Source organism: Opisthorchis viverrini, assembly GCF_000715545.1.
Source record: "Opisthorchis viverrini unplaced genomic scaffold opera_v5_118, whole genome shotgun sequence".
In the NCBI taxonomy this organism is placed as follows: domain Eukaryota; kingdom Metazoa; phylum Platyhelminthes; class Trematoda; order Opisthorchiida; family Opisthorchiidae; genus Opisthorchis; species Opisthorchis viverrini.
In genome coordinates, this window is record NW_008751774.1 from 803,157 (window position 1) to 875,245 (window position 72,089).

Below are 72,089 nucleotides of genomic sequence, written 5' to 3' on the forward strand. Positions count from 1 at the left end.
ATGAGTGCACGGATGAGTACACAGAATTTGATAAGTTATCCTCAAAACGGAACCTGATAGTGTGGCTGGAAACTGTAACTCAGGTATAGCTTAGCGGCTATTTATGTCGTGTCGACGGAATGGACACTGTCTAGACAGTGCCGGCGCTTCGAACCACCTTCTTTTTATGGCAAATGGGTGACCAGAACGCCAAGCTGGGTGGTCTAGGCATTCAGTGGCCGACCACCCTGTTTGGTTTCAACGTACCTGTTACTTTCGACAGTGAATAACGCGACCCAGTTGGCGCCTCTGCACCAGAGGTTCTTGGATTGTCGATGCCTAGTTCCATGACACCTTTACTGATGGTTTTACTTTGCTGACGACTGAGTCGCGTGTGTGTATAAAGTGAAGCTTAACGCTGTCGAGGTCGAGTTGGGAAGAGGTGATATGATAATCCATACCCGAAAGACGAAGTTAATAGTGATTTGTTGGAACAGAAAACACCGACTGGCTGTGGTTTCAGTAGAACCCTTTTGCTTTTCCAAGGAACTCATAATCTTTCCTCTGGGTCCAGCATACACCATGAAATAGTTGGGCACTAGAGATATTTGTCTGGAGAGTGCGTTTTTCTTCCAAGGATGTAGCCGACTGTTGAAGACCAAAAAACAGACCTCTATTGGTACATCGCACTCCAGTTGAATTGGTCTTAACACACTTTGCCGGGGGGGGGGAGTTTGTGATTCATTCAAGCTCCCATGCAGCTGTGTCGTGTGCAGAACACGAGATTGTAGTAGTCTACACGATGGAATGCCTTTGATAGGCCTGAGTAGATTACCTTGACTTCTGTTCAGACATTCCCCTTCAGCCAGACCTGGTTGTCATTGGCCGGATCAACTTAACCCGTGTTGTCCCAGAACTAGAGTTTTGCATTTCAGACAAATCATGGTACTGCTAACTAGTATGAACTCCACGATTTTAAGTACTACTGGGAAGGTGGCTTGTTTTTCTAACAGTACGCATCAAAAGTCTTTGTCTAAAAACGGGTCAGTTTTACAGCAGAGCGCCACACCAAATTCACATACATTTTTGGTTCGACCATTCGACAACGTGTGTATGGTGACAGTCCGAAAGATTATCGGAAATGGGACGTTTCCAGTGTCGTTTTTACTCTTGCTAAGCTTACGATTTTCCAATTACTCATTCTTTTTTAGATGTTCTGACTGGCAATCTCTGACTCCAATCGATCAACCAATCAATGAACTTCAACTCATAAATTATTTGGATGTCAGAGGCAAGAGCAAAATCAAGGAGCAAAGGCATTTGGTTCTTGCCTGGCCCCATCTGGACTTAACTAAGTGCTGAGTACCCTCTGTTCGGAAGTCAGATATGGGCACCCGGATAGACGATGTGAACCACTGCTTGGACTGAAATGTGCCGTTCCTAACTGTGATTATTCCTGATTGGTCCTGACAGGTGGGTCAATCAATCATCGCAACCAGGACAGTCACCGAGTCGTCGCTCGATGGTGCGTCAGGCACACCAATCATGTCGCTCAAGCGTGAACAAGTTCTCTCGTACGATCGTGAAAATCCAGATTCGTCCACCGTGCGCTGGTGGACTAGCGGTAACACGCTGGCTTGTCAGGAGCCCGGAGTTAAAAAAAATTGGCACGGCCATTGAATAAGCACTGCTGATGAGCTCTAATAAGAGCGAATTTCGAGTCCAGTGCTCCCCCTTTGGTGTGGACTCACCAGAATAATTACGCCAGGACAGGAGATCGACTGTTCAAACGAAAGTGATGTGAGCGGTTATTCCGGTTGTTTGAAGACGAATAATTCACTTTCATCTGCTTTGAAATCTCGGGGCCTCTACGTTAGACTGATCGTCTGTACAGTGGAACAAAAGCAATATATGTGCTCACAATTGTGAGCTGACCTGCCTCGCCATAACCTAGCACATGTATCCTGTTCATTCTAGTGTGGAACGCAAAACTCAAATCGTCTCCGATAATGCCCCTGAAAACGGAATACCGGTTACTTCGTATCCGCAAAACTGTAGACTTTGCTTTACCGCGACTTTTCAGTGTAGTAGGAGAGTTGTTGTGATTTTGTCTCTGTCTGAGCAATTTAGGCAACTTTGACTGTTCTTTAACTGTTATTTTATGGAAAGTTTCCTTAGGGTATAAGGTTCAGCTCATGTTCAGCTCCAGTATTCTAAATCCTACATGTTGGGAGTTCCAGCGTTAACTAGTGATCTCAAACAAGTCAACATCCGAAGGTACCTTGCTGAGGTAGAAAAATTGGGGTTGTGCCCAACTGCCAGTGAATGCGTGTACTGTGGAAAGCGAACAGCTCTCTTCTCAGCCTTAGAAAACGTGACTGCTGCCTAATGCACACATCATCCACCATCTAGATACTGACCAAGCTTTTCCATGAATCGTGGAAGCGCATAGGTTTGCCGTGCCTCACTAACCTTTGTGTCAACGATCTTGCCAAGGATATTGCTATGTCTGGAACATCTCCTGCCATTCAATGGCGTGGGGGAAGTGCATAGTCCTGCAGTTAAAATAGTGACAAGTAAACTGGGCTAGTTTGTTCCAGATGAGTAAACTTCCGCTGACGATATGGTTTCATTTCACACGGGGCACAACAGTAACAGTTGTACGGCAACACTTGTACAGTCCCGAAGCGGGCAAACGTGGATTCACAAAAAGAAGGAAGCCGCCTTAGTAAGTAGTCATCGTCCAACCGTGTCTGTCTTATTCACTGATGCCGAGGAAAAATTCAAGAGAAAATCAGTTAATACAAGTATACGCACAAGTATGCACACGGAACTGCCGAATTGAATGCGCCCGGCGAACCAACCAGACACAGGAGATTAAGACCACGTCAGATTCACAGGAGGCCAGTCAAACTGCTCGAAGACCCTTTCCAGAACTACCAGATGCTGTTTAGAAGCTACATAATCATAGGCAGAAGAGGAGGAATTCACCCACTCAATCATGCACTGACGATGTCACTTCGATTGGTGATGATGCAGTCCAACTGCCAAGCTCGGCGAAGAGATCAACAACCAAGTTACGGTTGTTAATTTGACTAAGCAGCACTGGAAATATTACGACCAAATATCGTCGAAATTCTTCGCTGAAACAGGCGAGGAAATGATGGGGAAGTCGCACGGCAACATGTTACACAGTTTGCGGAAGAGCAGCTACGCACTTGCCTAGCGTGAACGTTAGTTATGCAAATTTAGAAACGATCCTGGTTTCGTATGACCTTCTAGTTGCAACAGATAGCGCAAGTGACGTAACGCCCAGCACATCTGGTTGACCCTTTTTTTCTGAATCGGCAAGACGTCAGCTGCTTTGTCTGTGTCCTGCCGCTAGAAGTAACGTTGTTCAGCACCTGGTAGCATGACACTCGATGGTCAAAGATAAGCAATACAGAAACAGTATGATTCAGTACCGCATCACTGTCACATGACTCCGGACTACAATCCGTGCATCAAGGTGGCAACTAAGGCAGGTCGTTTTGATTCCGCAATCGTCTGGCCGTTCCACTTAGGACGAACAAACTTCGGACAAGCGGTTATGCCCTTATCAGATCATTGCTGTGGAGAGAAGTAGATGGATGAATTTTTCCGCCTGAAAGTCAGAGAGACAAAAAAGAGAGAATGAACAGCCAGTTACACAGCTACTACCGCCGGCATCAGGAGGAAGCTGTCACAATACTTAAGCTGTCACAACACTTAAGCCAGTTCAAGTGGAATCAGCTTCATCTATAAATAACATCGGTCCTTGTAGCTTCAGGATAATTTCTGCGCCGAACGTTTGTCACATTTGATTCGTTGTGTTAACATCGTTCGAAAAACTTGCTTGATTTTAGATCAAGAGTATGAGAACATCGCGACATGCGCTCACTCAATGCTCGCGTACGTACACTGATTGCGAAACTTATGGTTGTCCACGACCGTTCGTCAGACGGAAGCGCAAGCAGTATCAATACATAGGCTTTTTAAAGAAATTCAGAACCAATGGAAAGGGGTAACGATAAATTTTAGCGTGTTTGAGCTCAAGGTGTTGTCAGACAAGATCATGGTTCAGATTACAAAAATGATAACCTTCAGATGTGTTACCAAGAATTTAGCAGTAATTCTAGAGTGGAGAATTCAGAAACACCACAAACGGGAGATTCAGCTGGGTTCAAGGTGAGTCTCTCGAAAAACCAAATGAGTGTATTTCGCTAAAATCAGAAAAAGTTTTTTTTCCTCCGTAGAGATGATTGCGTTAATGACAGTCCTCGCTAAAGAATGAATACGTTTCATTTGTTCTATCGACAAAAACGTTTTGTTGAACTTGTCTATTTTCTCTATCAGATGTGCGCCATTGTGACAGTAGATGGTTGGCTCATCTGTATGCAAGGCAAGTGACTGCACTTGGACCTGTCAGAATGTCACTCTCTCCGTTTTTGAATCTGCGGACGTTCGATCACTTGCAACCGGTTAATCCATGTGTCTCCAAAAATAAAAAAATGGACGAAACGAGGTAGGAGTGTTCATAAGCTGAATATTAGGAGAAAGTCTGCAACAAATAAACGGAATTCTTCCTCTTTCCTTCGAATTCTGACTGATTCGGCTGAGTGAACGATTTGGGCTTGGCACAGATGTTGCTTTTGGGATGATGCTTCATGTATAAAAATTCCTAACTAATCTTTTTCAAACCATCGGTGTTCGTCATGAACTGCTAATCCTTCAATCTAAACCATTCGTGCGAAGAGTAGGTAGAATTCGGTAAGTTTATTTCGGATCTACCTCGTACAGTGTACGACGCAATTCGTTTGGTATCTCTCTTCAAGGAAGGAAGGTTTTAGTTTATTCTATGGTTTAAATCATATTAAGTACTGTCAAAAAGTATTGCTCAGTCCAGGCTGCAGCAAATACAAAAGTCTTCCAAGACGCAGTGCTCGCAAGAATCGCTTATTTCATGGTCTGCACATTCGGAGCCCCCAGTTCAAAACATCTGCCGCGATTGTCTTTTTTGAAATGACTTCTGATTGATCATCAAATGAACTAACTATTTTCATGAGGCGTACAGAATGACAGCCTTTAAATGGTCAGGGATGAACCTTTTAAGAGGCTCTTTCCATCAAATAGGGTTCCTCCGGAAATCAGCTAACGACTCATGAACTAGTGTCTCATATGAAACACAACAAAACGAGCATAAACTGTTTGTCAGTGGGTACGGAAACTGGCGCCCGGCCGGGCATTGAATCATGAATGGAGACTATCGGCGATTTGGACACCAGTCTGTAACCGAAACCGCCTGCAAACTATATGTGAGTGACAGCGATGTATGTGGAACGAAAAGGGTGAGCAGGAACAAACATGAACTATGTGACGCAACAGAAACCAGTGTGCCACTTCATTACCTGGAACGTCTACCCAACTGACCAAGAGACAGTCTGTTCGTAGCACACCCTGAAGAATGATCCTAAAACAGGAGAGATCTACTCATGTCCTGATTGAATCTGCTGTTCATGTCAGCAAATAGGCAAGTGGCTTGTGAACAATATCCGCTTAAATAACTTGCGAGAACATGACCGATTTCCCACAGATGACAGGACCATACACAACCCACTCACTAAAAGGTGCGGTGAAAGACGAATGTACCTGCCCTCAGAACGGGTTCATCAGATACATCGCGCGAGGGTTATACTTCTCATCAATATGGACAAAGGCACTCTACGGTAAACTGGTGTTCCATGCGGGGCGGTTGCAAAGCCCCTTTTTTGAGCACGTGCATTATAGCTACATAAACGAAGGTTCATACACCTATCCAAACAGGATCCCAAGAGTTTAGCACGCGCCCGGAATATATGAGTTACAGAGCGTAAGCAACAGAACAAGTCTTCATCCGACTAAGTAAAACCGCAGTCCTACTCAATGAGCACCGCGAGTCGAAGCCTACATCGAACTTTAGACGAATCCCCTCTGCGATATTTGCCGATCAAACTGAGCAGGCTTCCGCTGTTAATGCAAAGTCGACAGTATCTAAAATCAGTTTTTGAACGGCATTTATGGACTTGCTTAGTTGATCACGTTCTCCATAGCAATATTTGTGACGCAATTCGTTTGGTATCTCTCTTCAAGGAAGGAAGGTTTTAGTTTATTCTATGGTTTAAATCATATTAAGTACTGTCAAAAAGTATTGCTCAGTCCAGGCTGCAGCAAATACAAAAGTCTTCCAAGACGCAGTGCTCGCAAGAATCGCTTATTTCATGGTCTGCACATTCGGAGCCCCCAGTTCAAAACATCTGCCGCGATTGTCTTTTTTGAAATGACTTCTGATTGATCATCAAATGAACTAACTATTTTCATGAGGCGTACAGAATGACAGCCTTTAAATGGTCAGGGATGAACCTTTTAAGAGGCTCTTTCCATCAAATAGGGTTCCTCCGGAAATCAGCTAACGACTCATGAACTAGTGTCTCATATGAAACACAACAAAACGAGCATAAACTGTTTGTCAGTGGGTACGGAAACTGGCGCCCGGCCGGGCATTGAATCATGAATGGAGACTATCGGCGATTTGGACACCAGTCTGTAACCGAAACCGCCTGCAAACTATATGTGAGTGACAGCGATGTATGTGGAACGAAAAGGGTGAGCAGGAACAAACATGAACTATGTGACGCAACAGAAACCAGTGTGCCACTTCATTACCTGGAACGTCTACCCAACTGACCAAGAGACAGTCTGTTCGTAGCACACCCTGAAGAATGATCCTAAAACAGGAGAGATCTACTCATGTCCTGATTGAATCTGCTGTTCATGTCAGCAAATAGGCAAGTGGCTTGTGAACAATATCCGCTTAAATAACTTGCGAGAACATGACCGATTTCCCACAGATGACAGGACCATACACAACCCACTCACTAAAAGGTGCGGTGAAAGACGAATGTACCTGCCCTCAGAACGGGTTCATCAGATACATCGCGCGAGGGTTATACTTCTCATCAATATGGACAAAGGCACTCTACGGTAAACTGGTGTTCCATGCGGGGCGGTTGCAAAGCCCCTTTTTTGAGCACGTGCATTATAGCTACATAAACGAAGGTTCATACACCTATCCAAACAGGATCCCAAGAGTTTAGCACGCGCCCGGAATATATGAGTTACAGAGCGTAAGCAACAGAACAAGTCTTCATCCGACTAAGTAAAACCGCAGTCCTACTCAATGAGCACCGCGAGTCGAAGCCTACATCGAACTTTAGACGAATCCCCTCTGCGATATTTGCCGATCAAACTGAGCAGGCTTCCGCTGTTAATGCAAAGTCGACAGTATCTAAAATCAGTTTTTGAACGGCATTTATGGACTTGCTTAGTTGATCACGTTCTCCATAGCAATATTTGTAGATGAGCTAGAGATCTCACATCGTTGGTGTGGCTAGTACGTTCTGTCTCTGCTCCACTGGTCAACTAGACTTTTTCTTGTATAGTTGTAGATGGGATGCGAGCACAACTCACCGGATAAAAAATGCAAATATCTCGAGTCATGATAAAAATCGTACTATACTAGGGAGTAGATGCACATGTTATTGAATCTGTTTTCGCCACCAATTTGGAAGAAGCTTTTAAGCTTGCCAAAACCGTCTTTCCGGAGTGGGGCTTGACTTCGGAGATCAGTTTAGTTGGAAGGAGCTACAGTGTTGGTGTAATCCTCTGAATTACCGGGTTGGAGTTGCTATTCGCTGGATGAAATCTCCAGGTTTTTCCACTGGCTGTTCGCGAATCGATTCGCTTGGTTCGGAACAGGATGGCAGCACATTTTGACTCTGTAGGATTTGTGGACTCACGTCACCAGCCTCAAGTCGACTGGAGACGTCGTTGGTAGCTTGGAGCGACGTAATGTGTAAAACTTTCAGCTTTTTTTCGAGCAAGCATAGTCGGCCGACTTCTTGTGAGGGCAATTTTTCCTGTGACGATGCATTTTACCTACAGTGAGAGACATGTAGTTGGCCGCTGCTTTGTTTTTCTATGCTTCAAAGGAACTATCCACATTTGATTGTCGTGATTGATTTAATTGTGCGCCACTGATGGGTGTGTGATCGATAAACATGACTGCGTAGGCAACACTTGTCAAAAACTGGTATGTTATGGATACCAGGACAACACTGAACTGGGTGACGGAGAGCAGACGGTCCACAAAAAACAGTGGTCCGTCTGAAAAGATAAAAGCGGATGTCTAGACGGGTTGGACACCGAAGGAAAAAAGAACCAATAGTTTGGCACCTGAAAACCTAGGAATGCGGATGCACATGAATGAACATGTTTTTTTAAAGAATAGAGACAAGAAAAAAGCCTGTATACGAGTGTTGCTCCTTCCTACCAGTCGTTGATGGTGTTCTCATCGAACAAGGCTCCGACCGCTTAGTTTCATGCACTGATGATTAGTTCGTGGACCAACCCTTCTATTTAGGTTATCTTCAGCAGGCAGGCACGTGCAAGTTGTACGATAAGTTCAAGTACACCTCTGTGTTGAAAATCTACCACAGATCCTTTTCACGCAGTGTGTCATTTGTACTTGACAAAGTTGGGAGTGCCCCGGACTACTCCTAGCCTGGATGCGGTGTTTGGTAAGGTGGCTGGTGATTTGTTCGCCGAGTGCACCATCAGTTATCCTGAAGACTAGGTTGGTTGAAACTTCGTTCCCGCGAGACTAATAGAGAGCAGTCTGACGATAAGGAACAGCTAGTGCACACACTCCGGGAAACTGTATTGCGGAATAGTCTGGGGGATAAAATCGTACTGATTACTTGTACGCGGGTGTGAGGAGAGTAATAAGCTTTCTTCAGGAGGCCACCGTTCCATATTTGTGGAAGCAGCTGTACGGACTTTCTCCGAAGAAGGAGGATGGATTAGAACCAACCGGTCATCAAAGCCACACAATACGGTCATCCGGCCAGCGTATTATTCAATGTGGTTGAAAACCATGGGACTGATGCGGCTCAAAACACATTGGCTGTAAGTGGTGCCATGAAGAGTTGGATATCCATACATTGGTCTCTCTGCCATCGGTCTAGGCCAGCCCTCTACATCTGCCAAGCATTTGCCACTGGGAAAGTTATTTCAGAGTAAACCTTACTGCTCATTGCCCCACGGGTCAAAAGTCTAAAGATAGGCTATCCCGACCAACTCCTTTTCTTCGGCCTGGCCAACCGAGAAATATCATTCACCCTGGCACATTTTCATTCGCCGATCAGTCCTCTTCGACTAGGCCCTTTTAATTCACTTAGCTGTCACTTACCTATCCACTGATCTGTATATAGACTTTTGCTGGGGAAAATGAACCAAAATCCATACAAATGTTACACACCCTGGATTTAAGAGTCTGTGTTCTTCATCATATTGATCAACGGGCAAATCTTCTTCAGGTATTGTTTTCCTTTCCGATCGACGTAGATTGTGTTTCCCGAAACATGCACCACCCTACTCATGCATATCGAATCAGATTTCTCCCATTTTACTATTCGCTGATCACGACGATGCTGTGTCTGATGGTGCCCACGACGTAGGGCTGCACTATCCCTCAGGGCTGAGTAAACTGGAAACCAGTAAATGGTCTTGGCTGTCTAGTTCAATTAAACTAAATGTATTTTAACGTGGAAAATGGTGTTCGTTTGTTGTATTAGCATTCGCTCCGGAAGACGACAGCTTGAGAAAGATGCCTTCTATTGAGACTGGTCACGGCTGTTTCGGTTGGAATGATGAATAGATCGCGACTCTGTCAGGAGTTGGATGTTCATTTCGATTGGCTTATTCTGGAAGACGTCCATTTTGACAGTCAGTTCAGGGTTGGCGCTCACAGCATAGACGATGGGCAGCAATTTTTACCTTCATTCAATTCTAACCAGTAGAAAATTTTAGCACAAGTACTCAAGCCACGTGGCCTGGTTACCAGAGAGTGCACGCCGGCCGTGGATGCAAATGGACCACATAGCAATCAGGTGCCAGTGTGCAGCCACGATTCAAGATTATAATTCCTTCTCCGCTGGTTGCCATGGCGAAATTCAGTTAATCACCTTCAAAACGCCCTGACATCCCAACAGAATCGAGTCGAGCTTGCCAAAAATCCTTCAGAATCAAACCAGCGATGATAATGATGATTTGGTAGAAAAGTTGGAGGTGAAAGAAACCGTGCTCCCAGATTTCGAAAACATCTGTCCCAGGTCACGTGCGCACCGCAATGAATACTAGATGTCGTCAGGGTCAGCAGCTGTCCCCAGAAAGATGTAGTTTACATCTGAATAAAACGATTATTATGGTGTATGCAGGTCCTCCAAAACCCAAAAGGTGAAGAGTGTAGGAACGACACATAGCCCTAATGGATACCGAGGGCCTGGGAAATGGAGAAAGTTTTATAACAAAAAATCCGCTTTATACTCCTAATAATCCAATCAACTTGTCCTAGATGGCGAGTGGTATTAAAACGAGCCTAGAAAGAAGAGGACCTCAATTCATTCACAGGAAACGTCATCTGGACTAACACTTTAAAGGACACTTGATCTAGTGTCAATTAGCTAGTCATTCAGATGAATCAGCGAAACTCAGTAGAACATCAACATCAGCTGTTCGCCGCCAACAGATCTAGTGTGAAGCTTGTTCACTCTTCAGCACAAGAAAGTCCACAGTCCAGAGAGTTTGCATCTGTATTCTTCAAAGAGTTCAGTGAAGTCACTATGACTAACCTAACTATCTTGCTCCGAAATATCTGGAGTGGGGGACGAGAATGGTGTACTTCGGGACGCAAGAGTGCGATGCCACCGGTGCAGCAGCCCTAAGCGTTTTAAAGTGTTGTAGGTTGCCTTCTGGTATTATTCTACGCAGATGCATTCATCATTGGGAGAGTCAGGCTCGTTAAAGTCAAGCTGGGTTTTACGATTGTCAAGGCTGCATTGAGTATATCTCTTCTTTGCGACAAGTGCTCTAAAAGCGCCGTTCCTTCTGACGAGCAGTGGGGACAGTTTTTCATGATGCAAAACCGCTGTGGCTTCCGTCGACCGAGAGAAATCACAACAATGTCCGGAGATGAAACGTACCTCTTTTAAGTCGAATTAGTAATAATCAGTCGTTCCAAACGCTTTTCAAGAAAGGTGACTCTTTCTATGGACCAACTGGTCTCATATCATACGCTGTGGTGGTTAGTACATATACTTCGGAAGTAAGGGGACCGTCTGCCTCACTCATCCATGTGTCGGAAAGGAGTGACCACAGAGCACTCAGTCAATGGCTTGGAAGCGAAGAATGGAGGCTCCCACCAGTCAGCCGCCGTCTGCCCGTAAGGGGGGGGGGCAGGACGAGACCAATCAATGATTGGTGACCTTGTCACAGCCAATCACGGTCCTGCACCAGGGTTGTTTCCTTCACTGAGTGTCTCTCATTTTTTGTGTATCATACAAACAGGACGATTTGAAGTCAATGAACTGATTGGGCCATTGCCAACAACATGTGGCTGCGTTTGCCGGTTGTCCCTAATCTCACTGAACGAAATTGCAACAGGTAGAACCACAGTACTTTGGTAAGAGTCACTGGCTGAATAACCGAATTGAACTACCTATGTTCTAGTCAACTTACTTCAAGAAGTCGATCGCTACGACTGACAATGAGATGCAGTCCGCCTCGATTATGCGTGACCATGAAGTGACGCATACGCGTTTTGGTAAAACTTCGGAAGTAAATTTCACCACTAATCAATTGGTCGTATTAGGAAAGAAAGGATTTTCAAAGTAGATCATTGGTGTTGTGTATTACGAGCACAGTCAAAGCCAGCTACGAGTAAGACGATTCTAAACGACGTGAACGTTTCCTGGATCACCAGTAGACTTTTCATCTCTCAATACCCAAAGGGATCTTGGTTACTGTTCCAAACTAGCGGACGTTTATTTGCCGATTGAACATCACATTTGATAAAATTAGCATCACACAATAAATGTCAACAGTACGTCTGAACTGGAGTTTAAAATGCCAGTCATGAGTGGTATTTACGTATTTTTAGCAGGCCATACCATGCTTCGTCGAATACCAAGGAAATTTCACTGCATTAGGGACCTACGTGTTCTCGCTCTGTCAACCATTGATCATGATTAGAAAGGTTAAATATGCATCAATATGGATGTAGCTTTAATCGATGCAAAGTAAAGTAAAGTAAATTAGCCGGAGCTTAAACCTGGTTATGCTCAAGAGGACGTCACTTTACACAGAGCATGCGAAACCAGGGTGGAATTCGTAGTTGGTTAACTGGCCAGGAGAATCGCCAGTCTCCTTCCAGCTCATTTAACTTTTTGGTAAGCTAACCTTGGTTTTCTCCTCTGATATTGTCAGCACCCAATTCCATCACATCATATTTCAAGTTATTGTTGTACTACGCGTTATGCCGTTTGCCAGTCTTTTTTATCTACGTGCATTATCAGCGCGATATCAAGCAACACATTGCCGACTGTGCTATGTGAACGTTTCCCGATGTTTATTATCCAGGCTTCAAAAGTCGTGTTAACCAAAACAGCCATCTGTCCGACGGATCAATAATTAATTCATCAATGATTAATAACCCTCTGTGGTCATTAAAACACAGAGAATGAATCTTGGACGCCACCGTCTACAGTATCGGAGGGAGGGAGGTTATCCTGAGGGTTGTTAGAAAATCATCCTCTTTTGTAAGTCTTTTCGCCTTGAAGCCTCCAGACTGTGTAGTACAATACTCGCTCTTTGGAGAATCTTCGATCTTAGTGAGGGAACAAAGAAAAGAACGGCTCTGAAGATCGTAATTTGTTAATACAGCGCTCCTTCGTCATAGAAAACCACGTAAGCTAAAAATTTTCCACCCGGTTTTTTCAAACGCTTCCGATAAATGATCAAGAAACACTTTATTTCCACGGAGCACAAAGAGAACTACCATGCACGAGCGGTGAAATCAACCAAGTTTCAAGCATTCACACAGACGATAAAGGATCCTCGACCTGTGGATGAACGAGACTCACATGATCTGACTTGTCCATATTATTGCGGCGCAGTCTGTTCACTTCCCTCAGCTCTGTTTTTTTCCAATTTTGAAAAGATTGAAGTTATGCAAATTAACAAACTAGGATAGACTGAGAACGAAGGAGGCTCCAGGAAAAGAATGGAGTGAAGGCTAAAGGTGTCATGAAAACACGTGGATGTTGAAAGAACCAGAAGACCAGGTTTAACATCATTTTCAAGACAGTTTGCATCACACGTCTTTTTGTTGAATAGTGACAACGAATTCCAATGTTATGCTTTACAAATTCGTGTACGACTCTATATGAACTTTTCGCGATTCTGGCTTCTTTCTGGGACACAGTCTCCGAGTAAGCAACAACTTCAAGTGAGCATCCGCTTGAATACCCTAAACTGATTTCTTTTAAAGAGGAATCACTTTTTGAAAGGTAGAATTTTGAGGACAGGGCATTGCATTTGAAGCAATCTTCTTTACGTGAGCGCCTCACTCTGTGGATGACTAGCTCCTGGAATGAGGACTTCTCAGGAGTCCCACGTGAATTGTAGAAAGTGGTTTTTACTGTGCAATTTCAAAAGAGGGAATTCCCCGGTAGGAACGTTTTCTGTCAACTTTCGTTTCACATTACGTGCTTTTTATTACTAGTGCCCCGCATTCATTACCACTTTGGACTTGAAGTTTTCGTCTATTGCATCGAGCAGTTTCACTCGGCTTGTGATTCCGTCGCAACAATCCTGTTTAGTTTAAGCTGATTTCGATGCTTAAAAAATCGTACCCAACTAACGTTTGCCGTAATTGTACTCCGATAGCCTGATGTCAAATTCCGCCCGTTTTTTAACGACATCAAACCGAAGCGAATACTTCCGTTTCCACGAGTCCTTGGTGTGAATCTTCTGAACTGCCTGTTTTGCGATCAGAATTCTCAGGCTACGGTGTTTGTCACGGTACGGAGTTGGAGTGCAGTCATCTCAGACACACCACCAGCCTCAACTGCTGCTGTCACAGCCAATCGCAAAGCTTCCCGTTCACACACACACACACACACACACACACGAATGCTAATTGACCAGATGCGAAGACCAGCCAGAAAGTCGATCGCGTCCCACTTCACCATGATACACAAACCAGCTGATCAGTAGCATGCGTGCACACACGGAAAACTCGATCGATTGCGGTGGGCAAGTGCAGCATCAGCAACGCATGTGAAATACTGCGTGAATATCGATCAGTACAGGTTACCTGTGGCGCAGCACATCTGTCATTGTTGAATGCGGAGTGTGAAACGGGTGTGGGGAGGTGAACAAAAGTCCAAGCGTGAGGCAATTGGATGAGAGGAAGTTAAGTTGATGCGAAGCTGCTTTGAGAGCTCTGAAAAAAACAGCCTCACTGATCATGAAAAAGACTACTCATCGACAGCGCGCGACCGGTTCGGCCCTTCTTGGGGATGTTCAGGTAGGCATAATCCCCGAGTTCTCGTCAACCTCATGTTCTGCTTGAACCAGTTTCACTGATCGCTTGCGATTCGCTAAGAAATGAAACACATCCGCTTCAGAAGGATATTTCAATAAATCTGTAATCAGGAGTTGGCTTGGGTTACATCTTTTCGAACAGGTTTCACATCGCGTGGTCTACCCTCATTTTGTTCAGAGTACAGTGGACCAAACCAAATGCAGCGTCATGTAATTTCATACTGACGTGAATCAAATATCGATTCAGAGATCTTCGTAATGGCAGATACAGTCAAATACCTCAATGATGAGTGAGCAAGGTCACCTTGGCTGGGGAATATCTTTTCTAGTACCAAATACTCTTTCCTTAAACTAAGGCGTCAGACCGGATGTTACTTGAGCTGGGGACTGCATCTGGCTTCCAGCTTAAGCAATTTCAACACGCTTGAGTCCCAAAATGATCTCAGGCGTGTCCATTCCATATACTTTGTTTCTATTTCTAACCTTACCTGTGACACCGGTCCACAATAAGCACTGCAAATGCTTGAAGGGTAGAAGAGTGTGACCACCAGACATATGGAGGAGTTATATGACGAGGGACTTGATGAACTACACTTAAACATTTTTCATCCACAAGCTCAAGCGCGATGGCATGAATGTCACTGGGTATGCTACTCAGAGTATTCTACTGTATTAGCTTTGGAAGCACCTTTTGGAAAGGGGATGCGTACTGAGTACACGTCACAATTGAATAATCAATCAGCAACAGTTAGGTGGATATACTTAGCATAACATCTCGTCGCCATACTTCATAGGTAAGGAATTCAGGGACAACACAGGCCGGCAGCGGTTCTACTGGATTCTGGGAAGGTATTGGTGACACATCGCTTGTTCTAGCTGACTTAGCTGAATTCACCAGGTCATCCGGAGTTTTACCCGACTAAAACGTTTCAACAAAGTATGTGCACTTGATCGTTTTAGAAGGGCTTGGTAAACAATCGGTAGTTTTATAACTGGGTAGCGCCTCACCTTTGATACAAAAGCTTTATCGGATCAAGTGAGTAGGTTACAAAGTCGGCCAGGTGCTAAGGCAGACGGAGAACCAATGAGCAAGACTTCTTCCGATTGACACACTAGATCAGTGTTGAATACACTAGCCTACCAGCCCATCTGAAAAAAAAGTGCTAAAGTTGCATTGCTGGTGCCCCAACAAACTGAAGCATACCTTAAGCAATGAAGTGATCGGCACAAAATGTCATAAAATCGCGCCGTAGTACGAAACATTCCCAGCACGGACGTTCCCACAACTATCCGAGTTAAGAATTTAGCCTTTCGTAGAGATACCACCAAGGGAATAGTCCGTCACTAATCCATCAAGGATAGTTTGCTAACTCATGGCAAACATATACGCAGCAGATCAAGAAGCATAGCCAAATGCGATCGCACACAAGGTGAAAGAGGACGTTTGAGTGGCTCACAAAAATTAGCAAACAATTTTATTAAGCAACGATGGCCCGGACAAAGTACACGTTAGAATCGATCCAAAAATATGAGAATTGTCGGTAACTTAGTCTTATTGGGCGGCTGGTTGGTTCCACAGCCCGTGGTACATAGGGATGCCCAACCGAGAGTGCAAGTTTAACAACTCTCATGTTCTCGAATCTACTAAGGGGTGGTTTCAAATAGAAGCATGAAACACTGACAGTTTTGGCCCCGCCCCAAATAGGAACAACTTAAGTGAATCCCTAGTGGAGAGAACCCCGACGAGATTGATCGTTGATAGTTTAGAACTACATCCGTACTGTGCTGACACGGCACACACGTTAGTGTACTGGAAAGCACTTCAACACTAGGGAGTGTCCTGAACAACGTCTGGCCGATAGACCGGGTGAGATGGACCAAGTGGTTAGAGCGCGAATTTACTGACCGGAAGGTCCGCGGTTCGAACTCGACTTCTGCCTCTGGACTTCCCCTGTCTAGGCTTGGGCAACCTGGCAGCATCCCAGCTCTCGTGCTTCCTTCGAGTGGCATGGCAGTCAAGCACCGAAAGGGTACTACAGCTGAACCAGTCAAGCACGAAAGGGTACTACAGCTGAACGATTTTTTTCTGAATAGGCCGCTGTTGGTGCGATAGTCCGTTTTCCAGTCGTTAACCTTTTCAGGTGTGACCATACTATAAGATGTGCAGAAACACATTCTATTCCCAATACTACACACAAATATAGTACAACATCGTTCACCAGGATCGATGTTAATTGGTGAGTTAAGCATCAGGTGACTGTTGTCCCGAACTAATACAGTCCCAGTTTCAAATCTGCGCTGTGGCCAGATAAATCTCGCTTCATCGGATCGTCCAGTTCACGTAGACCAAAACGCTCCTCAAGACCGCATCAAACCCACCTGTGTACCCAATTATCTGCTGATCGTCGCTGATAGTACGATAGTAATCATGGGATCAACTCTTGCTGTTTCGTTGATGGCCCTTTGTCTTAGGCTGGGTAGCCGAATGACGCGGCAGATTGGATCATTTCAATTTTGCAGAGTAGAACTCATACAGTAGCGTGTACAAGGACCTTCAAAAAATTTAAACGAATCATCTCAAGGTTTTGCGTGTATTGACCGAACGCCGATATGGAGGGTTGGTTACGGTTGCAAAATAGTGAGCAAATCTCTCGTAAACCGTTGGATTATTTGACTGAAAGGTTCCCGTATGAGGACCAAGCGTTGCTCCTCATACCCTAAGAGAGCATGCGAGAAAAAGGATACTACGACCACCAGGTGGTCGAAGTACAAGACGAGCAAAAAGGGACACTTCAACCATTCTCTGGGTACCCAAAGAACAAATTCAGCTCGAGCAAATTTACTGTGATTACTACTCTACTCCTCTACTGACTTCATGGCCAACGATTTAATCAATCCAATGGCCACAAGCATATACTCTGCCCTTCGGCTGGTGCCTAGGCATGTATGCATCTCAATCCAATGTCTTCACAACTGGTAGAGTACTTCAGCGACTGTGGGGATCGCCTCTCGTACGAAACATTAGGATTGCCGCGGAGAATTTGTCCCACGATTGTCACAAAGGCTGCAAGTATGAAGTAAAAGTCAACCACTGTTTAGGAATTTTTGGACCAAGTTGTTTCACAGTGGTGAAAACTGCTGCAAATCAATAGATATTTGTCCCTCTGTTTAGTTTTCTCGGACTGGATCCGACAAGAACCATATGGAAAAGAAGCAGATTTCAATTGGTAAACAAGGTGATAGACCAGAGAACTCCCCTTTCCGATCTGTGTGCAGCTGAGTTTTTATCACAGGCCGTAATGCAGCACGTTAGTCTGCTAGTCAGATCACATGAGAACAATACACGTTGTTTGGTTTTATGCACCGATAAGCAAGTCCTCTTATGGCACCTTGGAGAGCGGAGTTTCCATAGAGCGTATAGTCGTCGCAAGCGGAAAGGCAATTTACTACACCCAAGACGACCATTCGAACAGAGGAATTACGGAACCAAATACCAGGGAAGGTGTTTGACGACTGCACTAGTTTGCTTTGCTGCACTAGGCGGACGAGATGGCGCGAACTCACTGGCCGGAAGGTCCGTGGTTCGAACTCGACTCATTCATCTCGACTGCTCTTGTCTAGGCTTCGGCAACCTGGCAGTATCTCGGCTTCCTTCGGGTGGCGTGGCAGCTAGGCGCTTAGAGTGCTGCAGTTGAACCACACACACTAGGCCAGTTGAACACCTGCAGTAGTGTTTGTCTGCTAGCACACTCGCCAACACGCGGGACCCTAAATCTCTTAAATAGCTTCACGTAGTACAAGTTTGTACAATGACCTTTCATGTCTAAAATCGCACATCGTACCAACCAGCCCAAAATCCTCCCGGATTCATCAGCACAGACATGATGTAAAAAAGACGAAGTGAACTCGCGCCTCCAGGTAGGGGGTTGGAACATGTATGGCGACGTGTTCCGTAAAAAAAGGTAATGTACTTGCATTTCCAGCCGAACACCGCTGCCTTCGGTTAGGCTTTTCAGCCAAAGGCTTTGGTTGAGGACCCTAATCGTTCTCCTGTCTAGCTGTGGGCGTGCTGGCAGTATCCCAGCCCTCGTACATACGGCAGTGAAGCAACAGTGCCAACACTGATGTTGCCGTCTTTGATGATGATGGCTCACGCCTTACGAAGACGTGAACGTCGTCGAAGGAATTAACCAAATATTCTCATTTGCACACTAAGTTGGCTCTGGGAGATTCAACTGAACCCCTCATTCAAGATGGTCTTCTTGAACCAAAATATTGCGATTTCTCGAATATGGTACCAACTGAAACATGAAGTGGCCTGGTGTAGCACATTCATTTGCTTAACATTATAAACGAGTGATTTCGCTGGACTCCGGGTGAGTCTCAACTTAAAACCAAATCGGTATGAAAATGAGTGCATTTCACTAACTTTGTGCACCTTGAGTTCAAGTAGAACATTAGGTTGACATAAAGCTCAGGGATTGCATATAGCTGATGAGCCCCAAGAAGAGCGAAACCGGTCGTGGGCTGTTGAAGTGTTTTCAGCAAGCTTAGGACTAGTGTATCGCGTCTAGACTGTGATGAGAAATTTTCTCCGGATGGATAGCAACCGTTATAAACAGTTTCGTGTGTTAGATGTACCTTTCGATTAACTGGCAGACAAAAATGTCTGAACGGAGAATTAATAATTGCTCGTTATGAAGAGAACACACCCCCTGTGTTTCATTGTGGTCCCAGCGGTGTTCTTTTAGATGGTAAATCCTTTCAAATAACATGAAAGGTAAAAATCGATGCTGCGAACGACCGGGCTAAACCACCAACCCATCGCTACGCATCACTAAGCTCCCTAACAACGGAGTGATGATGTCACTTCGATTGGTGATGAAACAATTGCATTCAAATTGCCCAGCTCAGCGAACAAACCAATGACCAACCGTCCAAAAGTTGTCACTGTAATAAAAATTTGATTTACCCACAGACTTGCATTCTAAACAATTTTCGAATATCAGAATGTCTGGGAATTCTTTGCCACATACGACACGCCGTGAATTAGTTACACGGGGAAGATCTTCTAGACTGTCATTGATACGTCCAACGGCCTGATAAAAGTCTCTCCGTTCTGTTGATGACCCCCAAGCTTCACCTCGCCTTCATCGATGGGTAGAAAATCGGTCATACGCAGCGCGGAGTTTCGGGACGAATTCATTGACGCAAGTTTGCTTTGTCGAAAAAATCGAAGAGTCCTGAACTGTTAGCGAGAACAACGGATGTCGCGAGCGCCCTGGCATTTGATCCTCATTCGAGTAGAGTAAGGTGAGCTTGAGTTCTTGTTTATCTGAGCCACGCGGGCAAACACAGGAACATCGAAGTGCACGCGAGGGTCGAATGCACGTTCGACCTAGTTCTAACATCATATTTTGCTTAGTCTGTCCGTTGAAGGCCTCCTTGAACCTTATCACACCATACGTAAAAAATGCACATTGGCGACCAACCATTGTCAAGCATTTGCAGGTGGGTGGAACGTTGGTGTGGTGATTTCAGCGCAATCATGGCTGTGTAAACTAATCCGCTGGGGGCTTGTTGCTGTCTTGTCAAGCCAGACAACGCACAACCTTAAATTACAGACCTTACTACAGGCAGTCATGCCTAACATATGGTCCAATCGACCATTTCTACCCGGATTACTGCCCCTTCTCACTATACGGCTTGACTATACCGCTCTTTCGTCTTCAGCTACGCCAGGGCAACAAACTAACATACCACACGTAGTGTAGAGAGATGTATCTGGCGTCCGATAACATGTATGAAGAAACTCTATCTCTCCAGCACCGAGTTGATCAGATTGGCATTGACACCGCCTACTTAAACGCCCCTGGCGCTTAAAAGGAAAGCCAGGATCAAGAGAGTGTTTTCACAAATGTGATTCTCGCGTAAGCTGTCGAGACTCCAAAAAAATGAGGGACGGCGCGCGTCTCCGATGCAATTCGGCGCAAACCCTCAACAAATGTTACGTTCACATAGCATCTAAAATCTGCTTAATGATACAAGGCCTCGATGTGAACTCCAACATTTTGAGCTATCATTTTTGCCTCATCACAAGTCCACAGTGATGGATGGATCAACCAGGCGCGCTGGTAGCCTTATTCAGAACTAGACAGTCAGACCCATGAACGCCACTGGACAGTTTAGGTAGAATTCAATTATTCGACTCCATGAGCTACGAAGAGGATCTGGAGCACCTGGAAAATCATCAGTGAGACAAGATCGCTGAAAATCTATCGGAGCTTCACCTACCAGACATGTTTGCTACCAACGAACAATCCTAAACGTCACAGGAGAGAAGTCTGGAACGTGCGACATTTCCGCGCTCGTGTACGGCTTCCGATGCAACACCTCCCGACTTCTTGTTTTTCCCCCAACCAAGGCGTGTGTAAACGTGGACTGATGGTAACAAACGACTGGTAAAAGCGGTAGGAGTGCATAATTAAATTAGCTTAATAATTACTCGTCCGATGACGAGGCGGTGGTGTGCTTCAGTAAAAAAATACTTAGATCAACTCCTGAAACAAGGTCTTGCCAATCGCCACGTCTTCATGCCGAACGCGCGCAACTGTGGATGTCAACATGGCTCGAAAAGTCGGTTTCCAAACCAATGTGAGCAAAACAAAACCATTGGGCTTTCTTGCACCGGATATGGAGCACTGATAACAATGAGGAATGGATGTGAAGACAAAAAAAATCAAAACAGTGACGCTGGATCGCAGTAGCACATCCGAGTTTATCCAACAGAACTAGGTAGATACCGTTTAGCATGAGCGCATTCAACAAACTTAACTGCTGTTTTTAACTCAAATTCTGCTCCTTGAAAATGAGACTATTCTTATAGGTTGGAAAAAAAATGGTCTTTGTGAGCAGCTGATTACTGGAGATGATATCTTTCGGAGCTCCGTCAGAGTTGCGAGTTATACGAGGAAGCTCCCAGTATCAGGTAATGTCCCAAAAATACACTCAAGCTGCCCCGGACCAATTGACACACACCTACATCCTGACATGTCCAACAATCGATTGCAACACTAGGTAACGGGAAGAAAAGCAGGTAAAACAATCATTCGCAATCGCAACAAGACAGAAAAGAAATTGGGGAACACACTTGCATCGGGTTTGTTCATATTTGGATTGGCTGATTTATTCGACTATGGGTGGATGCAACCCAAAAGACCATAGCAAGTCCCACAGAATACATTAAAAGCAAGAAAAATTGCTTGTTTCAGTTCCGTAGGCGCTTACTTTGAGTTCACTGGGGATTGAGAGGTTTGTTATGGACTTCCCGAGTATACTCAATCCGGGTTACGTCATGCTCAGTTGATCAAGAAAGGTGAACCACCGCAACTTCGTAATACCCTAACCAGTTCGTTACACATAATGGCTCTGTATTGCGTCCCACTGACTACTGATCTATGGCCATCTCAGTATAAACATATACGGTCTAAATCGTTCACTTCGACACCCTATCGGTGCCTAGTTGCCAAGCCACCCGAAGGAATCACTAGGGCTGAGACACTGCCAGGTTGCCCCAGCTGATTCAAGAGCAGCAGAGGTTACGTTCGTACCACAGATCTACCAATCAGTAAGCTCGCACGGACTAAACCCATGGACAGTCTACTTTCGCTAAAGGAGTAGTATTGCCTCGAACTTCTGAGTCCATCCACTCGAACCGAAAGTGGCAGCATTTAGACGGGCCTACCGTATCATAGTATTTACACCCTCCACCCAATCGCATAGAATAATCGATATTTGACCGCATGTAGCGGTACAGGACACCGTCTGTGGGTTTGGCGTATTCAATCGACACGATTGAGTGTGGGTTAGCTGAGCCAACTGTCTAACTTCGCTTTACAGGCATCCAGTCGCATCTGTTAGGCGGACAGTGGTCCTTTGTGCTATAAAACGTTACTAACTGGGGAAATGCCAAACACCAAGCTCGTATACGAATGAAGTGGATATTGAGATGAACAATGGTAGCTAGACCAAAGTTGTTGCAAACATGAGCACGAATCGGCTGAGCCGCATTTTGAACGACAACCTACTCCTAAATTGGCACAAAAGGTCCAACCAGTCATGACAGCCAGCAGTTTGTCTATTGTCTCCACTAACAAACGTGTGTGGTCTTCTACAGTAAGATACAAATGACATCACGGGCAGATGTCTAGCGTGCATACAGATATCAGTTTACCGGAATCCGAACATTGCAGTTCAGGACACGTTTAGCGCAGTAAACTGCTGGAGTTAACTGATACAACGGTTGTCAATATCTAAGGATCCTACAGATCCCGTAACCACACCCTAAAAAGTTACATTGCGTGTAAATCCAACAGGGTCTTCAGAGTAGCGAGCAAGCACAACATATGTAAAAAGTCGAAAACAACGTTGGAATTCTTATTCCAAAGAATTTGATCAACACTGCTGACGGTTCGCCTACAGATAAGCTAACAGGGAGACAAAAACAACAACCGGAGTCGATGATAAGAGCATCCCTTTTTTACAGTGACAATGAACATGCTGCTGAAATCTGTAAATTTCTACTGCTACCCACCAACGCAAAACCATTTGAATACGGCCAAACCTCATACGTTTGGTCACATACAATAGAATGAACATGTTCAACATACTGTTCGGTATACATTGACTTTAAGTTCTGGAACGAAATACGGTATACTTGGTTCGTGATCACTGTCTGTCCCTACTCGACGACGGTATGAACTACTGTTCAGTTTCGGACAGCATTATGGATGTAGGACTTAATTCAGGTACCTTACTGATGCTGATATAAGAAATATCGCCCGTACGATATGAAGCAGCTGAAGGATGCCAATTTCCAGTTCAGCGTTCCCAGTTGCGGTGATGATCTGTAGACGACTTCCATATTTTCAGTGTAGCAAAGACTCAGCCAAAACAATCATCACGGTAAAACTGTCAATCAGGAATGCTGAATATCAGTTGAAAACTGGACAGAAGTCAGAGGAAGCAATCCCGCAGATCGTAGGTGCTACGTTGGCCCCTGCTTTCGTGTCAGCTCTCCAGACCACCGAGTGGAACTGTGCCCTCAATAAAGCCAAGTCCCAAACCAACACCCATATACGAACGAGCAGAGTTCGGTCAGCCCGCCTGGCTTTCCTTGAATCCTCAGAGAAACCGAGCGTCGAGATTTTAGAGCTTACGGAAGATCCCTAAGGGACCCCAAGCAGACTAGTGGTGGATTACACTGGTACATTAACTCGCAAAGTTCCTGAGCCGAAGTATTTAGCCGTTTCAGTGATCTGGTAAGCAACCTTACAGATCCGTCCAATTTCGCTAACAAACCTAGACAAAAAGAATGAAGCGAAAATAAAACCCTTCTAAGTTTCGATATAGGATCTTACACAGCAGCAAACTTCTCATTCAAAGTCTCAATATCTTGCAGTCTGTTGAGAAAAAAAAGACAGATCTTGAGCTAGCCGCACTCAGTCGTCATCAACCGAAAGTATCGGGAATCGAGCCTTGCTTACGCTCGACTTCACATTCAAATAGACCAGATGGCTCAAGTGGTTACAGCACAAATTTACTGACCAGAAGGTCCGTGGTTCGAACCCGACCTCTGCCTCTCGACTTCCCCTGTCTAGGCTTGGGCGACATGACAGTATCCCAGCCCTCGTGCCTCGTTCGAGTGGCATGGCAGCTAGGCATCGAAAGAGTGCTACAGCTGAACGATTTCTTTAATTTTTTATTATTTTTATACAAACAAACAAATGGAGTAGTCATGAGCCTCCCAATAACACCAAACACGGCAAATATTTTTATCGGTTTACACGTCGGCCAGGCACTGGACGGCTTTAAGCTGATGATACTTCTGTGAACGTACAATGGGATTCTTCCGTGGACGTGCTATAATTCACGAACACTCATAGGGACGGGAAGCTTTACCTGAGGATTTGAAAGTACAGACTTTCCTCAGCTTTGGGAATTGTCTTGTTAGAAACAACGAGAAAGTTTCTGACGTACGTCTGAATCGACTTATTACGGACTTTGCGTGCCGGCTCTTGAGCACGAAACAAATTTTTGAGAACTCACTGATTAATAGAGTTAAAGTAATAACTTTTGATGAAACCTTAAAGTAACCGAGTTTAATAATATCAGAGATAAGCTGCAGCGTAACAGCTGCCCAGTATCCTTTGCTTTTCCACCAATAATTACGAATAATTAGTAAAGCGATAAATTCTGGCATTGCGTGAAACCATATTAGCGGGCAGATCAAATCAGGGCAAGTAGAACATTGGCTGAAATCGTGGTAAACTGTTGGTTTTCTGGCTTGGTAGGGCGACATTTCGGACTATGACGGAAATCGGTACTTATGTGGGTCTTTAGCAATAAACCGAACGGAATCGAGTTCATGATGGTCACGAGATTGACAACTTACCATTTACGCGTTGCAACCTTCATGCCGTAGAGAAGTCATCTATTCGAACGGATCATTGAATAATTGGTCAACTAAAATGCACAAGCAAACTCATTTACAAATCTGACAAGAGGAGCAATAATGGACAGAGAACGAGTCAGGGGGAGAGAAACAAATGTCAGTCACAAAAGTCGATGAATCCTGCGCGCGGATACACGGCAAGTCATGGTTGCCGACTAACCGCGATCAGCCCGTTTGGAGGACGAAGACTGACAATAATGTGTCAAGAATCCCCGTTCTCACCGAAGAAAACAGATCATGCACTGGCAGTTCAAAGGCGTTTAGGAGGGGGTGGTGTACTGGTGAAAACCAATGATAATGGCGCGAACGGCGAGTGAACAGAGAGAAAGAGGCTAGAGAAGTAAGCACAGAACCGAATATGACAGCAGGCGGAAGATGGGTAAATTCACGTCGGAAACGGTAACCCTCAGGTCTAAAGTTGAGGTTCCTCGGCGTGTGTAAACACCAAAATGCATCATGAGTAGAGAAAGAATTAAGTGGAGAAGAAATGGTAATAGGCCTAATGGAACAACTCTCGTGTGTACAAACTGGGCTGGCGTTTCGGATATAAACAGCGGACGGGTGAAATGGGCGCAAATGCCCTCATACTTATGGTGAGTAGGGTCAGGAGAGGGGTTCGGGAAAAAGAAAGCATACCGGCATCAGCTGTGTTCATGTTTGTATGAGTGCAGGCAAGATGATGAGTTCGACATGACCAAAGTTAAAATAAACCACATCCGAATGGCGTGTGTCTGTGTGGAAAAAGACTGATCACAAAAACATCAACCGGACACTACTAGTCCACTGGCATGCGCAATATAGGTATCATCCATTGGTCATATAACGATGGCAACAACAATTGTAAACGGTGTTAGTGCTGGTGAGAGAGGATGACAAGAAGTTAATAGTCCGGATATTTACAAAATTTGGTTCGAGCAACGGAAGCACAAATTCGCGACGAAACCTCGAACAGGAATCACGAGGATATGCGGGAGGCTAACCAGTGAAAAGATGGGAGAACAGGGAAGCTGAGCAGCAACAGGATGTCAGTTTGAGATCACTTATCACACGGAGACAACCTAGATCGAGTCGATCATATAAAACATGCTGTGGTGTGTATAGTGCATAGTTCTAGACGGTGTCACTGAATCCGCCTAGTGCTAATAGGATAAAGTTTGGCCAAACCGGCGAGTTGGTAAAATGGAGATAGGGGCATGTCTGGATACCGAAGAATAAAATTAACAACGTCAAAACCAGGGGGGATAACTTGATAACGACCTGAATGAGATGATACTCCGATCGTAAATCAAGATATATCTGACCGGGAGACGTTCCAAGTGCGAAGAACCATCACTATGAGGGAGCTCTTTAGGCCTAACTGGCACACAATTGGGTGGTTATGCTGTGGACTAGATGGGATAGGCTGGCTAGCGATATGTTGAGCTCGCACCATGGCACAACTGGAAAAAACGTGAGGCTAGAGCTGCTGAGGAAAGGAGCACGGGTAGGATTGCCCAGATATACGCCAAATTAAAGTGGAACGTGACAACATTCCAGATTTGTGATAATGGGTTCTCCAGATAGAAGGAAACAGCATGGGAAACGAGCGTCTCATCAAGTGCAGCTGACCGCCGAAGTAACAAGTCTGTTGGAGGGAGGCCAAATAGCGATGGGTGCACACAGCATCTGGAAATTTCATCCACAACCAATAGAAGAATGAATAGCTGAAAAGATGATGAAAGCGCTGGAGAGATGGCTACGCCTCTGCCACCGTCTTTGTTGGTTCAGCGAAAGGGGCTGATGTAAGGGAACTTGAGGCCTCCTGTGCGACGTCAGAATCGCACCGACCACGATCCTTGTCAGGAGAGAACCTTTGGGAATCAGGACCAGGGTTGCTAGGTGATTCCGCATTTGAGTGCGGTCCAGGAGTAGTGGAGAGGTAGGCTGAATTATCGTCATCGTCATGTCCATTGGGCTGTTGGATTTGGGACATCTGCGTAGATATTTCGGAATCAATTTGACTCAAGCCCTGATGACTGTCAGGGAAACTTTCCGCAGTATTCATGGACGGTGTAGAAGTATGCGACTCACCCAATGGCGGGGAGTCCTGGTTGATAGGTTTGGGAGGTTGTTGAATTTGCTCCTCTCTTTGAAGGCGTTCCTGGTGTCGTTTTCTGGCCGCCGCTAAACCCGCCCACACGGTGTCCGGACCAAGGGCTTCTGCCGCATAAGCCATGATTGCTGCTCGACTTGGGGACAGTCCACATGCCATTGCCATAGCAACCGCGTCCGGCATACGTGAGTGCGACGGAGCAGCACCAGCGCCACCACCATCAGGATATCCCAGCGGATAGCCAGACAGATTGCTTTGGAGGTGTTCGTAATAATGACGGTTATAAAGATCGTCGCCTGCAAGTACATCATCGTCACCTTCGTCTTCATAATCTTCATCTTTGGAATCATCGTCTTCGTCCTCATCGTAATCTTCGTCGGTGGGGACAGGACTTAAATCCGGTATATTAGGTACATAGCTTCCCATGTGTGTAGCCTGAAGGAATATGAGAAAACATATACTTAATTCGCAAGATTAGATGCACGTCAGTTGAACAAAACAAAATGCCAACAGACAGACAGCTGTGAAGAAACAGTAAAGTGCCTATACGCGCTGCATAAAGTCGATTAATGCATATACGTGTCACGTTTACAGTATAGGCTCGAAATTGTCACAATCAGATACCCCAACCATTATATATATATATATATATATATATATATTACAGGGCGGTCTGGTACTGCCATCCGCAGAAGTGATTTGAAGCACAACGTACTAGAAAACACGTGCGCTACCATTTCAAACGGTCGTACAATGTCGAGCAGAACCGCCGGATCTGCGCAAATCGCGGGCGCACATGCCTGACGGAATCAGACAAGCCGGTGTGAGATGACAGTACCAATAGCAATTTGAACTAATGTGTTTTTCGCCTGACCATACGTGTCTACCGAATGGGTATTTTCCAGAAAGCACTGTTACAGCAAGCTGGCTGTCGGAAGTGCGGTATTCCGTTGAAATTAGGAGAAACTGACGGATGAGGCTAGCATCTTGGTGTGAAAGCTGGTGCTCGTACTCAGTGTTACGCTATCATGTTTGGACCAAGTGATGGATCTCAGAAGAGCTATGCGTGTTTGCCCGCCGGCCGTATTCCCTCACGTTTACACCAGCACTAGTAGCTTGAACGTAGCGTCACATTCGGCTCCGCACAAACATTGAGTAGGTGGTTTGTGAATAAACTAATGTCAATGGTCAAGTTTTTTTTCGTGTACCAACCATATATATATATATATATATATATATATATATATGCATATAAACAACTATCCCCACAAAGGTCAACTTTCAGTTTCTCGCTTTTACCACCGAGATTTGGAAAAAAAACCTTTGAAGACTATTCCCACAAGGACAGTATGGTTATGAATTGAGCACTCTTATAAAAAACTGGGCGTGGGTTGTCCATCGCGGACTTCAGTTTCGACGACTTGAGCTCGAATCCTCAGACAGGCACCTTCAAGTTGGCTGCAGAGGAAGTGACCTAGTGAATGAATATAGGAGCACAGAAAAAACGGTTCACACTCACCTCGATGTCATTGGCAATTAATACATCGCCATCATCAGGGTGACCGGATTTCGCAACCCATGGCGGAAAATGAGGTCCTATCGAGTTGGCTGATTCCGGGACAGTTATAAGCCTGGGATTGTTGATAGACACATCGGGACCAAAGGCAGCTGTTCCAGGCATAAGTTCAGGTGCAATATAGCTAAAGGACCGATCGGAAGGGGGGACATCATGCATCCCAACGTAGGGAGGATGGTTGTTGCAGTACATCGACGCAGAAGCGGCTTCGATTGAACCAGGGACAACCATTAATCCTCCACTTCTCTGAGAGTAATAGGGGTTTGGATTTGAAAGAACATCACCAAGTAGACCATCGGAAAAAGGAACACCATAAGGCAAGCGACCGGCTACATGATCTGGTAAAGTCGAAGGAAATGGTTCGCCTGTGATCCACGGATGCTGTAGACAGTCCCATGCCGTTGCCCGTTCATTTGGATCATATGCAAGCATCGGTTCTAAGAAACTAGTGAACTGCATTGCTTCGTTTGGAGGCCAGTCGTATTTTTCCGTGAGCACATTGAACAGACTCCAAGGCTTTAATCTCCGAATGTGTCGCAAACAAGCTATGAGGTAAACGTCAAAAATATTTATGTAGGATTGCATCCGAAGAATTCATTCAATCCCCAAGTAAAAGCTAAATTCAGCGATTACGCCGAAAACCACACAATCTGTTAGTCAGTGTGCGTGTTCGCACCCTGTTTGAGTGATTGAAAGACAGAGATTGCACAGTAAAAACAGCTATGAGGGAGTACTGAAAAGTTTCCAGTATGATCTAGAGGGAAAGGACACGAAGCCACCGAATATTCACGTTATTCCACTTGAAAGAATTCGTTCTTCGAAAAACGAGTGTGGTCGCTAAAACATCGCATCCTTGACGCAATCAGCTTCGTATCAGTAAAGAAAATGGCGTCCTTGCAGACTGTTTTCAAGATTGCAGATGGAGCAAGGCCAAATAGGTGACGACCAGACCCCGAATTCGTCAGCATATCTACAATTTCTGAGGTCTGTGGGTGGGGTGGTTGTTCCGCTTTTCATTTCAGCGAACTTGGATCATAAGTTCTTTAGAGCATAGAGTATCTGAGTACTGCTTACCCTAACGTAACATTGTTTCACCAGCAGAAGCAACCGTGTTAGCGACATCCTACTGGAAATGTCGTAAAATTTAATTGGAAGTGTTCACTTCTTTCCTCATTATTCAAACACTTGGATACCCACGTGGCTGACAGTTTTTGCATACCAAGCCCGCTTATAGATTACGAACCTCATATGGCTCCTGGATATCGTAAATGGTTCCTCAATAAAGTTCACTAGTGTTCGACGACCTACCAGAATCACGTTATGGATCTCGTCAGCTAGTTCAGTTGAAACTGTTTGAGGTCTTCCCGACCGTGCTGCATTCTCTCGGTGAAAGCTAACAGTCGGGTTAAATTGACGTTTGTCACCGAATGTTTGAGTATTTAATCTACAGGAATAGAAATTTCACGACTGCTGCGTAAAGTGAAATTCCCACATATTTTTGGTATGATTAACCCGGTGGTTTTATACAAAGTGAAAACAGTATCACACTTCGATATCCGGTATTTGAAGTTATAAATGAAAACTACTTTCGGTCATGGTTGCGCGATAAGTCTCGAATTCCAATAACTAGGTCAGGCCGAGAACTTTTTCGCACTTCCTCGTATCAGGGACCCAAGGATGTATGTAATTTTGTGTCTTGTGGCATGGGAGCACACGAATGCAAGACCAGATCGCCGACAACTCCCTGAAATAACACATGGAGAACAGTGGGCGGAAACAAAAAAGACAACTTTTCCACTGAGATATACATCCTGTCTAGCCTGAACGAACCTGTGGCTTGTGTAGGTTGCAAGGAAATGAGGACAGCACATGGAGTGTAGGTGAATCTTGAGGACGAGAAAGGCAACACAGATGCAACAATAAAATCCGAGAATATACTCACCCCGTTTGTCAAAGTATTCCCGTGAATATTTGCCTGACAATGCGAGATTCCGAGGAATAGGGCCCAGTAACTCGATAATATGTGCCAAATGGTCTTCATCACGAGTGTAATCCTCTCCCGAATGTGGTTCGAACAGATAATCCCCGGTGGCCAATTCGAAAGCCTACGAAGAAAAGGGGTGGCAAGCGATCATCAGACACGTCCCATGAGCGCGTAGGCTTATCATAAATGAAAGTAAAAGACCTACTTCGTCAGTACACAGTCGAGTCTTGGTTAAGAGACGTTTGTAACACGACTACCTGGATTTGCCGCAATTCAGTGTTACGAACGTTATGGTGTGATATTGACCTACATACGAAACACCCACTTACCATACACGCTGTACTCCAAATGTCCGCTGGAGGTCCGTAGCCAGCGCCAATTAGCACTTCAAGTGCCCGATATTGGCGAGTTTGAATATCCTCAGTGAAATGCCGGTAAGTCCAACAGGCGTTTCCCAAATCAGCGATCTTCACATCGATTTTGCAAACCTATAAAGATTAAGTCAGAGATGAGATGACGACAAATTCGAGACTTCACGATGGTAAACCGGCATTGTGAAGGCGCACACTGTAAAAAAATACACTGATCATGAATTCATTAATTTAAGCATACACAAAAACAAACAAGCTGTAAGAATGACCTGTCCATGCTGCAAGATCTTACACATTGTATAAGGTCAGAAGATGGTTTGTACTGTCCGATCCATCCAAAACAACCGCTGAAAGAACATCACAGCGCAAATCAAATAAAGTATAAGTACTTTGAAATGGGGCAACCGACTGACCAGCCATTTCGTTGCGAGACGTTCCCCATCAACACTCAGTGATCACTCACCAATACACACAACTACACAAGGTTACAGAATGCCAGTGAAATAAACCATGTGAGAAAAGCGATAATGCTGATGAACTGGCAGGGGAGTTTGGAGTTGGGAAGGGACGCACAGCCAGTGCTATTAGAATGATCTTCCTCTATGAGGAATAAACATAAATGTACGCAATTTGTATGTGATTTTAAGTGCAAGTCTAGACATTACTTGTAGTATCCTTTTAAAGTCGCCAGGAAATAGTATTAATGGAATTTGACAGATTTCGAAATGATAACCAGGCATATCAGATTGAAGTTATGACGAGTCAAAATAATGGACCGTACTACACAAACTTAGGCACATTGGTAACCCTACAGAGGAGAACAAAGCTCACCTCTTTGCTGGGGTCTGGCTCAGTTACGACAGGTTCAAACAAAAGTGACCGCCGTTTATCCAGCGAATTCGCTCCAGATGCTCCATTCGGCCGTAGTACAAGGCTAGAGCGCTTCGGGTGGCTGCTATTCGTTGAACCACCCAACGGTTCTTTGTTTTCGTTCGAATCGCGAGGTGATGGAGGTGATGGAGCCGGTTGTGAGAGAGTATTCTTTTTTATCCCATTCTCGGTACGAGATATAGCGTTGGGGGCCTGCAAATCAGTGGTCATTGCAGCTGCTGTAGCGGCTAATAGACCTTCAGGCTGCACGATTATGGAACCACGATCTCCAGTGGCCGAAGAAGCCTTCTGTGGCTCGGTAACTGAGGCGAGGTTAGTGTGATCCACATTGTCTGCTGCACCAGAATGATCTGGTAACTGTTTAACACGTCGACGAAGCTGTACTCCCGTGGAATCCTCATCAGTTTCTATTGGCCTCTATCCGGGAGAAAAATGATGAACATTGCATCATTGTCAGCAATAAACCATGTACCAAAGGCACAGTGGGTTCACCTGCTAGTCTAGCTCACCGACGATCGAGAACACATGGAGGGAGCAGTCATACATAGGGTGTGATCACCTAATAAGTCCAGTCACAAAGTGACTCCCGTGAATAGTGCTAATGGACTCATCTAGGATACGCTGCTGCTGAGGCAGGAGAGAAGAGAGCATAACTGGAGATCATTCATGAACAATGCTCGCGCCTAAGTGGGTGTGCCACGCCTAATGGTATCTCACCACTCGTGTCCTATCCGGGGGCACTGATCGAAGAGGAAAGAAACTAGTAAGATGAACTAGAATACGGGTAAGAGGGTTTACAATCCACTTGTCAAACCACATGGCTACTATGTCATCACTTTCATCCGGCACACGACTGAGGGATACTCTATGAGGAAGAAGACCGACCGGAAAGTGGCTAAATTGTCATATCTATTGCGTCCAAGTTACCAGTGAAAATCTTAGACGTAATCGAAAGCTCAATTCTTGGGAGACCGGCGTACACATGTGTCCACCAGAGTAACTGTATGTCATTATACGTCCACAGGGACGAGTGTGGTAACTATGGCCACATCGCTCAAAGTGAGTGTTGGTCAATGGAATCCAAGCGCCGTCCGAATGCCTAACTCCAGGCAGTCAGTTAGAGTCGGATCTTAAGAATATTCTGTAAACCACGAACGTGTGAAGGGATTTAGTTTAGTTGACTACAGAACATCAACCACTGAAGTCGCACTCTTTTAACTAGGCCAGACAAAGTTGCACACGGACGTTGCTTGCGAAGGATTACGACTGCATGTGTAACGTGTCTGATATTACGCTAGGTAAGGCTTCCAGAATAGCTACGACGCGACGTCTATCGCTGATGCAGGTGTCACCACGTACACATACGGATTCCGAGTGGTTGTGACGAAGTGCGCACAGATCTGTGCATTATCTGCAAGCCCATATAAGATTAGGGTAATTTCAGTCACTACAGTTCCTTATTCACCGGTGGCGGATAGACAAGCACTATGAATAGCCAACAATTGAAGCAACAGACTGCATTACTCCTATTTGGACACTTGGTGGAAGTGACACGTTAGATGCGCTAATGTTCGGTTTGACTAGTGAATTGTGGATAACTACGTCCGGAGCGCAGCGGCTCTATCACCATGAATCACGTAATTAGACAGTATTTCTCAGTATGTTTAGCATTCTGTGTGCATTGTTCGGGAGTGTCATCGGGACCTACGACAGATACCTAGCCACTGAATGTGCCGGTCAGAATTTTCAAGTTCCGCTGTAAATTCATTGCTTGGCCCTCTTCACAGCATTCCTGTTCACCAAATATTTGAGTGAGGTTCTGTCGGGCAAACGAAGTACGCGGCTTTACATAACCCATTGAGCAACGACAACCTCACCCATCGGGGGATAATAGCTTCTCAGCATTAATTGTCCGCTGTTTCCACTAGATCCAATTCGGAATATCCCTTTTGAGAGAGGCTACAGCCTGCAATGCGACCAACTTTGCTGGTCAGTGCATTCACTCTGAGCTTCCGCGTTAAGGTATGTCAACGCACCGGCTGTCCCCAGTCAATAAACGATTGAACCAGAATGGCTTTGACACTCAGTACGTGGTCCGACTAACTTAGCCCTGATGTAAAAAGCTGCACTGCCGTTGACGAGCGGTTGTCCGCAAAAAAACATGCAACATGGTTGTGCACTGATTGACCAAACTTTTAGTTTATCTGGTACTTCTAGCAGCCACCGCTTCTGTCCGGGAACATGCTAGAAATATATGCACTGTACAGGGCTTAGAAACTTCTCGACGGAAGCAGATACCACGCGTGCACCAGACGTGGACAGAGTCACCCTTCCCCAGTCGACAAGCAACTTCATTCTTGTCATCCAAACAAGACCGATACAATCAACTTAGAGCACCTTCAACGGTAGACCGACTAAGCTTAGGCCATGCGGTGTTGCACAAGGTGCTCACCGGCTATTTTTTTAAATTGAAAAACCTGGTAAAAACGTTCAGCTGTATGTCTCCACCCGCGGGCGAGATAGTCCAAGTGGTTAGAGTGCGAATTTACTGACCGGAAGGTCCGTGGTTCAAACCCGACCTATGCCTCTTGGCTTCACCTGTCTAGGCTTGGGCACAAGCTGGCAGTATCCCAGTCCTCGTGCAATCTTCCGGTGGCATGGCAGTTGGACACCGAAAGGGTGCTACAGCTTAACTATTTTTTACTCCATCCATGAAGTCCATTGTGTTGATGTTCGATAGGCCAAAATGGCCAGTCCGGTTACAGTACATGTGGTCGGAACCCAATATCATTCCGAGTTCAGATTCCAATTATTTCCGTTACAGATGAAAACTAGTGTCTGCAATAGACGGGCTGCGTTGCCCTTACACCACTTGAATTGTTCCTCAGTGTCTAGTCCCCCAGATAATGCGGGACTGGTTGATTCCAGCTTTTGATACCTGACTTCCTTCAACAAAGCTGTAAATAAGAAATAAGGAGCAAACACTTACTAGTGTGTGCGACTCTCGGTCTTTCGTTATTCGCGATCGGTTTGTCACACCTTAGACTCTTCAGTAATTGGCACCGGATCACTGAAATATCAGCGATGAGCATCGCTTTCACGACGTCCAAGAGAGATAGATGTTGATCATCGTCACATTTGGTATCTCTTTCAATATACGAGAGTTCGGAGGGATGATCTCGAAATCGATGAGCGATTTTTTCGATGCTTTGCCAGTTCATCAGGAACGGCCGTGATGATAATCATGATCATGATCACGGGTTTATTAAATACAGGCTTCATGAGCTAACTAGTGTTGTCAAAAGCGACATTTTGATTGGCTCCAAGTCAATTAGCCGGATCTCGAGAAGACAGCGGTTGGACGCGCGCCCCGTGCCGGGATCGCTGTGTTGTACACCGTAGCATGAATGACAAGCTAAACATAAGCAGCTCACAATATCTTGTGGAGGTGTCACGTCCGATCTACAGGAGGCGTGTGGGGTTTGAAACTCCGAAGCTCCGTCTTGAGATACTAGACTTTTATTCAGACAACCAGTAAGGCATTTGTTTAATAAGTGGTGAAGAAAGTCCGGCACCGAAATGTATTTTTACCGCCTTTACTTTGAGAATACGGATTTCCTGAAAGCAGTGTTTGTCCTTGTCTGTAACTTCACGATCGCATAATACGGAACGAACAAAAAATAATGTTTAGCACCGGGGCTCACAACCACATTTGGTCCAGGAAAAGTTGTAGTCCGAAATGGACAAAGAGTAGAAAAGATCTGATGCTAGCCTATCATCTAAACCTTGAGATGTCGACATGATCGAACGACCAAAAAGATTACCTGTATAGAAATTCGAAAGTCCAGCGGTTAGGGCGCGAACTTACTGACCAGAAGATCCGTGGTTCAAACCTGAACCAGGCATCTAGACTGCTCCTGTCTATGTTGGACAACCTGGAAATAATTCAGCCCTAGTAATTCCTTCGAGTGGCACGGCAGTTAGGCACGAACAGTGTTACAGCCGAACGATCATTACCATTCATTTATTCTTATAGAAACTGGTGGCAAGAATGGCATTGAGATTTACCAAAATACATTACATGGAGAGGCGTTTTCAGCTAAGCACAAGAAGGGCCATGTGTAGTTCAGCCTAGGGAACGAATCACGTCGACAGTGTTGGCTTTCCGTAATCGCTCAGCTGTAGCACTCTTTCGGTGCCACCAGAGGGAGGCAGGAAGGATGGGATACAACCAGGTTGCCCAAACCTAGACGGGAGAAGTCGAGAGGCAGAGGTTGGGTTCGAACCAAGGTTCAGTAAATTCGCGCTTTAACCACTGAGTCATCCGACCTTCCGTAATATCGTGGACAAATGTATGATCGTCTGAACTAAGAAGAGGTAAGGATATCTTTGGACAGATCCAACACGTTCAGGTAATCGCAATTTGATGCTGGGTACACTGTTCAATAATACTCGCCGTTGTACGACCGGACACTCGTTTCCTGTTTGTGCCATTGCAGATTCGTTGTCACAAGCCTTTATGGCTTTGTTCTGAGATGCCGACTGTCAGATATCGGAAGAGGTCTCATCCGCTTCACGCACAGGCCTAACTTCACAACCATTCAAAAACAGTCTGTACATGAGTCTGAATGCGACTGTCATGTTAAACTTTGTTGCCACAGCTGGAATAAATCAGTAAACGCGATTCAGGCCTCGTGCAACGATTCCATTTGTCATGCCACATTCAGAACCGTTCCAAGGGGAAAACGATTGGTCTGTGTGGCATATGTCTATTGAGTTTCGATAAGCAAGTATCTTAACACCGAGACCCAATGGTATCCATCTCAAACATAAACCCTTGAGCGGGGGTGGATATCTCCGCCAGACACCAACCTTTGCGAAAAGGACTCATGTGAGCTACTATAGGTTGGGACATCTCCTGACTAAGTGCGTTAATTGTTAACCGAGAACTGGAAAGTACTCATCAACGCTAGTCAAACCGGTGTTGTGTGGGATGGTTCAGGAACTCAGTAACCAAGGTGGGCAAAGTAACGCCATACAGCAAGTTAAGTGCTTAAGCCAAACATATCACTCGCAAGATCGTATTACAAACCTGAGTAGTTAGGTCCGGTGTGCCACTGCATTCATCGTCCACTGAACCGTCATCGTTTTGTTTACTGCTCGGTATTGAGGCCTCGCCGGTAGAACCTGTAGTGTAAAAAATGTAACAACGAGATCAGGTCATGAACTAACCAAACCTAGAAAAAGGCACTGGAAAATAGCTAGGCAAGAAGGCATCCGTCGTCCCATATAAGAGGATCACTTGTGCAAGCCTTCACAGATACTATGACAGGTTCGAACAACGGACCATCTGTCGGTCCTTAACCACTGAGCTACCCAGATCGTGTCTAATGTCGTAAGACCGTACCCATTACGGACGGTCTTCTGTTCAAATACAGGTGGCCGTTGATCTGTTCGTCGAGCTTAGTAGATAGCTTGCAAATATTTCGGAATCACTCAACTGTGCACTGATGACGTCTCCTCGACTGGAGACAAACGCTTGCGAGCTAATTGTCAAGCTCAGCGAACTGAGCAACGGCCACCTGGTGAAGCACTGGTAAACACAACCGAACCAGCAATATTTTGATAGACTGACAATCAATTTTTGAAATTATCATCGTGTAACCCACTTTACGCGCAGCTGTGAAAATGGCTTGTGTTGTGTATGATACCCACCAGAATATATCGGATACTATTGTCCATCCCTCTAACCCAATCGCATATATAGTTTTTCTAATCCGAACGGAGAGCAGGTACTTTAAATACAATTGCGGATAACTAACGGGTAAAATGACTTTTCCAGAATAAGTTACATCCGTCATATACGAAAAAATGCATACTGACAGATAAAGCGGCTTTCAAAACAGCCCATTTCGCGATCCTATAAATTCCGTGCGAATCACACGACGAGTCCTGGTAACTAAAGACCAATAAACTAATGCTGTGTAGCTTGAAGGCCATCATTCTCTTAATTGGGTACTACTGAAGCAGACTCACGGAGACAAAGTGTAATGCAGTACTATACATGTGAGTATTATTGTTCGTGCGCGGTCCCTAACTGAAGGCCAGCAAAATAAGACACATGTATGGTTAGGTACAATAAACTTGTCGAGTTGTATATGGCTAAGGTCGGAACTGATCAGATTACTCGCATTACATGGCGCCGACGAATGATGATTTCGGTCAAAGCAGAAATATATTGTTCCAAATGGAGCATCCAGAGGGGTACTGAATCTAATACCAGCTGTGCTGGTCATCATAAGCTCCAGTAAACTAAGCATTGAGACACGTATTTAAACTCGAATTCGTAGGCTCTTTTTAAGCCTTGGCAGCTACTCAACAATTTCGACTGGAGGTGTCCATTATCCGCCTAGTCGTGATTGGAGGTTCACGCCCATGAAGATATATCCCACTGGCCTCGCTCGAACTGTATCTGAATAGATTTCATCCAAGTCCACACAAGGTCGATTCCGAATCCCAATGATGGCTGGGTAGAGAGGTGAATCCAAAGCAATGGAGCAAAAGAGGTAACACGCACGGACTGAGAGATAAATCAAGTGTGAAATTGCTTCTGTGCGCAATGTTCAACGGCCGCCAAAGAGTTAAATCGAGAGACCTCAACTAGGTTGGAGAATCCATGAGCATCCATGAAGAACGGGCAGTTGATACAAAATGGACAGCGCACTCACTGCGACGGCGGAAGGGCCATGGTAGATTCTGCCTTAGACATTCCGCCAAAGGACCAATCCCCGTGGATAATAAAGAGCGGCGTAGCAGAGATTGCGAGGATGACAACCGAGAGGGTTCAGATGCAGCCGAAGGCGAACCCATTGAAGTGGTGGCGGCGCGTTTTCTTCCCCGCCGGGATGTGCTAGCAACATGTGACGGTGGTGAACTATGAATTTTAGCGTGACTAGTAGAATCGACCGGGAAGGGACTTGATAGAGTAAACGGGAGTAGGGCCGCAGGAGATTGAAAGTCTCTTGGAAACTTAATCGAGTCGGTATTCTCTGTTCGAGGCTGCTTAGCTTCGGGGCGTATTGATTCACAATCCGCGTCGGGCTTCAAGTCTCTGAATGTGTTGCATGCTTTGAGTGGGATAGAAGCGGCGAGGCCTAGAGCTGAGACAACTGCACGCGCAGTGCCAACCACAACTGCTCCAACTGACAGGTTGAGCAAATGGAAACAAAACGGTGGAGCCTTTTACAAGTCATATTTGGAAAGGAAACACGTAATAAGCAAGAAGTGGAAAGTCAGTTACTGATTGTCTTCACTATCCGAAGGGTACAAGAAAACAGGACGACTGAAAACTATGATTGGAGTGAGACGCACGGTAAGCAGCCAACAGACTTGAACGCCTCACAGTACGAACATCCCTGGTTAACGGGGGTCGTGAACCTACCCACGATGCCATCAATGCCATCAACATTGAAAGCAACGCCAGTACAGGGCGCTGGTGTTCGACTGTCATATAATTGCGTCAATTTAAGTAAAACCCTTGTCCGATGCTAGTGGACATATGAAGGTAGAGTTTGTCGTATCACAACTGCTACGGGCGAACCTAGAAAATCTACCGAGGCATCGCCTGATAAGCCCGTCACCGAATTAAAGACGATAGTGGAACCACGGTCTTCAGTGAAGGACAACTACAGAAGCCCATAGAAAGGTCTGAAAGTGGACTATAACCAAGATCGTCCAAGATTAGGGATGCCATTCATTCAACGCAAGTGAGTTGATATAATTCTACAACTGTCAGCGCACTCAACTGGTGGGATATCGTTAGTTCGGGTGGGCTAAGCAGTTGTTGATCTGTTCGCCGAGCCCAGCCTACTTTCATCATTTGAGGAATCATCCGCACAAACTGTAAATCAATCGTCGAATTCGAATATCAACCAACCAGTTGTTTGGTCACAGACGATCAAGCCAGCAATATGATTTAGGCTATGGCGGTGACCGCATCGGATGAAATTTTAAAAAATGTCAGGCAATCCTCAACATCGGGGGATAGAAAATCGAAAAGCATACATCCTTGGCCGTAAAAAGGTAGCGTACCAAAATCACCGTGTTAGTAGTTGAAATATCACAAAAGCATTCACTCCAGCTGTCTGTCCTCTCCTGTTCCACATACCGTTCAACTTACGTTGTAACTCGTGAAGGACTCATGGGAACCAACGGATCGATATGAATATCGATTGAAAACGAAACTGCACCATGGGGATTATCGTTATTGTGAGTGCAGGTAAGCACGGTGCGTGTGCAGTGGTATTTTTATGCGCAAGGTTGGTGAGTGAAAACAATGGTCCTACTATCTCTCACAGTGATCGAGCTACGAAGATCGACTCACGCGAATAGGTTTAGTTCGATATGCACTCACAGAGCAAATGGAAAAGCAATCGAACAGGTGAATTTAGAGAGGATTCTATTCGACAATATGCAACGTACGAGAGTGTCAATCACACCACAACAGGACACCAGCACAGTTTACTTGCGTCATTACTACCAAAGTTGTTTGCCAACAAGGGAAAGGCATAGTTCCTAACACAACAAATGAGCGTGACCAAACAAATAGAGTAATCCTCAGAGATTCAAGAAAACAACTCAGAGGCCGGCTAGGTGCAGTCAAGGGTAGGAGTGATACGTTGGTATAAATAACAAAGTTTGCAATCAGAATGCGGGTATATAAATGATAAACGGATTAAGGTGAATGCAGAATAAGCTCAACAACCACTGTTTAGGGGGAAAAACTCACCTTTACTGATGGCTTTTACGGAACCAGGTGAGGCCATCCTTGACTTGTCATCAGTCTTAGTTTGTTCATCGGATTGCGAAGTGCTGTTCTGTTGTTCATTTGGGCTCTGTTCACCGTCGCTCCCATCGTTTCCATCAACACAATCATCTTGCTTGTCCCCTCCTGGAAGCAAACCCATATCGAGTAGTCGACGTTCGTGTTCTTGTGTTTCCAGTTCCTCCAATTCTTCAAGTTCCTGCTCAAGTAGTGCTTGTTGTTTGCGTTGCTGGCGGCGAAGACGGCGTTTTCGGCTCTTCGTCATTTTCCCTGTTTCAACCTCTGTCTCCTTGGGTGCGGTGCTCACTGGCAAATAAGCATGAGATCATAAGGTTGGACATACTGGAAACAGTCGTGTGGAGCGAATAAGAGGGCTTGGATAGTCAATCACCACAAACACACACCGGCCAGTTATCTGAATTTCCCCAAAACGAGAATTACTGGCTTACTTTGGTTGCTCACTTGGGCAACACGCAGTGTCATTCGCCAAGTAGTGCGGTAAGTAACTCCAGTTCGCATATGTAAGTTGAAGGACAGACGGATCACAAAATTGATAGAGGATAATACACCACTCACAAGATTGCTGAAAACTTTTCGGCCAAAGATGGCCATGGGCTGTTGAAGAGCTTTCAGAAACCTTATGAGTATTGTATTACATCTGTACATGTATCACGATATCTTATCATACCAACTGAAACATGAGGTGGCCTGGTGCAGCACATTCAGTTGCTTAAAAACATCATAAACGGGAAATTCAGCTGGGTTCCAGGTGAGTCTTTCGCCAAAACCGAATTGGTATGCAAATGAGTGTATTTTGATAAAGATTAGTTACACCAAAGCCTGGTAGCCAGTGTAACCGACAGAATTACTCCGAAACCGAAAATGTTATTTTTTACGGGACTCAGAGTGTCGAATTAAGGAAGCTATCGATTTTCATCATCATCGATGGAAAATGCTGGTGTTTAAGCAACATACAACAGCAAGGTAGGATGCCCTAGTAAAGAATAGGAATAAGGGGGAGAGTGGGGACTCAGTTCAAGCACATTCATATGGAAAACGATCGAGGACAATGTGTCTACACTTTGGAACAGCAACGCAGCTAAACATCATACTGAAGTGAGATGTAATTAGTGGGCCTAAACTGGCTACCTTTGAAAACCTCATTCAACGTCTTTCGCCAAACCGAATTGGTATGCAAATGAGTGTATTTTGATAAAGATTAGTTACACCAAAGCCTGGTAGCCAGTGTAACCGACAGAATTACTCCGAAACCGAAAATGTTATTTTTTACGGGACTCAGAGTGTCGAATTAAGGAAGCTATCGATTTTCATCATCATCGATGGAAAATGCTGGTGTTTAAGCAACATACAACAGCAAGGTAGGATGCCCTAGTAAAGAATAGGAATAAGGGGGAGAGTGGGGACTCAGTTCAAGCACATTCATATGGAAAACGATCGAGGACAATGTGTCTACACTTTGGAACAGCAACGCAGCTAAACATCATACTGAAGTGAGATGTAATTAGTGGGCCTAAACTGGCTACCTTTGAAAACCTCATTCAACATGAATTCAAGAGACGAAAGACAAACCTACCTAAGCTATGAATGGACGGGACGACCATCAATGGGCACGATTACGTGCCGCGTCCTGTAGGGTTTCTAAACATGCACGAAGGATTACAAGGACCCCAACGAAGACTGCGCGAAGATCCCATAGCATTTGAAACAAGATGAATTAATTTCATAGGTTCTGTAGTCATATTGCAAGGAAGCGGGGACTGCTGCTCAGTTATTGGCATTTGCCACCTGTCTACGGCAGTGAAGCTTCGGTATTGAACACTGATGTCACGCTGTCGATGATGATGATGCCACCTGTCTGAATAGAATTATTCCTCGCCTGTCAAGTCTCACTGCTGACCAATTACCTAACCAGCCTTTTCTAACGTCTCCCTCACAATTGTGAATCAATAACCACTTACCTGCTGAACCGGACAACTGAACACCACGCCTCTGGGCATCCAGTGCTTCTGCCGCCATTCGTCTGATTTGTGAGTCAGAGACACAGACAAGAATGTTTTCAGGCTTGATGTCTGTGTGGATAATCTGACACTTTGTGTGGAGATAATGTAACCCTTGGAGCGTCTGACAAGGGGAAAGAAGGCAACGGAAACTTAGGAACGATCAGGCAGCCGGGTCGTATGTAAAATTATGGAAGCCGAAATCAGTCCGCGACTTGCAACCGAACGTAATAGTACTCTTGAGAAAACATCCTCGAATGAGAAAGTCATAAAAGCGCCTTTTTACGCTGGAAGCCCGCAAGATAAACCCTCGAGATGGACACTGCACGTTGAATCACATCCAACGGAATGGTTTAAGAGGGATCCGAACCTTGAAAACAGTAATCACTGATACGAGACAAGGCCACACGAACACCGCGAAACACGCTTGAAATTGCTTTCCCACTACACAAGAGTGAGAGTACACAAGAACAAGTCATGTAGTAGTTCACCTTGAAGAATACACGCCCTGACTATTACGCAAAGTCATGGGGGGTTGGGAAGATTGGACTCCCGCATAGAGATGGGGCATCCGACACGACGGACCATGAAACTCGTACGAACTTATATGACCGTTTGTCATCCTCTTCATCATCATCTTTAACCGGAAATTGGTTCCCCTACCCCACGCAACTTTGGTCCAATGATGTTGATGTCAAAGACACTGACGCACCACCCACTCAAAACGTGCTTGCTCGTATCTCTACTGATCTATGGCTGTCACTGTGCAGTGGAATATTGGAACCCAGAGAAGGTGTACCTGTGTCAAAGCTAATGAAGGAATGGAGCGATTTATCGTGAGCGCTGGAGCGTTATCCTAATCCACTGATTGTTTACCAAACCTCTATGAAACAACATGGTCACTTCTTAACACGTATGAGTTACAGTCCGGAATCCATTAATCCTTACAACTGCACCTAGTAAGCGTGAGCTGTGTTCAAACCAGAGAGATCGGTCACAAATTAAAGCATGGGACAGAAAGGAGATTGGGGTTGTGTACTTTGTATTTCGTGTAGCAATGGTTCCCTAAAATTAACCACTCCCAGAAAAGGATCAACAGAGCATTCCAAGACAATCACGATTTGATGTCGAACCACAACCACCATTATCAATTGTATCCACCTGAGGATGTAAAATAACATAATAATCGTTCAGCTGTAACACCCTTTCGGTGCCTACCTGCCATGCCACACGAAGGAAGCACAAGGGCTGGAATACTGCCAGATTGCCCAAGCCTAGACAGAAACAGTTGAAATGCAGAGGTCGGGTTCGAACCACGGACTTTCTAATCAGTAAGTTCGCGCTCCACTGAGCCATCAGGACCCATCTGCGGATTCAAAATAACATCCCATCTACTGAAAAGACTGAATTTGCCCCGGGGGAGTATCGTGTGTTCAGTTTTCCCGGGTCCCACATAATTTATCACAATTAGTCAGGGGATTTCAGATGAACACAATTACCTGATCCGTAAGACGGATTAAAATGGAAGCGGTTAAGACAAAGAGCACGAGTGCGAAAATGTCTGAAGCCTAAAACTAGTACTCTTAAAGAACTAAAAGATGAAGGGTAAGTCCATCCACCAGTCAACGTAAACTAGAAGAAGGTAGATTGAACAAGGACGTTTGGAGGGAATATTCAGTTGATCTGGTTACAATATCCTAAACAAAATATTGTTTATTGATTCCACAATTGACCGAGTAGACGAGCACACACAGAAGTCGTGACTTTGTACGCATGAGTGGGGTAGCCAATCAAAGGATTAAATCATAAACTATCCATGGAAAGACCGGATTAGCCCGACCAGGCAAACTAGTGGAAATGATTATTGGAACCCAACTACAGATGTAAAACAAAAAGACAGGCGGTTCAGTTGTAAGCCGCGTAATGTACATGTACATGTACATGATAACACGAAACTGCCTGGGTTATCATAATGTCAGGTTGCCTCAGCCACGACCAAAACAGTCGGAAATTCACTCGGTACACTACAGTATGGAACTCGCAATCAGATGACCATGCTTTAATCCATGACCCAACGGTTGAAGCACCCCATTTAGCGTACCTATTCAATGTTTCTAATAATGGAGGGATACTGGGAGCGAGTGAACACACAATGGCATAAACTCACCTGTTTGATGATGGAACGTACGTTCTCCAAAGGAATTCCACGGTAGGAAGATCTTATTATTAATTTCAGTAGGTTGTGACCAAGTACCTCAAACACCATGCAGACATCTTGAAGTGAATGAAAACGTCAAGGAAAGTGCGGTGAACCGACAAAAATGAAATTGAGGTGTTGAACTGCAGTGACACTGAGGAAAACTCAGGAGGTATGCGTGAACAAAAACATATCCTCTTACAAACAAGCAGATAAAGCATTGCGCATTGCAAGGAGTTAGATAAAACTGGTCGTCTGGATGTCATAACACTGGAGAAACGATCAGGTTAAGTAGATCCAGCCCATCAAGGCACTTTGGTCTGGAATTGCCACATTACGTTCATAGCGCACGCGTGACACGACGGACCGAAGTCATCCAACAATCAAAAAATATTAAGAGCTGGCTTGCAAAACTTTCAGTTTAATCTTAGTGGATTTGCTGATGGTGGTCGCTTGTATTGCAACCTGAAAACGGTGACAAAAAATACCAAGCAGCTTGTCACACGGTCTAACAAACAAACAAAATTTGATACTGAAATTTATCACCAAGCGTAAAAGCTGTACGTGCAGAAGTCACCATCGCACTGGGCAGAATACGAGCAAAGTATAAAAGCAGACGAGCGGAGCGGCGTGCGAAGACCGGGCACGCACAAAAATGCCTCGAATTCGCAAGGAACATATGCAAAAGTACCAAAGGAGAATGAATGGAAAAATTCATGAAATGTGTAAAGGATACGTTGTCCGTTCACTCCAGACACGCGGAAATCATCCAGTAGTTGCACTGTCTTATCTCTGAAAGGATCTTCCGGAGCTGATTCACGAACCTAGATAGGGTAATAAGCCTCGTTAGTTCGGGAGCCCAACCTACGCATGTTAACAATTTAATCTCATCGATGGCTGTCTCTGTGTAGTGCAAGGCACTTTTCACCACCTTCATTGCCACAAACCTCTTGATACTGTGAATTTCCGTGTAAGCATGACAAAAGATCAACAACACTCACTTTAAATCCCAACAAAGCCATACGGTGGAGAAATGGCCCCAACCGAGTTTACGTACAACATGGTACCGACCGTTGTACACTTGGCCGATTTTTACCGGATGATAACCACCTGAAAAATTCAATGTAACACAAACAACTTGCCTTTGCAATAATCTCTTGGATCCTCTTGCTCGTCATCATCACTACCCAGAATCTCCTCGTCGGGCACACCTTCGTCCTGGACACAATCGCCATAGTCCACATCTGGTTCAGGGTTGTGCGCCTGAGATAATTGAGGACCGGTATTCGGTTGCATAGTTCCGTTGCTATATATGGTGTGGAAGTAGACACAGGAATTAACTTGACAAATAAAGCAAAAATGAAATTGTGCCGAGACTGCCGCACGATATAAATGAAAAAAAGAACGCCCTAAGGATAAACTTGGATGACTATGGATCTGCGAATGCGATTCATTTTGACGAATCCATTTACGGTAATGACAAATCAGCTGGAATTACCAATCATTTTGACGCTACAAACTTCCTACCCAACAAGATCCACGAGATCATACTTGCGCAAGGTTTTCTCATGTTCCAGCTTGTGGTACAGACACACTGGTTCTGGATATGATTTGCGTATCAAACAATGCTTTCAACCGCACAGTCCAAAATCAACAGGAAGACAAGATCGGGCCAAAATTCCCCCTAAAGTACCCAGTACTTTTTGGACCATATAACGCACCAGGAAGGTGAAAATTCTGTCGAATATTAGGGCAATGAAGGGGTCGATTATCCGGAATCCTCTAACAAACTTAGCCAATGCAACCAGTGAAGTTATCACTGAGACAATGAGATAACTCTAGCAACATGTAAGGCCTTCATTCACCCAGAATGCTGAGTGAATTTTTCATTCAGCATTTATGCGTCCGTGAGAGTTTATCTAGAGGGCTTTTTGGATAGACTTGAATTTAAGTGGGATTCATCTGACCATTAGAATCCTATGGTGCCTGATGGTCTGTCGAACGGAAAACAGACATCGGATTAAAAAACACGCATGACTCATCTCTGAAGACGATGGCGACATCCGAACAACTGAAACCAGGTGAAGATGATGAGAACTCTTCGACAAATACCTAGCGTTTCACCGTATTGCAGGCATAGTTCCTGAGTTTCCACCAGATTTATTGCTTACCTGAACACCAAGTTATAAGCAAGTGTGGGTACACAATCATTTTCAAAGCAACGCTGACGTAACTCCAACGGTATCTCTTTTTGGACCAAATATATCCCGTCCTTTGGTGTGGGCGTTGCATCCATAAAACGTCACTTACAATCCAAGAAGAGATACCCGAAGTTGTAGAGCGTTTTAATTTTAGTATTACTTCCGATCACAGTGTGACAGATAAGGCAAATACACGACTCTCTAGGGCTTGGGTCGTATTTGCTACGTTGGCACCTATGGCTGCAAAGCGGCACATCACGTGTGCATCAGGTTGTTTGCGAGAAGTGGCCTCTTCGAGAAGCAGAACCGAGATACTAGGTTTTCCACAACCGTTGTCGCAGAGGCATAGTTCGTGTTGGCTGGTACCGGCAAATACGTAACCAGGAGATCAGAAAATGGGTGTTCGGTTATGCGACGGAGACTTCGATTGAAGAATGTGCCCAGCACTTGAAGCCGCGTTCGTTAGTTCATGTATCACTCATACCGAAATATCGATTGTTGAACAATGGTGTTTTTCGTGCGTAATTCAGTGGCACAAGTGGAGAGGTGTTCAACCAGTGACCTGACAGGTCAAATGAGAGATTACGAAGTCTGGATGCTGGAGAGGCTCGCCTACCAGGATGGGGTCCGCGTGATCCACGTCGCCTTTTTGGAGACACTGGAAGATACGGTCAGTTATCGATGTCAGTGGGTCCTTGTTTAGTTTCTGTGGCGAGATGACCCAAGTGGTTAGAGCTAGGCACCGGAAGGGTGCTACAGCTGAACGCTTTCTTCTTTTTCCTTCTTAGTTTCTGTCAAGATTGCCTGGATGAGTGTCTGGAGGTATGGGTACCTCAGGATGATTGTGTTAGACTGGCACTAAGTATCTTCCCTTCCACTACTATTCTTTTCTTCACAATAAGCTTTCCAATTAAGTTAAGGTTGAACGGTGGCAAAGCATCAGTGTTGAACACCGATCTTATGCTGTAAAAGATGACGATGATGGCCAAGATGTAGCGAGTGCAGTAACTTGACCTGTCACCGTATAGTTGCGGCCTATTCACCTGTCAAGACATAAACTGGAAAACAGTCCCAAGCTCTTCACCCCGAAGTTTCGAAGGGTATAGAAAAATTGGAACCTTCGAGCAAGAACGCGCACCTCGAGGGTGTAAAACGCACGTCTAAAGAACGGTTCAGGTCAGGCACTCTACTTGGAGTAAATTGTGGGAAGAGACGATCGTATAATAAAAAACGGTACCTCCAGATGATCGAAGTCCGCTGATCTTATTCGGGTGCTATTTCGAATTCCTGGATTTCCGGTGTATGGAGCGTGCATCCCACAATTGTAACGACAAAATAGGATAAAAATGGTGATAAAGACCATGTTTGGCGAACCTCGCTGGTAGTTGGGGAACTTTTGGACAACCCGCCTACAGCCCTAACACGATCAAGGGTGTCAGAGTGAAACGCAGAAGTGCACTGACAAAATTCGAGGCTAGTCCTTCCTGTTCATGTAACGTTATTCAATCTAAAGAGCCAAAAGCCGCTTTGAATGCAAGGAAGACGACAATTGTTTGTCGGCGGTATAGGTGAAGCTGCTCGAGCATTTGATGCGGTGCAAAAATGTTATCAATATACCCCGAATTTGGCCTAAATGCTGCTCGGTTATCATGAATTTCGTTCCACGCGCCTAAGTAACAATACCAGGGGAGCCAGTAACCTTGTGGAGCTTATGTTCCTGTGGTTGATGCAGTCGCCCCGGATAAGGACGCGATAATCGGTTGGTCACAGTTCTTGGAACTCGTCTTTTCTCCCGAATAGACGCGAAAAATTAACGAGACTGTACAGAAGTTCAGTATTGTCTTGAGGGGGCACTCACTAGGCCCAATAGCTCGATGGCGTTTCAAGGCAGAAAGATGCGTTAATACTTCATAAACTGGAGAGCCCACGGCCCGATTTGAGCGGTTCGTGTCAACCATACCCTGTTCATCCGCAGCTCGATATCGTGCCAACAGTTGTACGGACATGCATGTTGATTGTCAGACTACGGATGAAACTGACCGAATACTTGGATCGAAAACACTTCCATTTTAGCGTAAGCTTCATTAGTTTGGCGGTCCATATGTGTCTTAAGTTTGATCTCATGAGGTCGGATCGAAAAGCTGCATTTATTGGAAAAGCCTATCAACGTGGTGTGTACCATCACACGTGCAACATCCGGAGGGGGCCCCTTAGGAACCCAAGTTTCGCAGGGTCCTTAAGACGAAATGTACTGATAACCGGTGATGTATGTGGACGCTTGACGAAAGCAAAAGCTAGGCCGCGCTTCGTTCAAAATGCCGGACCCACCTTCGGGCATAAAAACAGCCAGTATCGTGTGCACTATCCACTGTTGGTCGGGAATCGGATTGAATGCAGAGAGCCAACAAATTGGCATGGTCTCACATTTTATGAACCAAGGAGATCAACTGAAACATCCGTCAGTGCACGGACTTTTCTGTTGGTCTTAATTCAGGGTTCACCGCCTTTACCAGACTAGTTTGCAAAATTAAATGCTGTCAGAAGAAAACAGTTGGATGAGGTGTATAGTGAACTTCCTAGCCAGTTGTCAATATAACACCGGTCATATCTCAGCAGGCCATGGATAGGATGCTGAAGGATAATCCCTGCGTAGCCGCTTACTGGGACGATCTGAAGGTTACTGATTTCAGTCCTGATGATCCATGACAGCACCCCGATTAAGTCGCCGGTAGCAATCCGAAACATGGTTGTATACCACCTTCTCCATACGGTCGACACAGTATCTTTACAGCAAAACCGGCGAGTATGGGAGCTAACAACAGATAATAGCAACGTTATCAAACACATGGGCTATTCCTCGGCCTCATCAGACACGGCTCGCCCAGCCAGTCATGCGTCACCTCCTGGGTCTGCTGAACTAGCATCTTGCCAAGAACCATAAGAGACAGAATGCTAGAACAGCTTCCACCGTTACATTGACGTTGAGCTCCACCTTGCTTCCTAACCACTAAGAGCCACTATCGGAGATCCTCGTGACCCCCCTGTATTTCACGAAAGTGGTCAAAATGTTCATGTGGCCAGATCCCTGACACTAAGTAAGTGAAATTACGACCAGGTCCAAAGAAGAGCACTGGCGATCGTTCCATACGATGACCTAGGACATCTCGGTGTTAAACCCAGGAAAGTGAATTCCGCCTTCAGCGACAGACCAATTTGCACCTGAGATACAACTCTCAGACCAGGTAACATTTCACCACCAACCTCGAGCAGACGGTCTTACTAAGTCATACGGGCCGGAACCTGAAGACACTGTAGTTGCAGCAACCCTTTGGATCCAGAAGCGTGCGGCTTAGTGCTGGAAGCAATTCGCACTCGAAACCTCAATAACAAACACATGATTCAATGTGGTGGGAATATCGCTTGCCACGTGGATTCATCCCAGAAGTAGACACAGACAGTCTCACCGTGCGATAAAGGCCCCGTAATGATAGCAAAAAGGATGTGTGGAACCGGATGCAATACGGATCACTCGTTGATATGTGCTGATATGTGCGTCGCGCTAGGAAAACTACCACATCGTGGACCAGCAGGGAGCTCATTCAAGTTGGACGTACGGAAGCCAAAAGATGAGGGAACTGCATCAGTTCTGCGAAGCTCTAATGATGAGACCAACGGACGACCAAGTCCCAAACACAACTGAAAACTAGTGGGTCCGAATACAAACACATCCAGACTCGGAGCAAGGCAAAAATCAAGATCGACAGACGTGACGCTGGATTAAAAGGAATCCCACACCTGAGAAGTCACTGCAACTGAAAATCCAACTTAGAAGATACATCAACGAACTTCAGGGAATAGATGTTAGACAGAATCCCACACCTAAGCCACCGTAACCGACACAGTTGGGATCTGCACCGGTCAGCAAGCTCAACTCGTAAGCGATCAGTTTGACATCAACGCGAACTTCGACCACTCGATAATAGGGATCCAAGAGCCAGTCGTGCTTCAGTATCTGTCGGGTGCTGGCTGCCACTGGTGTGTCACGACTTTTGAAGTCAGGGCAATGATTACGACTTGGTGCACTTCCAGTGTACATTGCGTTCTGCTGACAACAGCCTATCAATCAGACTAAGCTGAGGTACTAGCCTTGCCTCACTACTGTGCACTGAAAAGACCTCGTGGGATTCAGGTCTCCCAAATGCTGAATCATCTACATAGTTGTGCAGATAGTAGTTTGTTCATATTAGAGGGCTTTCTTCAACCCACCTAATCAGATTTTGATTTCGACAACCTGAGTGGTTCTCAAAATAGGGTCCACCGGTCCCGGGTGTTAAAAGCTCCGTTGAAATCTGTGGACATTCTCGTGCCCTCTTTCATTTCTAGTACCTGTCACAATTTGCATGAGTTCATTATCGGACAGGAAACATACAGGGAAGCTGTGGCTGCTATCGAACGGTTCTATTTTGGACTCAAAAACAAGATCCCTGGGTGTCATTCGCCGACTGCCTATGCACTGGATCCGATCAAAAAAATAAAAACTTCGTTAAAGGACTACGACCTGGAGAATCACGGTCTCTACAACTGCCAAGATGGCGTATGAAGGGCTTTTGTCTTCAAACTATAATCTCGAACGTAACGCAAGCTTTTGTTTGAACAGAAAAAGTTAGACCGTAAGTCTGCATTTGATCAAGCACTTTTTCTGAAGTGACCGAAGGGCGCCACAGTTCTACACTAATCTTGATAAATCCTCATACGACTGCGTCAACTTTCTGAAATCTCTCATCCCTAAGCACTGTCCGCATAAAAGACACCACTAACAAATTTCTGTGGGTATGAAAGAGGTCCTCATTGCGTTCGGTTCGCGAAGCAGTGAATGGGAAACATCCAATTCATTCATTAATATCGCGGCCTCAGGTTGTCTGTCCTTTATAGAGGCTGGTCGATACTGCCCGGCTGGAGCCTCGCTCGCTTTTCCGGACCTACCGTAAGCCAATCATTACGAGACTCGGACGGCACTCTGCCGTTGGAATGTCGTATTACGGAGGCGTCTAGATCATTGTAGGACTGCTTTTAAGGGAACAGCTATGCAATAAACAGACACGCCAACATCGACTCGAGTTCAACGAACTCATCTAGTATGCAGCGGCTAAAAACGGTTTTCGGTACACGGTCTTTAAAAATATTCACCCTCAAGTTCCCAAAAATGCCACGAGTAAACCATACACAGCTTTCCGGGTCAGTGAGAGTTTATATGGATTCCGTCACACTATACATGAAATAACGAAAGGAGCGATATACACTCACTCGCATACCAATTTGGTTTTGACGAGAGACTCACCTGGAATCCAGCTGAATCTCTCGCTTGTGATGTTCTTAAGCGAGTGCATGTGCTGCGTCAGAGTGCCTCATGTTTCAGTTGGTACGATATTCAAGATATCGCGATACATCGTATGGACGTAATGTCGAAGAGTTTCCAACAACCTTATGAGTAGTGCATTACGTCCATACGAGAGGAACAGTGTTTTCAGAGGAGGCTAGCGATGAGCGATCATTAACTGATGTATGGCAGTTAAGCACCATTATTCTTTGATGTTGTAGTCAACGATAATGATCTTTATTGGTGGGAACATAAACTTTTGGAGTCAACCAGAACGGTGGACCACTTGATTGTTTCCCTCGAAGTCATTTAATGAGTCATCACTGGACCGCGGTCCTTTCTGCAATCATTCCAAACTCGTTAGTTGCTCTTGTTGAGAGAGGGCCCAAGTGTTTAGAGCGCGGATTTACTGACCAGAAAGTCCGTAATTCGAACCCGACCTCTGCTTCTCGACTTCCCCTGTCTAAGCTTGGGCAACCTGGCAGTATCCCAGCACTCGTGTTTCCTTCGAATGGCATAGCAGCTAGGCACCGGAAGAGTGCCACAGCTGAACTTTTTTTTTCTTGTTGAGAGTGGCAAAACACTGCTCTACCAAATTCGACTATCATCTATCTGTTGAGAAAAGGAAACTCATCGGCCGATGTATCAATCCATGCAGCTCTACCGAACAGCTATAACCCGAAACGCAAACTCTTTTTAATCAAGATGTTATATTCTCTGCGCGTAGAAAACTCACGATTCCCTGACGAAGATATGTCACAAGCTACAGTGTTCTTAAGCGTGTTCAAGAATTCGACCACAATATCACCACTCCACTAAACACAACTTAAAGCCACTACACCCTTCGAAAGACTTGCTGCTGGTTTCAAGACTTATGTGCATTCAACAAGTATTCTCTTAACTATTACCGATTATTACTCCAGATTTCGTCTTGCTTCAACCTTTCTGGGCGAAACACCAAACCATGATGAATCGATCTATTTTTCTCTATTTCCAGGATGCTAGTCTAGATTTGGGGACATCATAGTCTCTTCTGCGTATCGGCCGAATTGCGAAAGTACACTTACGATAAAAACATGCACACTAACAGGATGAGTGCAAAACCTACAAGTTTTGGCGTTCAAAAGAAACCTCACCGTCATTCCCGTCTTTTTCATTCTCATATTTGCACGCGTCTCTAATTGGTACAAACGTAGGATGGAGCGAGTCCAGTGCAGTGAGATTTCTTGGGTCCTCGGACAAGCTGCACCGTGTGTATCAAGCTACAGTGCGGGCTGCTTTGTTGTATGGCTGTGAGACTTGGCCTATTCGAGCAGCGGAACTGAGACGTCTTCAGGTGTTTGACAACCGTTGTGTAGCACTTGTAAACCACTCTTTTTCATGCTGTGTCATCTTCCTTTTACCTATCATTATCCGTCACATCGCTGTACAAAAGTTTGTTTTACTGAAATACAACCGCTACCGCCCGCTCATTGGCTCCAACGTGACTTTGAGACTTTTGCTGAGTGACCGCCGGTTGGCTATAATTGGCTGCTACTAACTCTGAATGTGAACAAACATTTTAGCTACAGACACTGGACTAATATATTCACACTCTCCGAATGTAGAACACGATGGTGAGAGCACCACGAGCGTATCCATTAATCTTCAAAGACGGATAATTCCTAATGACTCATTTGTCAAAGCCTATTGATGTGACATTGAGTAAACAAAAAGTGCCTGAAAAATGGAGCGCATCGACAACCATTCCTATCTTGATTTGAAACCTATCTTTGGCTCTCTGGACCGTCAGGCTTCAACGAGTTATCTGTGGACCAAAGATGTCCCCTGTAAATTCTTGAGCCTCCTTAAGGGGCTGTACACCAACTCCGGCGGACGTGTGAAGCATTACGGGAGGCTCTAATTTGAGTTCACTTTATCAAGTAGGAGGAAGCAAGGCAATCCGATTCCAACTTTGCTCTACAAACCCACCATTGATACCGTTATGGAAGACCCACTACAAGTCCCCAACGCCTGTAAGATCGAAGTAACCCCAGGTCATTCGTTCACGGATATCGAGTACGCAGAGGAGACAGCACGTTTTGGAGTTGACGCCGTCGTGATACAGGAAATAGTAGATCATCTAAATAATTCAGCCTCACGGTTTGACATGCGCTCTACAACTACAAAGTTCTGTAAGACTGGATGGGCTCGAACCCTGAACTCATGCTTGCAAATGAGCCGACCGAAGTAGCAGACATTTGTTTACCTGGGCAGCTGTGGCAGTCCGGCTGACACAGCCGATGATTCCCACTCGAACTGAAAAGATAAGAGCAGCATTCGTGAACCTGCACCACGTGTGACGTATAAATGACACCAAGATATCTGTCAGTGGTCGAGTTTACAAAGCTGTGGTGAGTTTCATACTGTTATATGGGTCACACACTGTTATATGAGTCAGAAAACTGGTTTCTGCACGCTGAGGACGTCAAAAGATTGTTTGACCGTCGATGTCCGTGGGGCAGTGCCTGAGTGTGGATGCCACACCGGATCAGTACTGGATGACCCCTCAGTTTTCGAAAGAATTAACCCTAGATAGGCCAACTGATAACAATCCATAAGCTGCGTTGGCTTGACCACGTTTCCCGTATGCCATTTGACCGACTTCCTGGAACAGCGCTTTCAGCACGTCAGGGGTGGAAACGTGCTCGAAGGTCAATGACTTGGAAACGGAGTATGGAAGTCATTAGTGACACATTCTGCTATACTGGTCGTTACCGTCTCGCTGGCTGAGGACATCGAAACATCGTCAGACATGTCTCGGTCGTACGTATGCGTCTAAGCTATTGACTCCAATGTATAGCTCTTCCTCCCGTAATCCCCAATGAAAAGTCTACCGACACCCCGGTATTGAAGCATCAATTACATAAGATACCGCTTCAAATTCATAGCTCCCTACGCTTGCCTCCTGCAAATTATTCACGAATGGAACTGTAGCAGCCATAACCAATATAAGACAAGTACGCGGTCTTTACCGTTGAATGTATATGCATCACCGATACCCAACAGCAAAACAAGTTTCTGACTAAAATCTGACTGTCGAAATGGGTTGAACTCGCGACCAGTTGCGATGTACTTGTGACCTGTCTGCAAAACGAACCGAAGCAGCAACCAATTCTCAAACCAACAGTCATTTAACAGACCGTACACGGACCATGGATACACTTCGAATGAACACAGCTGGGAAGCGAGTTAACCATGTGGGGAAAATAGCACACTACCCGATCAAACAAGAAGTCCTGACGGACAAAAAGAGATCCATTTCGAAGATCTATGGTGGCTGCGGAACGAAGCCAACAGTTCACAAGCTTCCACAGTGCCGTGTAATCGTGTTGCCAGTCACTGCGGACGGAATGAATACAGGTTCCTTCTGCGATGGTGAGGGGAAAGGAGTGTGTGAGAAATATTTTGGTGCATTATTCAAACGCGTTTCAGATTCGCGCCGATGTGGACCACGCTGTATCGTGATTTGGGTTGTTCCACGCACAAGTGAACGGAAAACCCAGAGAGCTACAACATTCGTCGGCCTACCAGACGGCAACACATATGGAGTTACTTTTGTGGTTCTAAATTCAGCGTACACCCGCTTGGGGTACTCGAAGTTTTATTTGAGAAGCTAAAGGCGTATGCGCTGTCAGCGCGGACTGCTGAGGTAAAATAATAGCACACCAGCAAGCAATTTTGTGAATACAAACCAATAACCTACCACTATGTACTCACCATTTAGTACTGGGGTTTTTCTCTTTGGTGACGCTTTTCTTTTTGTTTTTCTTCTTGCTTTGCAACGCAGCAACTGGGCAAGAAAAATTCGGTGTTAGACAACGGTACGTAGGTTATTATAAATCCACTGTGTTGAAAATTAAACATTAAGCAATCACCTTTCCGAGGCACCTTGCTCATGCTACGAAGCCCGTGATAAATTCAACGGAAAAATCCAGCTCAAGACCAGTCCGCCCAAAGTCGCTACCGACCATTAAAACAAATTGCTCAATCCAGATCAGCTGAGGTTAAACAAGTTTAGCAAACTCGGTACTCAGTTCACGCACGGATAGAAACTTGTTAACCCAGCCTACGAACGTGCTTCTCCTCTCAAAGCGCCTGAAAACACTTTATGATGCTTGTACCCGGGCAGGACCAAGGCTGATTAGGTTTCATCTGGGGTGCGATCGGATTTTGTTACGGGTTTGTAAATGTTTCCCCCACTTTATCTCGGTTTTCAAATTGTCTCAATTTTGTATGTCCATGGGTTCCTAAAACATCAGCCTGTGTGAACTCATTCCCATGCCATCCATTTGGCTATCCCAGTTACTCTTGAGGACTGATTCTATCAGGGGCGGTCGACCCGCAGCCAGCTTTCTTTGGCACAATGACTACTCCTGCCGGCATCCACAATGAGCACCCAAACCACACACAATCGCCATCCGGTCCCACGCACTTTGCATTTTCGGTGCAGCAAGGTATGTCACACACCAACTCTATTCACAAAAAGATGCGGTCTCGAGGTCTATTAAATATGGCCCAGCTAAATCCTCGGAGGTTCTATGCTTCTCGGGTGCTGTTGGTGTTTTCCCAGCAGAGGTACGCCGAAAGCTGCTGTCACTTATCCACAAATCCTCTCATCACATCTCTCCTCCAACATCCCAAGTTAGACTGTGGCTAGCAGATAAAACATTTACTCCTCAAAGCACATATGGCAGGGCTTCATTGCACATCCTGCACACTGTCCATAATTGACTTTTGTGTATATCTGCCTGCCTCGTGAGGGGCATATCAGGTCTAATTCGCGGTCTTTCAGAATTGTAGCCAAATTCGACTCTGAAACAACGGCAACAAATCCTCCTACATCGATTCCACACATCAGCCCCCATTTAAGAACCAAATAATCCTCCTCGCTATTCCCGAGATTTTCGCCCCTCAGACATCCACTGGGTGTCTCGCTCGTTGCGGTCGCAGATTGAAAACATATGCTTCAAATCCACCGTGCTGCTCACGTCCACTGGAAAGAAAGCCCTACGGCCACGAAGCCTTTCTGTTGAAGGATATCAAAACAAGTGCGCTCTTCTCAGGGCAACCGTCATCCAGGGGGCGACTGACAAATGTTTTTATCGTACCCGTGTCTCATCATCCACATCTAGTTACTCCAGCTTCTTCGAATAGCCCATTGATGCTCACGCCGTCGTGATCAGCACAGAACTGACGCAACGGCGAGACATTTAGGGCAAAAATTTTTAACCTAATAGCTCGCCAATTGAATTCGGTGTCTCATGGCATTTTTGTCCACGTTCCAAGATTATTTCATTTGGTTTATTCAACCATTTTTTAACCAAACAAGGTGTAAAGTTAACATTCAGCAGACGCGATTTCTTATATGAAAACAGCGTCTGGGCTTTCACACTGTAATACAAGTAAAAGTCCAGAGTGCTGTTAGGATGCGGTTGCCCATTCCCACTCTATTGGAGAGCACCTACACCGACCGTGGAATGAAAAAAGCTGCCTGAGTATATTCCAAAGTTTTATGAAGCACAAGATATCATATGTGACTGTGGGATTGCGGAGTGTTTGCTCACTCTCGTGGTAGCACCTTTTCGCCCAATGTGCTGCCACGAAATAGCCAAACTGCGAGTCAGCGGAGGAGGAAAATGGCATATTCTGCGCTCACGGATTTTTGCCCCGTTTGCTGGCTCACGCAAGCTCTAGTAGATAATTTATAAACGACATCTCCCTCTCTCCGAGAAGTACGGGCGGACAATAACAGGTATTGGGTGGCAGCAACTTTGGCGGAGATTTTGAAGAGCAGCCTTGCATTAAATTCTTTTGGAAGCGGTGGCACAAGCTCATGGGATACCTCTCCCCTGCCCGAAGATTTTGTTGAAATGAGCGCAGTCTGATTATGGCTTGAGTTGACTTCCTGTCTTCCGCTCAAGCGACTGAAGAATTAATGTGCCTTCATCCAGGTATTTACACCTGTGGGCCAGTGAAGAGCGTGTGAAACGTTTCATGCTCAAACCTTCTGTCTAGATGAATGTCCAAGAGAAGATGAAGTTAATGGCACTCAAAAGACAGTTCCGAATACGGCCGTGGATTTGGTTGATGACTTCCAACCAGTTTTCTTTTTTGGCAACTGTGGCTTACTGGGCATGATTTTGTTGCTGTGATCTTGTAAGGTTCATGGGATGAAACATCACCCCTCGACACACAACCGTGGCCGGAAGACTGAAGGGAAGAAGTCAGCCGGGTGGTTAGTTGTCTTTGCGGTAATGTGGCACATTTAGGTTCACAGGTGTCCGCGATTCTCGGAGTGCCTGCCAGAGGCGAGCGAAACATGGGCGGAATCTCAGATGATGGTCACGTGCTCATGTCATGCCGCTCGATATCTAATTCATTGTCCATTCCAATGATTGTGCTGGATATGCACAACGGCTACGTTGCAGCGAAGTCCATCTTACTTATGATTTGTTTTCCAGACTCCGGCATTCATGAATCGAAGAGTGAAAAAGGAACCTCATACATACTTGGGGGAATGTCCTTTATGGAAGTAGTTGAGGTTCTTATGTCGGCGTAGTGCGGACTGAAAATTACGCTATCGCGTGCGTCTGAAGATTCAGAGGAGTTTGTCCGCATACAGTTTTTTTGGCAAATAAACTATTCTGTCATGGGTGTATTTGTTAAGCATCCTCTGGCCATCCCCGGGTTGTTGCCAATCTTACACTTTTATGTGTCAGACATCGATGATACCCCTACTCTGATAGTATATAACAAAACATTGGAGCTCATGAAAGCTACAACTTAGCCCAGGGTTAATTGGGACTTGTTGCTGGATATTGTACGCATTCGTTATACAGCTTTACAGACTGAAAATCGTGTGGAATAATTAGACACCTCTGCATTTTGCACAGGGGACAAATAATCTCTTAGCTTCCTAGTGAACAAACCAGGTTAGCTTAGGTATACTGGACACTTAAATATGGTCAAAACAATATTTTCTTCCAGTCTCTAGCAAAAAGCACAGGGTAAGCTATATACAGGAAGCCGTTTCGATGAGTGCGAAAACCAAAGTCGACTTCGCAGTTTCCCAAGGTACTCTAGTCTATGTGCTAGAACGCGGTATAAACAGTAAGTTCAACTCATTAGTAGTACATATACTTGCCCATTGTTCGAGGCGCCATGCCATACTGGACCAGGTTGTGAGCTCATGCATTAAAATTTAGATGCTTCCTGTTTGCACGCTAGCAAGCTTGCATAGCCCGCCTGACGTGTGACGTTTAAACTCCGACATGCTGAAGAATATGCGCTGCTGATGAGGTCCAAGAGGGTCGAAACCCGAAGCCGTTGAATTCCTCCTTGGCAAAGACACCTCAGGATGATTGCCACGGAACAGTGGAATGACTGTCTAAACGAGAATGATGTTGGCTTGCCCCCTACAAACCCAGTAACTACCAACAACCTAAAGCGACAATTTCTCCTGGTATCTTGTGCATACCGTGGACAAATGCTCAGGCTATGCTTTCAATGTGAGCGTCCCAGGATGTCACCGCGAATGCAGAATACAAGCGGCTAGTTATTGAAACGTACAAACATTCAAAATTCTTGCCCAGTTTTTGCTGGGTCCCGGTTAATGAGGTCAAAGCAGCTGCTACGTACACCTCTTTAGCCTCATCGCATTGGTGTTATACGTCACAACATAACCATTCTCATCGTCAAGTGGCTCGTTTTTCCGATCGAGTCCCCAAGATTTTTGGTAGTTCGAGGAAATTTAGAAAGTTTCAGTTAGGTTCATCTGCCCGGAGCTTTCTTTTAACGACGGTCCATGAGTCCCCCCAAAGCGACAACAGTCTACACGCGGCTCAAGAAGAGAATAATTCGCAATGGGCAAAACATCAAACTGATCAGTTGCCACTGGAGAACGCAGAAGTCGGAACATGACATTATGGCATGGATTCAGTGAGTAAGTATGGCCGGCACTTGTTCTTCGTGTGATTAAGCCACACTGCTGATGAAACGCTTCTGGCAAAACGATTAGGCATAAGTTATTAGCCTTCTGAACTTTTGCGAGATACGCAAATCTGATGATTACTAATTGGGCAAAAACGACTACACAATGCTTTTTAGATATTGGGCTTGCATCACCTTTGCACTTCCTACTGCGCGAATTTGATAGTACGAATTGATGCCGATCGCACAGCTCGATTATTTCAGTAAGTTTCAGGTTGCATTGAGTCCATACCTGAAAGGGAACCGTCTCTCTCCTCTTTTTTCAGCGGATTAAAACTTCGTGATTTATTTCTTGCTGCGTTACTAGCACTTTTGTCGGGCTTATTACTGAACCACAAATTTGTCCTGGTAACCAGTTACCCAGAACTTTCTACATGCAGCACCGTGACATTCACAAATGTATTGCAAGATCTGTCAAAATTTTGCCAGCAGAAGGACCCAAGGTCCCGCTTTAGAGTCGTTTTTATTTAGGATTGATGGTTGCAAATCCTGGCATGTGCTTCCAACGTTACCGCAATCCGAATGAAATAACACAAACACATGATAAAGCTCCTGAAATGGGTCACAAAAAGAAGCATATGGAACATGCAAAGTTTTGTAAAATCGGGGGCTGCGTCCACCTCAAGGCACAGGTCAGCTGCCGTAATTTTTTGGGGTGAATTGTACCATTTGGTTCGGCTGACAGAATATCATGTGTACCCCTTACAAATATATGCTTCTTATTGGTTATTCTTCGGGTGCTTGAAAACCGGCTGCCATTCATTTATACATATATTCACAAAAGACGGTGGGCGCAAAAAATTTATGTGCTTTTACTTTCCAGCCACATTCAGTCTCTAATAATCGACGGTATCCAAAACATTATTGTTGTGCCTGGAAAAGGGCTACAGTCTCTATGCCGTCCCCAATGTGACAGCAGGTATTCCATCTGTATGGAAATCGCACATCTATGTGTGAAATGTGGATGTTGATTGAGTAATCAGACGTTAAACTTGGGGCCCCTCCATTTCTCAGGTGTTTCAAGGGACCCAGGAAGTTAGATTGACTACCCTTCAAACTTTCTTTTGAGAAAGTCAACTCTGATAGCAAAACGTCTCAAGCTGGAAAACCATTCCCGTTGAAATATATGATATATATGATGGCGATGTGCCAAATAGAGCAGTGGCTAACTGCACTGAGTAGAACCGATCTGTTGCATCGGAGGTACCGAATGTCTGGGCACTGTACACTACTGACAGCATATTTAAGTAGTGCCAGAAAGGGTAAACCTACCGACCGTTGATAAGGTGCAAAATGGCCTGCCACGCAGCTCGGCTTATGACCCGCGAACGTTTCGTCACAATGGTGGGACTGCTGGTCCACGCTTATGTGGATGATTACTCAATTATGCGCGTCCTAACGTAGTTGGTAAAACATACGTACTACATATAACGTGACTGTTCGTTTGAATATTGACGGACACGCAATCCGCTGATGTATTTGGAGTTTTTTGCACTGCAGCCTGGTAAGCTTGTATTGGTTTGGTGAAATGTTCACCTTCGTTCAAGCGGTTTAATCCATTTACCCTTAACGACGCTGCGTTCTGGTCAATTCAACTGTCTATAAATTGGCCGTTTTTTCCCTTCTATATTTAGAACGTCGCTTTACTTGATATACTTTATTCAATTACGACGACCGCTTTGCTGTGGTCCGGTTTTTTAAATCTTCGTTATATCATGGGGAGCATTGTACCCGACAAAACATCAGGTATTTGTTCGCTTTAGCACCGCTCTGGATGTAATTGGAACTTAAGCGATTATCTTGGGAGTTCTGGAAACTTAAGCCCACGGAAAAGCTTAGAAATTGTTTGGGTTGTAAATGGGTAGAGGAAAATTGCGCAGGTATATGCAGGCTGCCGAAACGGGTCAAATATAGCGTATTGGTAAGAGTGGTATTACCGTAACGAGTGTAAAAGCCCACTTGGCTCCTGTCAGTTCTAAACTACCTGAAATTCCATAGGATATTCATCAGGCAACCCCCTTCCGCTAGCGGATTTACTTAGGTACCGTCTCGGCCTTGGTTGCCGGAGTTCCAAGGCGATGGACGATGCTTTAGAACTAAAAGCGGTTAACCGTTATGCCTGTACATAACAATGTGGACAATAGGACCGCCTTAAACTGCAGGCCCGTCAAGTTAACATCAGTGCTATCCCGCTTCCTGTACGAAGGAATCCGCACACTTGAGTTCTGGTCCCATACTATTTACGCTATACACTGGAGATCTGGTGGAGGACCGGACAGTATATTTGCCGGTAGTGCATAACTAGCTAACAAGCTCAAAGTTAATGCTACAGGACAAGATTTCGACCATCTTTGGGCCTTTTCATTTGGCTCGGGAGCCACATACAATGTCTCTTCATGTTAGCTCACAATTACGGCCACGGTTGGCAGCATCATCTCCCACACCAACCCGTACTCACCTACCTTATCTGAAGTCGGAGGAAGTCATAGATCTTAAGACCCAGGCTGAGTTAGGCGAGGTTTTATTGTTGTTTGGGTTTTTGAAAAGTCATCATCGCATCACATCATTTGGAGGGCAAAATCTACTTGCGAATAGCCTGGACACTTCTGTCCTTCAATAATCCTTATTCCTGAACTGAATTTGGATTTCGCTGACACAGGTAGTGTAATCATCCAATATATCACCCGAACGCCTTGTTGCACTACAAAAATGCCACACGAAGTGCTGAAGTGATTTTTTGGTGGCACTAAAGTGAGGGCAGATTCAAGGTTAGCAAGGTGCCCCTGTCACAGATGGCGGAGCTGTGGAGGGGTTTCCGGACACCTGCGATAAGAAGCTATTTGACATCGTAATGTGTGAATTACATATGCTTGGAGGAATTGGTATTGAGTTAAGAAGTGAGAGACCTTACCCACTTTAACGCAGTTTTTTATTTCGGATGTAGCATCAGTTAGAACTAGTCAACGTGAAAGGACTTTTTGGTCCGCACGACGAGAAACCACCTGAAGCACGTGAGAGCACACCTGCACATGACCTGAACTAGTGACGACCCTATCTGACATCTGGGTGACCTTTATTACATAGTCTTTTACGCGGTTGCCATAACACCTACCCCTTGTAAAAAATTTTTTAAGGCTAATTAATATTGCTTCTCATGTTTCATGTAGTCAAACCAGTAAAAAGGCAGACTGGTGTCTTTTCATTTTTAAGTAACCGAGTAATCCTTAGCCTGGCACAAAGGCAGTGGTCAGCTTGCGGGCAGCTAAGTGCTCCGCGGCGTGAAAGAGCCATTCTGATACACTGTTTATGGCTTGCATATCACTCTGAAACGACATTAGGTGGTAGCAAAGCGAAAAGCTGGTTGATCGGGCACTCTCATTTGTGAATTAATCCGGTGTCAATGTGAAACAACCGAACATTACGATGACGATATTAATCATTAAATGACTGAAGGCTAACTGGCTAAATAATAAAGCTCATCTCAACCCGAAAGCGACACGATATCCGAGGGGCAAAAATATATTTTGATATAATTTGCCTCCCACAATATTCTTAAAAACAGCCCGCTGCCGCTCCACCCTCTTTGAGGTCAATCCCGTCGCCATGGTTTCCCCAGTTACCATCAACGCTATGTTCCAGGCGGACGCCAAATTCCGAGCGAGCCAAGTTGACTGCAATGAAATTTTTAAACAAGTGTCCCTGACTGATGCTTGGAACTGAATAATCATGCGCTTGATTGAATACTAAGAGGAGTACGGTTGAAGGAGTGCTGTCGGTTCAGAAGGATTAAGTGCACAGAGAGTGCACACTGCATCAAAACAAGCTGTCATCATTATGCATTCCGCATAAATCCACATATGACTTCGCAACAAAATGAACAATGATAGGTTCACAAAGGGATCTGGTGAACTACCAGTCCAAATTTTTAGTAAAAACAACTACAATAATCACGTCTTCCGTATGAACATTCTCAAAATTGGTTAAATGACGAGTATTACCGCTTTTCTGGGCCATCTATCTCATGTAATGAGCTGATCCCCCGTTATTGGACGTGTTTGTTCTACAGACATTTCAAGCATCATGGTAAGTTATCAGTGATCAGCTACGTTGCAGGTCGCAAACACGCAAAAGTGCTCTTACGAGAGTCCGGGTCTGACTCACGGAGTATGCGGTTCCTCAGGTAAAATCTTGCCAGATTCACTCCCATCTTCCAAAATTTCTGCACACAAGCAATCTTTTGCTTTTAGGCCAGAGGCTCGAAGCACATGATATCAGTGCTAAAATGGCTGACGGTACCAGCGAGCTCCTGCGTAAACAAAGCTTTCGAGTATGATGTAGGATGAATTATCGTGAACAGCTCCGATCAGGGGGCACTGAAATTCTGGGAACTCATCATTTTCCCTCTGCGTCAATCATCTGTACTATTAGCCGAGAAGCGAATTCTCTACTTTTAGTTTGGATTTAATTTTTCCACTCCATTTGGAGCCAGGGGAAGAAGTGAGGCGGACCCGATAAAGCGCCGAGCGAAGCAAGAGACTGGGATCTCTTGATAAATGCTAAGAAACGTTCGGTGGCTGCCATAGCCAATAGCTTTGTGGGACGTTCTCCGCAACACACTTTGGAGCCCCAACAACGCACAGCCACGACCGTCATCCTGGAACAAGGAAATACAGAACGGATGCCACATAGAGGCATGCACTGTGCATGAGGACTTTTTGATCTTAAAGCAGTTTAGGCAAACTGCACTTCAGCTAAAGTAATTTGTACATACCACGCTCACGTAAATCCTTCTTGACAGAGTTTATCCTGGCCTAGAACCCCAGAGAAGATATCAAGATCCCAGGGGGTACCCAGCAGATTGCAGCAGGAACAGAGAAGCACAATTCACCTTATGAGGTGGGGACATAGGCCAAATAATTAGCCTGTCTTAAATGGGCTTGATAGTAGTTGCTCAAACCCACTAAAGTTTTTGTCTTTTACGCATTCCGGTTCGGAGAGAATGGAGCGCTTAGAAGCCACTGGCACTCCCCGTTAAAGCATGGAACGGTATTGATATCCCGAAGGATATCGTTTTTGGCAAGACGATGAGCACTTGGGATGTTCTTAATCGGAACGAAACTTCAAGGTTTGTGCTGGTACTGAATGGGGATGTCTAACTCAAGCTTTGACCTAGATTCTATATACAGATGCCAGACTGTGTGACGTTCTGTGTGACGCAGGTATCAGAACATTTCCTTGGGAACATTATGTTGAAGTCGTGTCGTTTACCATCGAAAGTGTGTGGTGATCGGTAATGATTAGTGTGTGACTACCTTGATATTGTTGTGACCGGCATTCTGCCATTCGATTCCCACAGGACTTATGGACTACGTGATCAAGTTGTCATCCACGTGTTAGTCGTTCTTTGGTTTTGCCTTCCTCCGATTTATTGGGTTGAATGAAGCAGGGGACCACAAATATCCTGTGATGGCTTCAAAGCAAAGTTTGCGACGAACTGGAAAATTTTTTGGCGATTGGTCGGTTTTATTATATTTTCGCCCTGGCTGCGGCGTACTATCCAAACTGCGGTGCAGTGATGGCGTCCTAGACGCATGCATGAAGTGCCTCTGAAACCGTAGTCCGAAAAGGGAAACTTTAACATAAAGTTTTAGCATTGGATGGTAATTATTCGAGCCCTTTAATTCTCCCCACGCAGCTGCAGTTTTGTTGAACGTTGTTTAAACCTACTCAAACCCACTGATGGTGCGGGAGTTACATTGTTAATGGCTGCTGTGGTTAATGAATGCGGTCGACGATTTTGTAGAGGATACAGCTCGTCCGCGTTTCTTCCTTCGACGCATTGCAAAACGCTTTGAGGGAGTGCATGGAAAATAATTTTGTAGTTTTCGTCTGTATGAACTCCAAAAATAGCGGCAGTTTCCTACTTTTATATGAAAAAGCGCTCTATCGTTGTAGCAAACGCCCCTGCAGGCAAAGTGACGGCCATGAGATTCGTTGCAATTAGTAAGTTTACCGTTATTTTTGTGTACCCGGTAGCACATGTTGTACTGACCGTCCGGCAAGATTGCATGTTCCCCGGTACCATGACCATTTGATGGTTACTTCCTGCCGGCTAAAAGACTCAATCCACGCAGTAAGTTTATTGTCGACGGGCGCTCCCTCAACCGGCGCCTGACAAATGATGAACTAAAGGAATGTAGTGCCTCTCTGAAGTATGGTGCTTCGTCGTCGGAGATTTTGTGATACGTTACTGATCATTTTGGAGGGGCACTTACTACAAAGAGTGTGAACACTTATCGCGTCAAATGCCAACTCCCACTGTTAAGGTGGTCAGTGGCTATATTTTATTAAGTTTTTTTAGATGCCATGCCGTTCATTATAGCCAAGCTTCGAGAGTGAGCTTGCGTACTGTTAGTGGAATCGGAGGGTAGAGGTTTTAGCCACCTATGCTTTCCCCTAACGCATCAGATCGCACGCTTTCGGCGTTTCTTTGACGTGGTAAACGTTGGTGCTGTGCTCGGGATCAACTGTCTTGAGTAAATAATTTTAGAGTCTCTGACTTTCACTGCTAAGATACGAGCTATCTACACTTCTTGTGACGGATGGCATGGGGATCGGTCGACCCATAATATATACCTACGTTGAAAAGAATATTTAGCGCCTTTGAGCAAGCCGTTCTGCTTGTTCAAGGATATAATGGGTGGACGGTGTTCAGTCAGAACTTTCGTCATGGACAAGAAGCCTTCTCGGATGCCAGAGCTGTCTTCGGCCGTAATATGACGCCGTGTTACTTTGACGCATGGCAATCCATCCAGAAGCGCGTACGTTTCATCGTGTTGCTGTAACTTTTGCAGACAAGTTATAACCGCAGCCAACAAATTATCCACCGCGTGGTTCCCTCTGTTAATCCAGCTGAGTAATTGACAGTGCACCGGGCACTAATCACGTAGGTTTCGCCACCATTTGCAGATCCCACGGAAAACCAACCCTGGGTTTGTCTCCCAGTTGACTGCCCACTGGCTTTACATCACTCGAAAGTGGGTCATTTATGCAAAGCGTGGGTTGGTACATTTCGAGAATGTGACCATAATCACCTGTCAACGCCAGCGGGCGTTTGAAGAGGCGAGTGCATCACGCAAATAGCCTGGAGCACGCCATCCAGGAGGTCTTTGAGCACAGAAGGTGGTTGATGCGCCAGTATGAGATGCACACCACTCACTGCTGTGATTACCGTGAAGTTTGCGACGGAGACAGCTACGTTCCACGTGTGGTTTCCCAAATGGCAACGTACGCCGCCAATCGAGTTCTTAGGCACGTTGTAACATGCACGCCAAATGTGATATACCACAAGACAGATCGCTTCAAGGTGAAAAACCCGTGGTTAGTAAGGCAATTTGTGGTGCAAACCCCAAAATGTTCTCAAAAGCTTAATACCTAGGCCGGGACCTGCACGTGCACTTTTATCTAATCTGTGTGGCTGCCCTGAGTACAACTATTTTTGGCATTCAGACTCCGCTTGTTTCCAGGAGGTAGGTTGGTTAATCAAACATACAGCGCCTACGTCAATTTCCAATCCATCAACGGTGGCTTGCAGAATACATTCTATCAAAACGAGTCATACCTCTATCTCTGGTTTTAAGGCCACGACCAGTAGAAGGTTTGCACAAGCGGCTGGAACGGTTGGATGGCATACTGAAGCTCTTGGAACCACGTAACGCTACTTGATGCACGAAGCATCTGGCTGCACAAACGAAGCTTATGTTGCGTCAAAATTCAACCAGCGCACAGGGAGGTCAGCACCGGGTGTCGGAATACAGCCGTACCCAACCAAGGTGGTGTTCTACGCTGAGGGGCGTTGTTTCTTGTGGTCTCTGTGGCCAGCCAGCTGACCCTGCTGATTGCTGGGGTCCGCGAGATCGACCGCCATATCACCGTTATTGGCGCGGCAATGTGCCTTGCCGACTCTTTGGAGAAAGTTTTTAGGTGCGTCCACCAAGTGAGTTTGTAAGTATAAGTTATTCTAGTTCCTTTGTTTGCCGGTGCGTCGCGCAAACCCAACCTTCAATCTATCAAGCACGAAGCTGCTCTTTAGAAGAAGAAAACTGGAGCGACGATGCCAACGAATAAAAACGCAATTCGCCAACGGTGTTTTCGTGAATTTGTGGCGGGCACATTATCAACGCGTGCGGTTGTGAGTATGGAGGGCCGTCGTTGGGCATTGGATTAGGATATCGTGTGGAGGGGAGCCCCATAATCAGAGGCACAGTCGAGGTGAGTGATAACGGCTGACCTCATCATTTTACCCATGGTCATCATATCCATGGTACGAGTTTTCTCCTAGTTGCAGGTAATGGAACGGGTGGGCGAGAGGGTACAGTCAAGAGTAGGGAGTGAATGGTTACGAATGTGCTATCAAACTGGGTGTGGCAGTGCCATGCCATCGTTTTACTGATAGCCCCGTAATGGACATCATGTTCGAGGTGATTGAGCCGGGATGTGTATTTCTGGGAGCAGCGGAGTTCTTAACTTGGCCAAGGAAATCCGCAGACGAATAATGAAGCAGATGCCAGATACCAGGTATTTTCCTGGTCCGGTTAGGAATCACTATGGATGCAGTCCACATCCAGGTGGAGTGCACAGCAGGCAAACAGAACAGTATAATGGAGAAAAACCTAAAGTTTTCCACAATTAAACTGGTGATACCAAGCGGTTAAATGAGACAGGATAAGGGTAGAGCCGCACGTAGTAGATAAGCGGTCAAGCGCTGGTAAATATAGTACAAGAGATTCAGAGCAAATCAGTATAAGTACGCAGGGGGGTGATGAGATTAGGGAGATCAAACATACTGACGGGAGTTTAAGTTTCGAAGTGATCGAGTACTTTATCTGGAACTTATTAGGTGCGTTGGACAGTGTCATAATCTCGGAGAGAAAGTGGGTGTAAGAGAATCCCCCCGAAGCACTGCTCCAGGGCATGCAGTCACTGAACCCATTACTTACAGTCCAAGGAAAGCATACTAATATATGGAGCGTTTTATGCATATTCGAATTTGTGTTAGTTTTGATTGCAGTTTGACAGGTGAGGACCAACGTTGATTGTTGTATTAGTCTATTATGTATAGCTGTGACACTATAGTCGACTAGGAATATGTGTATAGGCCCGGCAGTTACTATAAGTGGCCACGGTAGGTGACGTCGACAACAGTTGTGGTCATAATGGGCCGTCGTTTGCCGTTAGAATAGGGTATGACGCATAAATTAGACCTCATTTTTATCAGATTGCATAGATAGTGGTTCGATGTTTACCGTAGGCAACGGACCTGGGCGACAGCATGCACGGTTATGTGTATGACGGGCTCTCGTTTGCCGTAAATCAGGATACCATGCATAGCTGAGGCCTAATAATCAGCGCCACATATAGGCACTACCCTGGCAGTCGCAAACAGCAGCCAAGGTAGGCAATGTCGCGTACAGTTATGAGTATGACGTTCTTCGTTCGCCGTTAGATCGCGTTAGTGTACATAGTCGAGGCTTCGTTTTCATCGGTTGGCATAAATACTGGCGGGGTGTTTATCATTAGTAGCAAAGAAAGGCGACACCACGTACGGCATGAGTATGACGGATTAGGTTATATTCGGCTACCGCGCACAATGAACTCTGCACATGGACAAAGACCCACCCGGGATGATAAATAGACAAGTTAGACGACTTCAACTGCATTCATGAGTATAACAAGCAGTCGAATTAGGATATGACGCATAGATGTGGTCTTATTTTTTGGCCTGCATGGATACTGGCCTGGTGTTCACTACCGGTAGCAAAGATAGACAGCATCGCGTACAGTTATGAGTATGGCGTCCGTCAGCGTCGCACAGAGACACGGACGCAGCAGTCACGAGAAGTAGCCGAAGTGCGTGGAAAGAGCCTTTGTTATCAGGGCCACCGGCAATGGATGTCCTTGCAACTATTACACTTTTTCTTTGTAACATATTTCACCTACGGATCCTAATATTCCTAATACGAATGATATCAGTGTGTTAGTAATTTACTGCAGACAACTTGTGACGCTGCATCATCCACAGGATGGTTATACATATCTGGGAGTGGGATTGTCTACAGAGATGACTTTTGCACTGCTACAGCGCAGTTCACGCAATTATCAAGCAGCGTCCCACGTAACGAAAGCTGAGCTCCATCGGAAAATGTGTCGTGACGAAGTTTTCTGAACGAAACTATCTCATTTGTCACAATTGAGGTGTACAGAGCAAACAAACGTCACTGACCGATTTTCCTGAGTGGAATTCGTATTGGATATTTTGCGAATGTTATTTCGTTCCCAAAGTACAACAAAGAAGGCTAAAATAAGCTAAAGTGCGACTTTGTGTTTTATCTCACGTAAACCGGTTAAAAAAAGCGAGTTGGTGGTGGTCCGTGACCTTAAACTTTTGCTCCCCCAAAGAGAATGCTATGAGCGAAATATTACCGAAAGGTGCAAATGGATTAGGCTAACTCCCCGTTAAAGTGTAACTAGCCAGTCACCCCACATACCTGGCTGTTTAGCTCACAGTCGCTCACTAGATCACGAGACTTGTCTTCCAATTATTAGCGTACCGTTGATGATGGCCTTAATAAATTCAGAAGGTACATGCAGTAATAAAAGTTTTTAGTATGGCTGATGGTGGTGGGTTGCAACACGTATAAAAATAAATACAATGCGAAATGGGAGCAAGTCAAAAGGGGAACTCATCGTCTGTGGGAGTTCTTTAGTGAAAATCCGGACGGTGTGAACGTGTTTTCTTCACTGCTACACGTGTTACAAAATTGTCCGTGAACTTGAGGAGAGTGGTTGAATTCCTGCCTCCTGCGAGTGCGCAAGTCTGTTCGTGCTGACTGTGTTCGGTTTCCCTATATGTAGGTCCGTTCGTGTGTACGTGGGCGTATCGGCATGAGTTGTTGCTACGCTGACTAGGCGGTACAGACAGTCGATGTTCAATGAGTCACCTTAATGTGATGTGGCTTGTGAGTATAAAAAACAAGTCCCGTGATCCGGTGAGTGACTGTTGGCTGAAGAGTAAAGTATATGTGCGACTGGGTAGCTACAAAAGTCACAGTTTCAAAAACTCAATAGATTTGGCGAAAATAATTTGGGGTGCTTCTAGTCAGCGGCTTTGCAAAGTAGGAAATATACGATCACCCGAATTCGGGCTATGCGCAGAATGGAATTGACGGATGAGCAAACACCCGCGAGCCCGACAAAAACACTATACAAACCAGCTGGTTCATATAGGTCATGGAAAACCTAGGGCTGTGTTTCTAGGGGGCTATTGTTTGATTTCGAGGAGCATGTCGCCTCGATTGCATTTTTCGTAAGTGGTGGCGATGCACTACCCCAGTTACTGGATCTCGGTTGACGAAGCTCTCTCACTTTATCAACAACGCCAATTGTAAGCACTGCTTCCGAAAAAGTTCCTAGTTAGCACCGGTGCAGAAATTTCTGCAGCATATCTACACCCGTGTGTCACTCGCCGGCAACATTC

General features: G+C 45.3%; 2 protein-coding genes across 2 annotated transcripts; one reads left to right on the top strand and one right to left on the bottom strand.

Moving 5' to 3' along the window:
* Window positions 1-24,937: 24,937 nt before the first annotated feature.
* On the bottom strand, window positions 24,938-46,263 carry T265_05953 (hypothetical protein; the record flags this gene model as incomplete). The annotated part of the gene is made up of 14 exons (XM_009171100.1): window positions 24,938-27,518; window positions 28,603-29,204; window positions 30,602-30,764; window positions 30,973-31,131; window positions 31,846-32,322; window positions 36,998-37,092; window positions 38,634-39,107; window positions 40,694-41,035; window positions 42,709-42,871; window positions 44,915-45,021; window positions 45,681-45,768; window positions 45,813-45,900; window positions 45,946-46,054; window positions 46,087-46,263. 14 exons carry the CDS (start codon window positions 46,238-46,240, stop codon window positions 26,727-26,729), a joined length of 3,813 nt encoding a protein of 1,270 aa, XP_009169364.1.
* A 9,453-nt stretch (window positions 46,264-55,716) lies between these two features.
* On the top strand, window positions 55,717-56,181 carry T265_05954 (hypothetical protein; the record flags this gene model as incomplete). Its single annotated transcript, XM_009171101.1, has 1 exon — window positions 55,717-56,181. The coding sequence occupies one exon, from the start codon at window positions 55,717-55,719 to the stop codon at window positions 56,179-56,181; it is 465 nt and encodes a 154-aa protein (XP_009169365.1).
* Between the last annotated feature and the right edge of the window lie 15,908 nt (window positions 56,182-72,089).